Source organism: Coregonus lavaretus, assembly GCF_964263955.1.
Source record: "Coregonus lavaretus genome assembly, chromosome: 26".
In the NCBI taxonomy this organism is placed as follows: domain Eukaryota; kingdom Metazoa; phylum Chordata; class Actinopteri; order Salmoniformes; family Salmonidae; genus Coregonus; species Coregonus lavaretus.
The window spans coordinates 46,450,398-46,519,862 of record NC_140013.1 but is presented as its reverse complement, the minus strand read 5'-3'; the positions used below and the strand labels follow the sequence as shown (position 1 = coordinate 46,519,862).

Here is a 69,465-nt window from a genome sequence, read left to right as displayed (position 1 = left end):
TACACAGGAAGCGGCGCAGGTCCTGGTCCAGGCACTTGTCATCTCCCGTCTGGACTACTGCAACTCGCTGTTGGCTGGGCTCCCTGCCTGTGCCATTAAACCCCTACAACTCATCCAGAATGCCGCAGCCCGTCTGGTGTTCAACCTTCCCAAGTTCTCTCACGTCACCCCCCTCCTCCGCACACTCCACTGGCTTCCAATTGAAGCTCGCATCCGCTACAAGACCATGGTGCTTGCCTTTGGAGCAGTGAGGGGAACGGCACCCCTGTACCTTCAGGCTCTGATCAGTCCCTACACCCAAACGAGGACATTGCGTTCATCCACCTCTGGCCTGCTGGCTCCCCTTCCTCTGCGGAAGCACAGCTCCCGCTCAGCCCAGTCAAAACTGTTCGCTGCTCTGGCACCCCAATGGTGGAACAAGCTCCCTCACGACGCCAGGACAGCGGAGTCACTCACCACCTTCCGGAGACATTTGAAACCCCACCTCTTTAAGGAATACCTGGGATAGGCTAAAGTATTCCTTCTAACCCCCCCCCAAATTGTAAAGTGGTTATCCCACTGGCTATAGGGTGAACGCACCAATTTGTGAGTCGCTCTGGCTAAGAGCGTCTGCTAAATGACGTTAATGTGCCCTTGAGCAAGGCACTTAACCCTAATTGCTCCTGTAAGTCGCTCTGGTTAAGAGCGTCTGCTAAATGACTAAAATGTAAATGTAAAAATAAACACTAGCCCCTAATTCCTAAATTTTACTCCCAGCCCTTATTCTGACCTTAATCCCCATCCCCTATCCTCACCCCAAATTCTGCTCATCGGTTTGACCTTGGCCCCTGGTCTCTAATTCCCAGTCTTGAATCCCTGGTTCCCAACCTTAGTTTTATTTTAAAACCTTTTTAGTCATTGAAGTATTTTTATACAAGTCGAACCATTTAATATTAAAGTTTTGCCTGTGCCAGTGCACATCAGATTCGTCTGTTTTTTTATTAACCTAACCCTCCCACCCAACCCTAACTGTACGAGTCTGTTGGTTTATGTCAAAACACACAATGGACTAGTAATAAACTATACGTGGCTGTTGGTTTATGTCAAAACACACCATGGACTGGTAATAAACTATACGTGGTATATCTCAAAACACACCATGGTAATAAACTATACTCGGCTGAAATGTCTAAAGCAATATTTACTCCTGAACTTATTGTAGATGGGTGGCTCCTAGAGTGAGTAGTCATGCTGTACTTCGCTCCGCAGGTAATATGACACATTACATTACAATGGAACAATTTGATTAGCGTAGTGTTAGCTGGCTACATAGTTGTCTTTGTATCAAAGATAAAGGTGTAGTATAGAGAAACTATAGAGGTTAGCTAGCCAGCTACATTCGTTCGCAGCGACGCCGTTTTTTCAACAAAGTCAACACCTCAGCCATTGCTAGCTAGCCAACACTACCAGCTAGCAGTACTGTAGTAACTAAATACAATATCATTTTTGCCAGCTACATTCGTTCGCAGCGACGCCTTTTTTTATAACAAAGTCAACACCACAGCCATTGCTATCTAGCCAACACTACCAGCTAGCAGTACTGTAGCAACTAAATACAATATCATTTTAGTCAATGAGAATTTTGCAACGTAAAGCTTCACTTTCTGAACATTTGAGATGTGTAGTCCACTTGTGTAGCTAGCATGACTGACTTTGTGCTAGCTAGCCAACGTTTAATTATTGCTGCGTTATGAAAGGAACTAGACACGGACACGAATGATCTGTTTAGTGTGTTAACACACTATTGGTAGTTTGTTGTAACCAAGTATTGGTGCTAAACCGTGTGTTATTGGATGCTAGCATGCTAGTTAGCTATGGCGTCATAGGATACGGTGCCCTGGGCGGTTTTCACGGAAGAATACTGTACCAAGTTAGCTAGCTAAATTAGTCTATTCCTAGAAACATTGAACCGCTGTAGTTTACAACAATTATCATTTCTAAAGTGGAAGTTGGGAGAGTTATATTTGAGTGTTTCAGTGAAACGTAAGTGAGGGAGGCCCCGGTCTCTCGCTTCCCCAGATGTTTACTTAATTTCATTCCGATCTCCTTTGCATTATTGTAGCCTTTTCTGTAGCCTGTCAACCATGTGTCTGTCTATCCCTGTTCTCTCCTCTCTGCACAGGCTATACAAACACTTCACACCGCGTGGCTGCTGCCACTCCCTGTGCGCACGACCCACGTGGAGTTCCAGGTCTCCGGCAGCCTCTGGAACTGCCGTTCTGCGGCCAACAAGGCAGAGTTCATCTCAGCCTATGCTACTCTCCAGTCCCTCGACTTCTTGGCGCTGACGGAAACATGGATTACCACAGAAATTACTGCTACTCCTACTGCTCTTTCCTCGTCTGATCATGTGTTCTCGCATACCCCGAGAGCATCTGGTCAGAGCGGCGGTGGCACAGGAATCCACAACTCTCCCAAGTGGACATTCTCTCTTTTCCCCCTGACCCATCTGTCCATCTCCTCATTTGAATTCCATGCTGTCACAGTCACTAGCCCATTCAAGCTTAACATCCTTATCATTTATCGCCCTCCAGGTTCCCTTGGAGAGTTCATCAATGCGCTTGACGCCTTGATAAGTTCCTTTCCTGAGGATGGCTCACCCCTCACAGTTCTGGGTGACTTTAACCTCCCTACGTCTGCCTTTGACTAATTTCTCTCTGCCTCCTTCTTTCCACTCCTTTCCTCTTTTGACCTCACCCTCTCACCGTACCCCCTACTCACAAGGCAGGCAATACGCTTGACCTCATCTTTACTAGATCCTGTTCTTCTACTAATCTCACTGCAACTCCCCTCCAAGTCTCCGACCGCTACTTTGTATCCTATTCTCTCTCGCTCTCCTCCAACACTACTCACTCTGTGCCGTCGCAACCTTCGCTCTCTCTCTCCCGCTACTCTCTCCTCTTCCATCCTATCATCTCTTCCCTCTGCTAAATCCTTCTCCCTCTGATCTCCTGATTCTGCCTCCTCAACCCTCCTCTCCTCCCTTTCTGCATCTTTTGACTCTCGATGTCCCCTATCCTCCCGGCCGGCTCGGTCCTCCACTCCTGCTCCGTGGCTTGACGACTCATTGCGAGCTCACAGAACAGGGCTCCGGGCAGCCGAGCGGAAATGGAGGAAAACTAGACTCCCTGCGGACCTGTCATCTTTTCACTCCCTCCTCTCCACATTTTCTTCCTCTGTTTCTGCTGCTAAAGCCACTTTATACCATTCTAAATTTCAAGCCACTGCCCCTAACCCTAGGAAGCTCTTTGCGACCTTTTTCCTCCCTGCTGAATCCTCCTCCTCCCCCTCCCTCTCTGTGGATGACGTCGTCAACCATTTTGAAAAGAAGGTAAACGACATCCGATCCTCATTTATTAAGTCAAATGTCACCGCTGGTCCTGCTCACACTGCCCTACCCTATGCTTGGACTTCTTTCTCCCCTCTCTCTCCAGATGAAATCTTGCGACTTGTGACGGCCGGCCGCCCAACAACCTGCCCGCTTGACCCTATCCCCTCCTCTCTTCTCCAGACCATTTCCGGAGACCTTCTCCCTTACCTCACCTCGCTCATCAACTCATCCTTGACCGCTGGCTATGTCCCTTCCATCTTCAAGACAGCGAGAGTTGCACCCCTCCTCAAAAAACCTACACTCGATCCCTCCGATGTCAACAACTACAGACCAGTATCCCTTCTTTCTTTTCTCTCCAAAACTCTTGAGCGTGCCGTCTCTAGCCAACTCTCCTGCTATCTCTCTCAGAATGACCTTCTTGATCCAAACCAGTCAGGTTTCAAGACTGGTCAATCAACTGAGACAGCTCTTCTCTGTGTCACGGAGGCTCTCCGCACTGCTAAAGCTAACTCTCTCTCCTCTGCTCTTGTCCTTCTAGACCTATCTGCTGCCTTTGATACTGTGAACCATCAGATCCTCCTCTCCACCCTCTCCGAGTTGGGCATCTCCGGCGCTGCTCACTCTTGGATTGCGTCCTACCTGACAGGTCGCTCCTACCAGGTGGCGTGGCGAGAATCTGTCTCCGCACCACGTGCTCTCACCACTGGTGTCCCCCAGGGCTCAGTTCTAGGCCCTCTCCTATTCTCTCTATACACCAAGTCACTTGGCTCTGTCATATCCTCACATGGCCTCTCCAATCATTGCTACGCAGACGACAAACAATTAATTTTCTCCTTTCCCCCTTCTGATAACCAGGCAGCGAATCGCATCTCTGCATGTCTGGCAGACAAATCAGTGTGGATGTCGGATCACCACCTCAAGCTGAACCTCAGCAAGACGGAGCTGCTCTTCCTCCCGGGGAAGGACTGCCCGCTCCATGATCTCGCCATCACGGTTGACAACTCCATTGTGTCCTCCTCCCAGAGTGCAAAGAACCTTGGCGTGACCCTGGACAACACCCTGTCATTCTCCGCTAACATCAAAGCGGTGACCTGATCCTGCAGGTTCATGCTCTACAACATTCGCAGAGTACGACCCTACCTTACACAGAAAGCGGCACAGATCCTAATCCAGGCTCTTGTCATCTCCCATCTGGATTACTGCAACTCGCTGTTGGCTGAGCTCCCTGCCTGTGCCATTAAACCCCTACAACTTATCCAGAACGCTGCAGCCCGTCTGGTGTTCAACCTTCCCATGTTCTCTCACGTCACCCCACTCCTCCGCACACTCCACTGGCTTCCAGTTGAAGCTCGCATCTACTACAAAACCATGCTGCTTGCCTACGAAGCTGTGAGGGGAACGGCACCTCCTTACCTTCAGGCTCTGATCAACTTTTTAGTTTTGTCCTCACTCATCTTTTTTCGTTAAACTTTTTCACCCCGGACGTTTATCCCGAGACAGAAGAGTCATTTTCCTGTGCGTTTTAGCTGCCAACTTTACGTTATTTTCCTTTTTTCCATCGCAACTTTTTTCCCTTATTCAACTTTTTCACTCCGGACGCTTTATCTGGACATGGTTCATCAACATCTTCAACAGCCGAAGCTAAGTAGTAACATTAACATGATGTCTTCTAATTGCAGTCGCTGTACTCATAATATACAGGAGAATTCTCGCCTTACGGCGAGAATAGCTGTGCTACAAGCCCAGCTTCAGACGCAATCGTTAGGCAAGGGTAATATCAGTGTAGGAAAGGAAGAAACAGCGTCTGTGCCACCAGTAAGTACAGACAGTAACGTTAGTATAAATCCCCCCGCACAGTCCCCGCAGCCGGACAACTTTCTCATGGCTTCTGGAGGGAAATACTGTTGGAATGCTCAACCGGTGTCGCTCATTCAGCCGACAGAAACCTTCAACCGGTTTTCCCCATTATGTAGCGAGTCGGAGTCTGAGTCTGAGTCTTCTCTAGTCTCTACTCCTCCCGTTACGGGGTCTGAGACTCCCACCATTAGCTCTGACAAATTGAAAACCCTAGTCATTGGCGACTCCATTACCCGCAGTATTAGACTTAAAACGAATCACCCAGCGATCATACACTGTTTACCAGGGGGCAGGGCTACCGACGTTAAGGCTAATCTAAAGATGGTGCTGGCTAAAGCTAAAACTGGCGAGTGTAGAGAGTATAGAGATATTGTTATCCACGTCGGCACCAACGATGTTAGGATGAAACAGTCAGAGGTCACCAAGTGCAACATAGCTTCAGCGTGTAAATCAGCTAGAAAGATGTGTCGGCATCGAGGAATTGTCTCTGGCCCCCTCCCAGTTAGGGGAAGTGACGAGCTCTACAGCAGAGTCTCAGCACTCAATCGCTGGTTGAAAACTGTTTTCTGCCCCTCCCAAAAGATAGAATTTGTGGATAATTGGCCCTCTTTCTGGGACTCACCCACAAACAGGATCAAGCCTGACCTGCTGAGGAGTGACGGACTCCATCCTAGCTGGAGGGGTGCTCTCCTCTTATCTACCAACATAGATAGGGCTCTAACTCCTCTAGCCCCACAGTGAAATAGGGTGCAGGCCAGGCAGCAGGCTGTTAGCCAACCTGCCAGCTTAGTGGAGTCTGCCAATAGCACAGTCAGTGTAGTCAGCTCAGCCATACCCATTGAGACTGTGTCTGTGCCTCGACCTAGGTTGGGCAAAACTAAACATGGCGGTGTTCAACCTAGCAATCTTATTAGGATAAAGACCTCCTCCATTCCTGCCATTATTGAAAGAGATCGTGATACCTCACATCTCAAAATAGGGTTACTTAATGTTAGATCCCTCACTTCAAAGGCAGTCATAGTCAATGAACTAATCACTGATCATAATCTTGATGTGATTGGCCTGACTGAAACATGGCTTAAGCCTGATGAATTTGCTGTGTTAAATGAGGCCTCACCTCCTGGTTACACTAGTGACCATATTCCCCGTGCATCCCGCAAAGGCGGAGGTGTTGCTAACATTTACGATAGCAAATTTCAATTTACAAAAAAAAAAATGGCGTTTTCATCTTTTGAGCTTCTAGTCATGAAATCTATGCAGCCTACTCAATCACTTTTTATAGCTACTGTTTACAAGCCTCCTGGGCCATATACAGCGTTCCTCTCTGAGTTTCCTGAATTCCTATCAGACCTTGTAGTCATAGCAGATCATATTCTAATTTTTGGTGATTTTAATATTCACATGGAGAAGTCCACAGACCCACTCCAAAAGTCTTTCGGAGCCATTATCGACTCAGTGGGTTTTGTCCAACATGTCTCTGGACCTACTCACTGCCACAGTCATACTCTGGACCAAGTTTTGTCCCATGGAATAAATGTTGTAGATCTTAATGTTTTTCCACAAAATCCTGGACTATCGGACCATCATTTTATTACGTTTGCAATCGCAACAAATAATCTGCTCAGACCCCAACCAAGGAGCATCAAAAGTCGTGCTATAAATTCTCAGACAACACAAAAATTCATTGATGCCCTTCCAGACTCCTTCTGCCTACCCAAGGACGTCAGAGGACAAAAATCAGTTAGCCACTTAACTGAGGAACTCAATTTAACCTTGCGCAATACCCTAGATGCAGTTGCACCCCTAAAAACGAAAAACATTTGTCATAAGAAACTAGCTCCCTGGTATACAGAAAATACCCGAGCTTTGAAGCAAGCTTCCAGGAAATTGGAACGGAAATGGCGCCACACCAAACTGGAAGTCTTCCGACTAGCTTGGAAAGACAGTACCGTGCAGTACCGAAGAGCCCTCACTGCTGCTCGATCATCCTACTTTTCCAACTTAATCGAGGAAAATAAGAACAATCCAAAATTTCTTTTTGATACTGTTGCAAAGCTAACTAAAAAGCAACATTCCCCAAGAGAGGATGGCTTTCACTTCAGCAGTGATAAATTCATGAACTTCTTTGAGGAAAAGATCATGACCATTAGAAAGCAAATTACGGACTCCTCTTTGAATCTGCGTATTCCTCCAGGGCTTAGCTGTCCTGGATCTGCACAGCTCTGCGAGGGCCTGGGATCGGGAGAGACACTTAAGTGTTTTAGTACTATATCTCTTGACACAATGATGAAGATAATCATGGCCTCTAAACCTTCAAGCTGCATACTGGATCCTATTCCTACTAAACTGCTGAAGGAGCTGCTTCCTGTGCTTGGCCCTCCTATGTTGAACATAATAAACAGCTCTCTATCCACCGGATGTGTACCAAACTCACTAAAAGTGGCAGTGATAAAGCCTCTCTTGAAAAAGCCAAACCTTGACCCGGAAAATATAAAAAACTATCGGCCTATATCGAATCTTCCATTCCTCTCAAAAATGTTAGAAAAAGCTGTTGCGCAGCAACTCACTGCCTTTCTGAAGACAAACAATGTATACGAAATGCTTCAGTCTGGTTTTAGACCCCATCATAGCACTGAGACTGCACTTGTGAAGGTGGTAAATGACCTTTTAATGGCGTCAGACCGAGGCTCTGCATCTGTCCTCGTGCTACTAGACCTTAGTGCTGCCTTTGACACCATCGATCACCACATTCTTTTGGAGAGACTGGAAACCCAAATTGGTCTACACGGACAAGTTCTGGCCTGGTTTAGATCCTACCTGTCGGAAAGATATCAGTTTGTTTCTGTGAATGGTCTGTCCTCCGACAAATCAACTGTACATTTCGGTGTTCCTCAAGGTTCCGTTTTAGGACCACTATTGTTTTCACTATATATTTTACCTCTTGGGGATGTTATTCGAAAACATAATGTTAACTTTCACTGCTATGCGGATGACACACAGCTGTACATTTCAATGAAGCATGGTGAAGCCCCAAAATTGCCCTCGCTAGAAGCCTGTGTTTCAGACATAAGGAAGTGGATGGCTGAAAACTTTTTACTTTTAAACTCGGACAAAACAGAGATGCTTGTTCTAGGTCCCAAGAAACAAAGAGATCTTCTGTTAAATCTGACAATTCATCTTGATGGTTGTAAAGTCGTCTCAAATAAAACTGTGAAGGACCTAGGCGTTACTCTTGACCCTGATCTCTCTTTTGACGAACATATCAAGACTGTTTCAAGGACAGCTTTTTTCCATCTACGTAACATTGCAAAAATCAGAAATTTTCTGTCCAAAAATGATGCAGAAAAATTAATCCATGCATTTGTTACTTCTAGGTTAGACTACTGCAATGCTCTATTTTCCGGCTACCCGGATAAAGCACTAAATAAACTTCAGTTAGTGCTAAATACGGCTGCTAGAATCCTGACTAGAACCAAGAAATTTGATCATATTACTCCAGTGCTAGCTTCCCTACACTGGCTTCCTGTTAAGACAAGGGCTGATTTCAAGGTTTTACTGTTAACCTATAAAGCGTTACATGGGCTTGCTCCTACCTATCTTGTTGGTCCTGCCGTACATACCAATACGTACGCTACGGTCACAAGACGCAGGCCTCCTAATTGTCCCTAGAATTTCTAAGCAAACAGCGGGAGGCAGGGCTTTCTCCTATAGATCTCCATTTTTATGGAACAGTCTGCCTACCCATGTGAGAGACGCAGACTCGGTCTCAACCTTTAAGTCTTTACTGAAGACTTATCTCTTCAGTAGGTCATATGATTGAGTGTAGTCTGGCCCAGGAGTGTGAAGGTGAACGGAAAGGCTGGAGCAACGAACAGCCCTTGCTGTCTCTGCCAGGCCGGTTCCCCTCTCCACTGGGGTTCTCTGCCTCTAACCCTGTTGCAGGGGCTGAGTCACTGGCTTGCTGGTGCTCTTTCATGCCGTCCCTGGGAGGGGTGCGTCACTTGAGTGGGTTGAGTTACTGACGTGATCTTCCTGTCTGGGTTGGCGCCCCCCCCTTGGTTTGTGCTGTGGTGGAGACCTCTGTGGGCTATACTCGGCCTTGTCTCAGGATTGTAAGTTGGTGGTTGGGGATATCCCTCTAGTGGTGCGGGGGCTGTGCTTTGGCGGAGTGGGTGGGGTTATATCCTTCCTGTTTGGCCCTGTCCGGGGGTTTCTTCGGATGGGGCCACAGTGTCTCCGGACCGCTCCTGTCTCAGCCTCCAGTATTTATGCTGCAGTAGTTTATGTGTCGGGGGGCTGGGGTTAGTTGGTTATACCTGGAGTACTTCTCCTGTCTTATCCAGTGTCCTGTGTGAATTTAAGTATGCTCTCTCTAATTCTCTCGTTCTCTCTTTCTCTCTGAGAACCTGAGCCCTAGGACCATACGTCAGGACTACCGGGCATGATGACACCTTGCTGTCCCCAGTCCGCCTGGCCTTGCTGCTATTCCAGTTTCAACTGTTCTGCCTGCGGCTACGAAACCCCTACCTGTCCCAGACCTGCTGTTTTCAACTCTTAATGATCGGCTATGAAAAGCCAACTGAGATTTATTCCTGATTATTATTTGACCATGCTTGTCACTTATGAAAATTTTTGAACATCTTGGCATGGTTCTGTTATAATCTCCACCCGGCACAGCCAGAAGAGGACTGGCCACCCCTCATAGCCTGGTTCCTCTCTAGGTTTCTTCCTAGGTTTTCGCCTTTCTAGGGAGTTTTTCCTAGCCACCGTGCTTCTACACCTGCATTACTAGCTGTTTGGGGTTTTAGGCTGGGTTTCTGTACAGCACTTCGAGATATTAGCTGATGTAAGAAGGGCTATATAAAATAAAATTGATTGATTGATTGATCAGACCCTACACCCAAACGAGGGCACTACGTTCATCCACCTCTGGCCTGCTAGCCCCCCTACCTCTACGGAAGCACAGTTCCCGCTCAGCCCAGTCAAAGCTATTCGCTGCTCTGGCACCCCAATGGTGGAACAAGCTCCCTCACGACGCCAGAACAGCGGAGTCACTGACCACCTTCCAGAGACACTTGAAACCCCACCTCTTTAAGGAATACCTGGAATAGTCTAACAGTAATCCTTCTACACCCCCTCTCCGCCAGTGGTGGTTATCCCACTGGCTATAAGGTGAATGCACCAATTTGTAAGTCGCTCTGGATAAGAGCGTCTGCTAAATGACTTAAATGTAAATGTAAAGACACAATGGACTGGTAATGAACTATACTTGGCTGTTGGTATGTCAAAACACACCATGGTAACAAACTATATGTCTAAACATCATACTTAGCTGCATTAGCAAATATATTGGTAAGTAGGTCAGTTTCTTGACTCGAGACAGAATCATTGCTGCCCTCTAGTGTCCGAATGCAGACCCTGTGTACTGACATTTCAACAGAAAAAATATATATTTCATTTTAAAATCATTGGACTGGAAGTGTATTTATTCAATCACTTTTTTTCTCCAAACATGTACACAGAATTTATTTTCAATGATACAGTATATATATATACACACATACATACAAACAAACAAACAAACACACATACACCTCAGTGTATAGCATGATCTAAAAAGTTGAGGGCCAATATTGGACATTGCAGCTGGGCGCTTGAGAGAGAAGAGGAGGGAGGCTTGGTATCTGGACATCTGAGCCATACATCTGCAAATGGGCAAAGTCACTGGTAGACTAACAGTGGAGCGGGTTGGAGCATCACACCAGTGCTTGGCATTGTAGCAAAGCAGGTCGGGAGAGAAGAGGGGTTGTGCAGGAGCTGCCAGGAGCTGCCAGGAGCTGCCAGGAGACAGAGGAGCTGCCAGGAGCTGCCAGGAGACAGAGGAGCTGCCAGGAGCTGCCAGGAGCTGCCAGGAGACTGACTGAGCAGAAGGGTAGATCTGGAGGGCAGCGCACCCCCACCCCCCCCCAAAATAACAACGGAACAAGGATCAGTTTTGGTGAATGTGAAGAACAGCCTACATGTACAGTCCATATGTCTAAACCATCTGACTACTGGTAATGAACAGCACCGTGCAGAGAGACTGGAGCCAAATAACCAGGTTCATGTTTTCTCCTGAAGATGGAATCATGGCAACATTTTTTACACTCACTTCTGCCATACTATAAAAAAGAAGACTTAACTTCAATAAAACTATATTTCACAGGATGGATGAACCAATCCTGTAGTATATACATGCTGCTCTCACTCCCCAACTAGAGACACTATAAACTGAACAGCAGGCCAACCAACAGTATGTCTTACAGTAGCAGAACAGTTTTACTTCTGTGACAGTGCTGATCATTCCAGTTCTTTGGTACAAACCAGCTCCATACACTATCAATACTGTACCGTGGCTGCTGAGGGCAGAACGGCTCATAATGATGGCTGGAACCATAACCCTAATCATACTGTACCGTGGCTGCTGAGGGGAGAACGGCTCATAATGATGGCTGGAACCATAACCCTAATCATACTGTACCGTGGCTGCTGAGGGGAGAACGGCTCATAATGATGGCTGGAACCATAACCCTAATCATACTGTACCGTGGCTGCTGAGGGGAGAACGGCTCATAATGATGGCTGGAACCATAACCCTAATCATACTGTACCGTGGCTGCTGAGGGGAGAACGGCTCATAATGATGGCTGGAACCATAACCCTAATCATACTGTACCGTGGCTGCTGAGTGGAGGACGGCTCATAATGATGGCTGGAACCATAACCCTAATCATACTGTACCGTGGCTGCTGAGGGGAGAACGGCTCATAATGATGGCTGGAACCATAACCCTAATCATACTGTACCGTGGCTATCCAACATGTTTGTTACCATTCCATTGACTCCATTCCAGCCATCATTATGAGCAGTCCTCCCCTCAGCAGCCACGGTACAGTATGATTAGGGTTATGGTTCCAGCCATCATTATGAGCCGTTCTCCCCTCAGCAGCCACGGTACAGTATGATTAGGGTTATGGTTCCAGCCTCCAATGATACACTGATATATGGACAGAAATTAGGGAGAGATTGAGTTTTCCAATTTTACCAATACAAGAATGAACACACCCAGTTATTGACTGTGCCGGTAGAAGATATTTCATCCTACCTTAGTTACCATTACCCAACCATGTTGACTCTTCTTACCTTAGTTACCATTACCCCACCATGTTGACTCTTCCTACCTTAGCTACCATTACCCCACCATGTTGACTCTTCCTACCTTAGTTACCATTACCCCACCATGTTGACTCTTCCTACCTTAGTTACCATTACCCCATCATGTTGACTCTTCCTACCTTAGCTACCATTACCCCACCATGTTGACCCTTCCTACCTTAGTTACCATTACCCCACCATGTTGACTCTTCCTACCTTAGTTACCATTACCCCACCATGTTGACTCTTCCTACCTTAGCTACCATTACCCCACCATGTTGACTCTTCCTACCTTAGCTACCATTACCCCACCATGTTGACTCTTCCTTCATTAGCTACCATTACCCCACCATGTTGACTCTTCCTTCCTTAGTTACCATTACCCCACCATGTTGACTCTTCCTTCCTTAGCTACCATTACCCCACCATGTTGACTCTTCCTTCCTTAGTTACCATTACCCCACCATGTTGACTCTTCCTTCCTTAGCTACCATTACCCCACCATGTTGACTCTTCCTACCTTAGCTACCATTACCCCACCATGTTGACTCTTCCTACCTTAGTCACCATTACCCCACCATGTTGACTCTTCCTACCTTAGTTACCATTACCCCACCATGTTGACTCTTCCTACCTTAGCTACCATTACCCCACCATGTTGACTCTTCCTACCTTAGTTACCATTACCCCACCATGTTGACTCTTCCTACCTTAGTTACCATTACCCCACCATGTTGACTCTTCCTACCTTAGTTACCATTACCCCACCATGTTGACTCTTCCTACCTTAGCTACCATTACCCCACCATGTTGACTCTTCCTACCTTAGCTACCATTACCCCACCATGTTGACTCTTCCTACATTAGCTACCATTACCCCACCATGTTGACTCTTCCTACCTTAGTTACCATTACCCCACCATGTTGACTCTTCCTTCCTTAGCTACCATTACCCCACCATGTTGACTCTTCCTACCTTAGTTACCATTACCCCACCATGTTGGCTCTTCCTTCCTTAGCTACCATTACCCCACCATGTTGACTCTTCCTACCTTAGTTACCATTACCCCACCATGTTTTACTATTTTTTTTTTTACATTTTTAGTCATTTAGCAGACGCTCTTATCTAGAGCGACTTACAGTTAGTGAATACATTAATTTTTTTTCATACTGGCCCCCCATGGGAAACGAACCCACAACCCTGGCGTTGCAAACGCCATGCTCTATCAACTGAGCTACATCCCTGCCGGCCATTCCCTCCCCTACCCTGGACGACGCTGGGCCAATTGTGTGCCGCCCTTGAGTCTCCCGGTCGCGGCCGGCTGCGACAGAGCCTGGATTCGAACCAGGATCTCTAGTGGCACAGTTAGCACTGCGATGCAGTGCCTTAGACCACTGCGCCACTCAGGAGCTCGAGCTACCTTAGCTACCATTACCCCACCATGTTGACTATTCCTACCTTAGTTACCATTACCCCACCATGTTGACTCTTCCTTCCTTAGCTACCATTACCCCACCATGTTGACTCTTCCTACCTTAGTTACCATTACCCCACCATGTTGACTCTTCCTTCCTTAGCTACCATTACCCCACCATGTTGACTCTTCCTACCTTAGTTACCATTACCCCACCATGTTGACTCTTCCTACCTTAGCTACCATTACCCCACCATGTTGACTCTTCCTTCCTTAGCTACCATTACCCCACCATGTTGACTACTCTGAATGAAACAGGAGGGAATATAAAGTGACAGCTATATGGTGAAAGCTCCATCACTACAGTGCTGATCCAGACCCAACAGATCTACAAAGATCAAAGGGTTGGGGCCAAGGGGAAGGGGTAGGGAGCTACACAGGACTGGCTTGGAGAGAGGGATCCCATGGAACAGAGTATGGACCAGTGGACCAGGGCATGTTGTTGTCGAAGTGCTGGATGGAGTGGTGGGTGTTGTCGGCCAGGAGGGAGGGGTCAGGGGTCAGGCTGAGTGACGTGGGCGTGGCATCTACATCATCCCCATCTGCATCAGGGAGTTGGCGTATGCCATGGGCTTCACATTCGGATGAGGCTGTGGAGGGGAGAGAGAAAGACAGAGAGGGTAATGAGAGTAATGATAATTTCATAAAGACAGAAGAAACATTTATTTGATTTAAAGGCCTGAAAGGAACTGTAACTAAGGAGATGTACTGACCACAGCAGTGAACTAGGTTAGTTAGGGTTAGTATGGTCTGGCTCACAGTAACGACATACACAACCGATCAAAAGTTTTAGAACACCAACTAATTCAAGGCTTTTTCTTAATTTTTACTATTTTCTACATTGTAGAATAATAGTGAAGTCATCAAAACTATGAAATAACACATATGGAATCATGTAGTAACCAAAAAAGTGTTTGTATATTTGAGATTCTTCAAAGTAGCCACCCTTTGCCTTGATGACAGCTTTGCACACTCTTGGCATTCTCTCAACCAGCTTCATGAGGTAGTCACCTGGAATGCGTTTCAATTAACAGGTGTACCTTGTTAAAAGTTAATTTGTGGAATTTATTTCCTTCTTAATGCGTTTGAGTCAATCAGTTGTGTTGTGACAAGGTAGGGGTGGTATACAGAAGATAGCCCTATTTGGTAAAAGACCAAGTCCATATTATGGCAAGAACAGCTCAAATAAGCAAAGGGAAATGACAGTCCATCATTACTTTAAGACATGAAGGTCAGTCAATATGGAACATTTCAAGAACTTTAAAAGTTTATTCAAGTACAGTCACAAAAACCATCAAGCGCTATGATGAAACTGGCTCTCATGAGGACCGCCACATGAATGGAAGACCCAGAGTTACCTCTGCTGCATAGGATACGTTCATTAGAGTTACCAGCCTCAGAAATTGCAGCCCAAATAAATGCTTCACAGAGTTCAAGTAACAGACACATCTCAACATCAACTGTTCAGAGGAGACTGTGTGAATCAGGCCTTCATGGTCGAATTGCTGCAAAGAAACCACTACTAACGGACACCAATAAGAAGAAGAGACCTGCTTGGGCCAAGAAACACGAGCAATGGACATTAGACCGGTGGAAATCTGTCCTTTGGTCTGGAGTCCAAATTTGAGATTTTTGGTTCCAACCGCCGTGTCTTTGTGAGACGCTGTGTGGGTGAACGGATGATCTCTGCATGTGTGGTTCCCACCGTGAAGAATGGAGGAGGAGGTGTGATGGTGTGGGGGTGCTTTGCTGGTGACACTGTCTGTGATTTATTTAGAATTCAAGGCACACTTAACCAGAATGGCTACCACATAATTCTGCAGCGATACGCCATCCCATCTGGTTTGGGCTTAGTGGGACTATCATTTGTTTTTCAACAGGACAATGATCCAACACACCTCCAGGCTGTGTAAGGGCTATTTGACCAAGAAGGAGAGTGATGGAGTGCTGCATCAGATGACCTGGCCTCCACAATCACCCGACCTCAACCCAATTGAGATGGTTTGGGATGAGTCGGACCGCAGAGTGAAGGAAAAGCAGCCAACAGGTGCACAGCATATGTGGGAACTCCTTCAAGACTGTTGGAAAAGCATTCCAGGTGAAGCTGGTTGAGAGAATGCCAAGAGTGTACAAAGCTGTCATCAAGGCAAAGGGTGGCTATTTGAAGAAGCTCAAATATAAAATATATTTTGATTTGTTTAACACTTTTTTGGTTCCTACATGATTCCATATGTGTTATTTCATAGTTTTGATGTCTTCACTATTATTCTACAATGTAGAAAATAGTAAAAATAAAGAAAAGCCCTTGAATGAGTAGGTGTTCTAAAAAACTTTTGACCGGTTGTGTATCATATATAATAGATGTACTGACCACAGCAGTGAACTGGTGAAACTGTGGTTTGAGGTCTGATCCACTGAGGTGGATGTACGCTCCTTTGTTACACATCTGATCACTGGGGGGTAGAGAGAGAGAGGGAGGGAGGTAGAGAGGGAGGAAGGGAGGTAGAGAGGGAGGAAGGGAGGGAGAGAGGGAGGAAGGGAGGTAGAGAGGGAGGTAGAGAGGGAGGAAGGGAGGGAGGGAGAGAGGGAGGAAGAGAGGGAGAGAGGGAGGAAGAGAGGGAGGAAGGGAGGGAGGAAGGGAGGAATAAGAGGAAGAGCCAATACTGTTACTGTCATCTTAAACTCTAAGGCTTTAGAGGGGGGTGACATTTGAAAGTCTTACAATAGATGTTATTATTTTAAATCTGGCAATGCAAGATCGAATCACTGAAGTTGGATTGAATAGTGAGTCTGTTGCCATAGTCACCAGTAGTTGGGCGCTGAGAAGACTGTGATGCACTTCCCTGAGTGTGTGACCTCATAACCCTCAGCCTTGACCTCATGACTGCGGACGATGTAATCCAGCTTGTTCTGGTCCAGGAACCGCTCAGTGACGTCAGGACCAAACTGACAGCTCACACCTCGCTTAGAGACACACCGGCCATTCTGAGAGACAGACGGGGGAACGAAGATATTCAGGATGATCATTTAAGTAGACAGATGACATCATGCAGTAGTTATTTCAAGCAGATTATTGTTGATAACGGTGTGTATTTCTAGGGTGGTGCTGGACACCAAACCTGTGGCTGTGGATCTGACCAGAGAAGATCACACATAGGACCTGAAGAAAACAAAAAACACTTATTCGTAGGTCCTAAACAGGACAATAAAGATATTGATAAAGCTATTGATTCATTGATTGATCTTACCAGAGTCTGGGGGCTGTCTGTTCCTGTCGATCTTCCTCAGATCATCCAGCATCACTCCGTCCTCACTGAAGAGCCCCCCGTGCATCACCTGGCACAGACAACACAACTATAGACAACCGTCTCAGATGTCCAGATGTACCATTGGAAGCCTAACAGGGAACCTAACAGGAAGCCTAACAGGGAACCTAACAGGAAGCCTAACAGGAAGCCTAACAGGGAACCTAACAGGGAACCTAACAGGGAACCTAACAGGAAGCCTAACAGGGAACCTAACAGGAAGCCTAACAGGAAGCCTAACAGGAAGCCTAACAGGGAACCTAACAGGAAGCCTAACAGGGAACCTAACAGGAAGCCTAACAGGGAACCTAACAGGAAGCCTAACAGGAAGCCTAACAGGGAACCTAACAGGAAGCCTAACAGGGAACCTAACAGGAAGCCTAACAGGAAGCCTAACAGGGAACCTAACAGGAAGCCTAACAGGGAACCTAACAGGAAGCCTAACAGGGAACCTAACAGGAAGCCTAACAGGGAACCTAACAGGAAGCCTAACAGGGAACCTAACAGGAAGCCTAACAGGGAACCTAACAGGAAGCCTAACAGGGAACCTAACAGGAAGCCTAACAGGGAACCTAACAGGAAGCCTAACAGGGAACCTAACAGGAAGCCTAACAGGGAACCTAACAGGAAGCCTAACAGGGAACCTAACAGGAAGCCTAACAGGGAACCTAACAGGAAGCCTAACAGGGAACCTACTATGACTCTGCTGTTCTACTGTCCCATTGGAAGCCTAACCCTAACCCTACTATGACTCTGCTGTTCTACTGTCCCATTGGAAGCCTAACCCTAACCCTACTATGACTCTGCTGTTCTACTGTCCCATTGGAAGCCTAACAGGGAACCTACTATGACTTTGCTGTTCTACTGTACCATTGGAAGCCTAACAGGAAGCCTAACAGGGAACCTACTATGACTCTGCTGTTCTACTGTACCATTGGAAGCCTAACAGGGAACCTACTATGACTCTGCTGTTCTACTGTCCCATTGGAAGCCTAACAGGGAACCTACTATGACTCTAACCCTAACCCTAACCCTACTATGACTCTGCTGTTCTACTGTCCCATTGGAAGCCTAACCCTAACCCTACTATGACTCTAACCCTAACCCTAACCCTACTATGACTCTGCTGTTCTACTGTACCATTGGAAGCCTAACCCTAACCCTACTATGACTCTGCTGTTCTACTGTACCATTGGAAGCCTAACCCTAATATGACTCTGCTGTTCTACTGTCCCATTGGAAGCCTAACACTAACCCTAACCCTAACCCTACTATGACTCTAACTCTAACCCTAACCCTACTATGACTCTGCTGTTCTACTGTCCCATTGGAAGCCTAACCCTAACCCTACTATGACTCTGCTGTTCTACTGTCCCATTGGAAGCCTAACCCTAACCCTACTATGACTCTGCTGTTCTACTGTCCCATTGGAAGCCTAACCCTAACCCTACTATGACTCTGCTGTTCTACTGTCCCATTGGAAGCCTAACCCTAACCCTACTATGACTCTGCTGTTCTACTGTGCCATTGGAAGCCTAACCCTAACCCTACTATGACTCTGCTGTTCTACTGTCCCATTGGAAGCCTAACCCTAACCCTACTATGACTCTGCTGTTCTACTGTCCCATTGGAAGCCTAACCCTAACCCTACTATGACTCTGCTGTTCTACTGTCCCATTGGAAGCCTAACCCTAACCCTACTATGACTCTGCTGTTCTACTGTCCCATTGGAAGCCTAACCCTAACCCTACTATGACTCTGCTGTTCTACTGTGCCATTGGAAGCCTAACCCTAACCCTACTATGACTCTGCTGTTCTACTGTCCCATTGGAAGCCTAACCCTAACCCTACTATGACTCTGCTGTTCTACTGTCCCATTGGAAGCCTAACCCTAACCCTACTATGACTCTGCTGTTCTACTGTCCCATTGAAAGCCTAACCCTAACCCTACTATGACTCTGCTGTTCTACTGTCCCATTGGAAGCCTAACCCTAACCCTACTATGACTCTGCTGTTCTACTGTCCCATTGGAAGCCTAACCCTAACCCTACTATGACTCTGCTGTTCTACTGTGCCATTGGAAGCCTAACCCTACTATGACTCTAACCCTAACCCTACTATGACTCTGCTGTTCTACTGTCCCATTGGAAGCCTAACCCTAACCCTACTATGACTCTGCTGTTCTACTGTCCCATTGGAAGCCTAACCCTAACCCTACTATGACTCTGCTGTTCTACTGTCCCATTGGAAGCCTAACCCTAACCCTACTATGACTCTGCTGTTCTACTGTCCCATTGGAAGCCTAACCCTACTATGACTCTGCTGTTCTACTGTCCCATTGGAAGCCTAACCCTAACCCTACTATGACTCTGCTGTTCTACTGTCCCATTGGAAGCCTAACCCTAACCCTACTATGACTCTGCTGTTCTACTGTGCCATTGGAAGCCTAACCCTAACCCTACTATGACTCTGCTGTTCTACTGTGCCATTGGAAGCCTAACAGGGAACCTACTATGACTCTGCTGTTCTACTGTACCATTGGATTTGTAAAGTGGTTATCCCACTGGCTATAGGGTGAACGCACCAATTTGTGAGTCGCTCTGGCTAAGAGCGTCTGCTAAATGACGTTAATGTGCCCTTGAGCAAGGCACTTAACCCTAATTGCTCCTGTAAGTCGCTCTGGTTAAGAGCGTCTGCTAAATGACTAAAATGTAAATGTAAATGTAAGCCTAACAGGGAACCTACTATGACTCTGCTGTTCTACTGTCCCATTGGAAGCCTAACCCTAACCCTACTATGACTCTGCTGTTCTACTGTGCCATTGGAAGCCTAACCCTAACCCTACTATGACTCTGCTGTTCTACTGTGCCATTGGAAGCCTAACCCTAACCCTACTATGACTCTGCTGTTCTACTGTCCCATTGGAAGCCTAACCCTAACCCTACTATGACTCTGCTGTTCTACTGTCCCATTGGAAGCCTAACCCTAACCCTACTATGACTCTGCTGTTCTACTGTCCCATTGGAAGCCTAACCCTAACCCTACTATGACTCTGCTGTTCTACTGTCCCATTGGAAGCCTAACCCTAACCCTACTATGACTCTGCTGTTCTACTGTCCCATTGGAAGCCTAACCCTAACCCTACTATGACTCTGCTGTTCTACTGTCCCATTGGAAGCCTAACCCTAACCCTACTATGACTCTGCTGTTCTACTGTCCCATTGGAAGCCTAACCCTAACCCTAACCCTACTATGACTCTAACCCTAACCCTAACCCTAACCCTACTATGACTCTAACCCTAACCCTAACCCTACTATGACTCTGCTGTTCTACTGTGCCACAGATCAGGTGTCAGAGGTTAGAGGACAAGGTTACCTACCAGGGGAGAACTCCTCACCTCCTCTCTCCTCACCTCCTCTCTCCTCACCTCCTCACCTCCTCTCTCCTCACCTCCTCTCTCCTCACCTCCTCTCTCCTCACCTCCTCTCTCCTCACCTCCTCTCTCCTCACCTCCTCTCTCCTCTCTCCTCACCTCCTCTCTCCTCTCTCCTCTCTCCTCACGTCATCTCTCCTCACCTCCTCTCTCCTCACCTCCTCTCTCCTCACATCCTCTCTCTTCACATCCTCTCTCCTCACCTTCTCTCTCCTCACCTCCTCTCTCCTCACCTCCTCTCTCCTCACCTCCTCACCTCCTCACCTCCTCTCTCCTCACCTCCTCTCTCTTCACATCCTCTCTCCTCACCTCCTCTCTCCTCACCTCCTCTCTCCTCACCTCCTCTCTCACCTCCTCTCTCCTCACCTCCTCTCTCACCTCCTCTCTCCTCACCTCCTCTCTCACCTCCTCTCTCCTCACCTCCTCTCTCCTCACCGCCTCACCTCCTCTCTCCTCACCTCCTCTCTCCTCACCTCCTTTTAAAACCCATTAGAGGAGGGTTAGGGTATGTTCAGAGGGGAGGGACCTCTGGCTTTCTCATTTAATGGCTTTTGAGAAGGAGGCGAGGAGAGAGGATGCGAGGAGAGATGAGGTGAGGAGAGAGGATGTGAGGAGAGAGGATGCGAGGAGTATGCAATTGAGATTCTTCCCAGGACTTTGCAGTTGATATGGTGTGTGAGAAAACAACTGCTTCAAAGGGGGTGTGACAGATATCAAAACACTCCACGAAGGACTCAGGTAAGATAACCATATTTCATTGAGGATAGTCATGTGTATCGAAGAGGGGAGGACACTCTTCCTTTCGCCTACTAACAAATTGACACTCTTCTTGACCATTTGACCACTATCGGTTTCCAGGTCACGGAGGAGAGAGGACGGACTTTAGAAAAGGCCAAGGACTTTGCCGTTGATGCACTGTGCCAAAGGTTAGGGGTCAGAAGTTAAAGGTCAGGGTAAGGTTTATGCTGCGTTTACAACATCTCGTAATTTCGTAAATACCAGCATACGACTGGGAAAAATCCACTTGAACGGCCTTCCAACTGGTAATTACTAGTGAGAAACTCGATCATCATCCTGCAAGTCTCCCACTTGAACCATGTCATTTGTCAACAAAAAAGACCGCAAGCATGGCAGCATCTTCTAACCCTAACCCTAACCCCCTAACCCTAACCCTAACCAAAAAAACAGCAAGCATGGCAGCATCTTCTAACCCTAACCCCCTAACCCTAACCCCCTAACCCTAACCCTAACCAAAAAGACAGCAAGCATGGCAGCATCTTCTAACCCTAACCCCCTAACCCTAACCCTAACCTCCTAACCCTAACCCTAACCCTAACCCTAACCAAAAAGACAGCAAGCATGGCAGCATCTTCTAACCCGAACCCTAACCCCCTAACCCTAACCCTAACCCCAACCCTAACCCTAACCAAAAAGACAGCAAGCATGGCAGCATCTTCAGCAGTTGTTGTTTATGATCAGAGCAAAATACAAATGGTTGATACATTTATTCTGTTATTTTTCCTTTTGATTTAGAAAGCAGCTCTAGATATTCAGTACCAGTCAAAAGTTGACACACCTACTCATTCAAGGGTTTTTCTTAATTTTTTACTATTTTCTACATTGTAGAATAATAGTGAAGACATCAAAACGATGAAATAACACATATGGAATCATGTAGTAACCAAAAAAAGTATATTTTAGATTTTTCAAAGTAGCCACCCTTTGCCTTCATGACAGCTTTTCACACTCAGACCATGAAGGCCTGATTCACGCAGTCTCCTCTCTAATGAACTTATCCTCTGCAGCAGAGGTAATTCTGGGCCTTCCTTTCCTGTGGCGGTCCTCATGAGACAGTTTCGTCATAGCGTTTGGTTTTTGCGACTGCACTTGAAGAAACTTTTCAGATCGACTGACCTTCATGTCTTAAAGTAATGATGGACTGTCGTTTCTCTTTGCTTACTTGAGCTGTTCTTGCCATAATATGGACTTGTCCTTTTACCAAATAGGGCTATCTTCTGTATACCACCCCTACCTTGTCACAACACGATTGTCTCAAACGCATTAAGGTAAAGAAATTCCACAAATTAACTTTTAAGAAGGCACACCTGTTAATTGAAATGCATTCCAGGTGACTACCTCATGAAGCTGGTTGAGAGAATGCCAAGAGTGTGCAAAGCTCATATCGAGGCAAAGGGTGGCTATTTGAAGAATCTAAAATATAAAATATTTGTTGATTTTTTTAACACTTTGTTGGTTAATACATGATTCCATATGTGTTATTTCATAGTTTTAATGTCTTCACTATTATTCTACAATGTAGGTGTGTCCAAACGTTTGACTGGGAGTGTACTTCTAGTAAAAGAGCAAAACAACCACAACCCTTCATGTTTGATGTTTCCTATTAGGGTTGATGTCAACCTTGGTCCTATGGCGATAAAGTACCCATTAAACATTGTGATATACCATGGTATCGGCCCCTTTTTAAATTAGGTTGTTTTTTAAAAGATCACAAAAAGACAGCTAAAAAGGACCGCTTTCGCAAGCTTGCATGCTACGGGAGGGACGAGAGGAATCATGACAAAATATATTTGGAGCCAAATCTGTTTTTATTGGTGCAAGTGGCCTCACTGGCTGTGCGTCGTGTGATGGGTTGTAAATCATCAAGGGCCCGGCTGCAGAGCACGCAACTCTGCTGTTCCCAGAACAGGATCATTATTGTGATGGCTTCTGTATGTTGTAGCCTACAGTCATGGTCAAACGTTTTGAGAATGACACCAGTATTGGTCTTCACAAAGTTCGCTGCTTCAGTGTTATGAGATAGTCAGATGTTACTATGGTATACTGAAGTATAATTACAAGCATTCCATAAGTGTCAAATGCTTTTATTGACAATTACATTAAGTTTATGCAAAGAGTCAATATTTGCAGTGTTGACCCTTCTTTTTCAAGACCTCTGCAATCCGCCCTGGCATGCTGTCAATTAACTTCTGGGCCACATCCTGACTGATGGCAGCCCATTCTTGCATAATCAATGCTTGGAGTTTGTCAGAATTTGTGGGGGCTTATTTGTCCACCTGCCTCTTGAGGATCGACCACAAGTTCTCAATGGGATTAAGGTCTGGGGAGTTTCCTGGCCATGGACCCAAAATGTAGATGTTTTGTTCCCCAAGCCACTTAGTTATCACTTTTGCCTTATGGCAAGGTGCTCCATCATGCTGGAAAAGGCATTGGTCGTCACCAAACTGTTCTTGGATGGTTGGGAGAAGTTGCTCTCGGAGGATGTGTTGGTACCATTCTTTATTCATGGCTAAAATTGTGAGTGAGCCCACTCCCTTGGCTGAGAAGCAACCCCACACATGAATGGTCTCAGGATGCTTTACTGTTGGCATGACACAGGACTGATGGTAGCGCTCACCTTGTCTTCTCCGGACAAGGTGTGTTCCGGTTGCCCCAAACAATCAGAAAGGGGATTCATCAGAGAAAATGACTTTACCCCAGTCCTCAGCAGTCCAATCCCTGTACCTTTTGCAGAATATCAGTCTGTCCCTGATGTTTTTCCTGGAGAGAAGTGGCTTCTTTGCTGCCCTTCTTGACACCAGGCCATCCTCCAAAAGTCTTCGCCTCACTGTGCGTGCAGATGCACTCACACCTGCCTGCTACCATTCCTGAGGAATCTCTGCACTGGTGGTGCCCCGATCCCGCAGCTGAATCAACTTTAGGAGACAACAATTGAACCTCTCTCCTTGAAGTTCTTGATGATCCGATAAATTGTTGATTTAGGTGCAATCTTACTAGCAGCAATATCCTTGCCTACGAAACCCTTTTTGTGCAAAGCAATGATGACAGCACATTTCCTTGAATGTAACCATGGTTAATAGAGGAAGAACAATGATTTCAAGCACCACCCTCCTTTTAAAGCTTCCAGTCTGTTATTCTAACTCAATCAGCATGACAGAGTGATCTCCAGCCTTGTCCTCGTCAACACTCTCACCTGTGTTAACGAGAGAATCACTGACATGATGGCAGCTGGTCCTTTTGTGGCAGGGCTGAAATGCAGTGGAAATGTTTTTTGGGGATTAAGTTCATTTTCATGGCAAAGAGGGACTTTGCAATTAATTGCAATTCATCTGATCACTCTTCATAACATTCTGGAGTATATGCAAATTGCCATAATCAAAACTGAGGCAGCAGACTTTGTGAAAATTAGTATTTGTATCATTCTCAAAGCTTTTTACCACGTCTGTACATATTACCTCTGTACCGGTACCCTCTGTATATAGCCTCCCCTCTGTACCGGTACCCTCTGTATATAGCCTCCCATGACATTGCTAATAATGGAAGAAAAAAAAAATATATACACATTAACAAAAAAAGAAACGTCCCTTTTTCAGGATCCAAATAACTTCACAGATCTTCAATGTAAAGGGTTTAAACACGGTTTCCCATGCTTGTTCAATGAACCATAAACAATTAATGAACATGCACCTGTGGAACGGTCGTTAAGACACTAACAGCTTATAGGCGGTAGGTAATTAATGTCACAGTTATGAAAACTAAAGAGGCCTTTCTACTGACTCTGAAAAACACCAAAAGAAAGATGCCCAGGGTCCCTGCTCATCTGCGTGAACATGCCTTAGGCATGCTGCAAGGAGGCATGAGAACTGCAGATGTGGCCAGGGCAATCAATTGCAATGTCTGTACTGTGAGACGTCTAAGACAGCCCTACAGGGAGACAGGACGGACAGCTGATCGTCCTCGCAGTGGCAGACCACGTGTAACAACACCTGCACAGCATCGGTACATCCGAACATCACACCTGCGGGACAGGTACAGGATGGCAACAACAACAGCCCGAGTTACACCAGGAACGCACAATCCCTCCATCAGTGCTCAGACTGTCCGCAATAGGCTGAGAGAGGCTGGACTGAGGGCTTGTAGGCCTGTTGTAAGGCAGGTCCTCACCAGACATCACCGGCAACAACATTGCCTATGGGCACAAACCAACCGTCGCTGGACCAGACAGTACTGGCTCTTCACTGACGAGTCGCGGTTTTGTCTCACCAGGGGTGATGGTCGGATTCGGGTTTATCGTCTAAGGAATGAGCATTACACTGAGGCCTGTACTCTGGAGCGGGATCGATTTGGAGGTGGAGGGTCCGTCATGGTCTGTGGTGGTGTGTCACAGCATCATCGGACTGAGCTTGATGTCATTGCTGGCAATATCAACGCTGTGCGTTACAGCGAAGACATCCTCCTCCCTCGTGTGGTACCCATCCTGCAGGCTCATCCTGACATGACCCTCCAGCATGACAATGCCACCAGCCATACTGCTCGTTCTGTACGTGATTTCCTGCAAGACAGGAATGTCAGTGTTCTGCCATGGCCAGCGAAGAGCCCGGATCTCAATCCCATTGAGCACGTCTGGGACCTGTTAGTTCGGAGGGTGAGGGCTAGGGCCATTCCCCCCAGAAATGTCTGGGAACTTGCAGGTGCCTTGGTGGAAGAGTGGGGTAACATCTCACAGCAAGAACTGGCAAATCTGGTGCAGTCCATGAGGAGGAGATACACTGCAGTACTTAATGCAGCTGGTGGCCACACCAGATACTGACTGTTACTTTTGATTTTGACCCCCCCTTTGTTCAGGGACACATTATTTCATTTCTGTTAGTCACATGTCTGTGGAAGTTGTTCAGTTGATGTCTCAGTTGTTGAAGCTTGTTATAATAATAATAATAATATGCCATTTAGCAGATGCTTTTATCCAAAGCGACTTGCAGTCATGTGCGCATACATTTTTTAAAACGTATAGGTGTTCCCGGGGATCGAACCCACTACCCTGGCGTTACAAGTGCCATGCTCTACCAATTGAGCTACAGAGGACCACATGTTCATACAAATATTTACACGTTACGTTTTCTGAAAATAAACGCAGTTGACAGTGAGCGGACGTCTCTTTTTTTGCTGAGTTTAGTTCCTTCATAAGCTTTAAATTATTTTTACATGTCTTGCTATAGTTGATTATAATCTCATTCCAGAGGTCTTGCTATAGTTGATTATAATCTCATTCCAGAGGTCTTGCTATAGTTGATTATAATCTAATTCCAGAGGTCTTGCTATAGTTGATTATAATCTCATTCCAGAGGTCTTGCTATAGTTGATTATAATCTCATTCCAGAGGTCTTGCTATAGTTCGCTCAATTTCACTTCTTGTTGCCTGTTATATTTGTCATTCAAAATAAAAGGTGTGCAAGAGACTCGCCAATATAATTACTTTCTGAATTGTTCCTATTTGAAAGCTCCAACTTTAGGACATTAAACACTATTAGAATATTATAATAATAATAATAATAATAATAATAATAGCCTATTTGGGAAATACTCTTCATAACTTCAGCTTGTCTTAATGCTTTTGATAGGCCAATACAGGACTAAGATTGAATCGTACTACACCGGCTCCGACGCTCGTTGGATGTGGCAAGGCTTGCAAACTATTACAGACTACAAAGGGAAGCACAGCCGAGAGCTGCCCAGTGATACGAGCCTACCAGAAAAGTTAAATTACTTCTATGCTCGCTTCGAGGCAAGCAACACTGAAGCATGCATGAGAGCATCAGCTGTTCCGGACGACTGTGTGATCACGTCTCCATAGCCGATGTGAGTAAGACCTTTAAACAGGGCCGCAGGGCCAGACAGATTACCAGGACGTGTCCTCTGACCACGAGCTGACCAACTGGCAAGTGTCTTCACTGACATTTTCAACCTGTCCCTGACTGAGTCTGTAATACCTACATGTTTCAAGCAGACCACCATATTCCCTGTGCCTAAGAATGCCAAGATAACCTGCCTAAATGACTACCGACCAGTAGCACTCACGTCTGTAGCCATGAAGTGCTTTGAAAGGCTGGTCACGGCTCACATTAACACCATTATCCCAGAAACCCTAGACCCACTCCAATTAGCATACCTCCCCAAAAGATCCACAGATTATGCAATCTCTACTGCACTCCACACTGCCCTTTCCCACCTGGACAAAAGAAACACCTATGTGAGAATGCTGTTCATTGACTACAGCTCAGTGTTAAACACCATAGTGCCCTCAAAGCTCATCACTAAGCTAAGGACCCAGGGACTAAACACCTCCCTCTGCAACTGGATCCTGGACTTCCTGACGGGCCGCCCCCAGGTGGTAAGGATAGGTAACAACACATCTGCCACGCTGATCCTCAACACGGGGGCCCCTCAGGGGTGCGTGCTCAGTCCCCTCCTGCACTCCCTGTTCACCCATGACTGCATGGCCAGGCACGACTCCAACACCATCATTAAGTTCGCTGACGACACAACAGTGGTAGGCCTGATCACCGACAACGATGAGACAGCCTATAGGGAGGAGGTCAGAGACCTGGCCGTGTGGTGCCATGTCACGGTCTGGTATGGCAACTGCTCGGCCTCCGACCGCAAGGCCCCACAGAGGGTAGTGCGTACGGCCCAATACATCACTGGGCCAAGCTTCCTGCCATCCAGGACCTCTATACCAGGCTGTGTCAGAGGAAGGCCCTAAAAATGGTCAGACTCCAGCCAACTTAGTCATAGACTGTTCTCTCTGCTACCGCACGGCAAACGGTACCGGAGCGCCAAGTCTAGGTCCAAAAGGCTTCTTAACAGCTTCTACCCCCAAGCCATAAGACTCCTGAACAGCTAATCATGGCTACTCTGACTATTTGCATTGTTCCCACCCAACCCCCTCTTTTACGCTGCTGCTACTCTGTTAATTATTTATGCATAGTCACTTTAACTCCACCCACATGTACATATTACCTCAATTACCTCGACTAACCAGTGCTCCCGCACATTGACTCTGTACCGGTACCCCCTGTATATAGCCTCCCTACTGTTATTTCCCATTGACTCTGTACCAGTACCCCCTGTATATAGCCTCCCTACTGTTATTTCCCATTGACTCTGTACCGGTACCCCCTGTATATAGCCTCGCTACTGTTATTTCCCATTGACTCTGTACCGGTACCTCCTGTATATAGCCTCCCTACTGTTATTTCCCATTGACTCTGTACCAGCACCCCCTGTATATAGCCTCGCTACTGTTATTTCCCATTGACTCTGTACCAGTACCCCCTGTATATAGCCTCCCTACTGTTATTTCCCATTGACTCTGTACCGGTACCCCCTGTATATAGCCTCCCTACTGTTATTTCCCATTGACTCTGTACCAGTACCCCCTGTATATAGCCTCCCTACTGTTATTTCCCATTGACTCTGTACCGGTACCCCCTGTATATAGCCTCCCTACTGTTATTTCCCATTGACTCTGTACCGGTACCCCCTGTATATAGCCTCGCTACTGTTATTTCCCATTGACTCTGTACCGGTACCCCCTGTATATAGCCTCCCTACTGTTATTTCCCATTGACTCTGTACCGGTACCCCCTGTATATAGCCTCGCTACTGTTATTTCCCATTGACTCTGTACCGGTACCCCCTGTATATAGCCTCCCTACTGTTATTTCCCATTGACTCTGTACCGGTACCCCCTGTATATAGCCTCCCTACTGTTATTTCCCATTGACTCTGTACCGGTACCCCCTGTATATAGCCTCCCTACTGTTATTTCCCATTGACTCTGTACCGGTACCCCCTGTATATAGCCTCCCTACTGTTATTTCACATTGTCTCTGTACCGGTACCCCCTGTATATAGCCTCCCTACTGTTATTTCCCATTGACCCTGTACCAGTACCCCCTGTATATAGCCTCCCTACTGTTATTTCCCATTGACTCTGTACCAGTACCCCCTGTATATAGCCTCCCTACTGTTATTTCACATTGACTCTGTACCGGTACCCCCTGTATATAGCCTCCCTACTGTTATTTCCCATTGACTCTGTACCAGTACCCCCTGTATATAGCCTCCCTACTGTTATTTCCCATTGACTCTGTACCGGTACCCCCTGTATATAGCCTCCCTACTGTTATTTCCCATTGATTCTGTACCGGTACCCCCTGTATATAGCCTCCCTACTGTTATTTCCCATTGACTCTGTACCGGTACCCCCTGTATATAGCCTCCCTACTGTTATTTCCCATTGACTCTGTACCAGTACCCCCTGTATATAGCCTCCCTACTGTTATTTCCCATTGACTCTGTACCGGTACCCCCTGTATATAGCCTCCCTACTGTTATTTCCCATTGACTCTGTACCGGTACCCCCTGTATATAGCCTCCCTACTGTTATTTCCCATTGACTCTGTACCGGTACCCCCTGTATATAGCCTCCCTACTGTTATTTCCCATTGACTCTGTACCGGTACCCCCTGTATATAGCCTCGCTACTGTTATTTCCCATTGACTCTGTACCGGTACCCCCTGTATATAGCCTCCCTACTGTTATTTCCCATTGACTCTGTACCGGTACCCCCTGTATATAGCCTCCCTACTGTTATTACACATTGACTCTGTACCAGTACCCCCTGTATATAGCCTCCCTACTGTTATTTCACATTGACTCTGTACCGGTACCCCCTGTATATAGCCTCCCTACTGTTATTTCCCATTGACTCTGTACCGGTACCCCCTGTATATAGCCTCCCTACTGTTATTACACATTGACTCTGTACCAGTACCCCCTGTATATAGCCTCCCTACTGTTATTTCACATTGACTCTGTACCGGTACCCCCTGTATATAGCCTCCCTACTGTTATTTCCCATTGACTCTGTACCAGTACCCCCTGTATATAGCCTCCCTACTGTTATTTCCCATTGACTCTGTACCGGTACCCCCTGTATATAGCCTCCCTACTGTTATTTCCCATTGATTCTGTACCGGTACCCCCTGTATATAGCCTCCCTACTGTTATTTCCCATTGACTCTGTACCGGTACCCCCTGTATATAGCCTCCCTACTGTTATTTCCCATTGACTCTGTACCGGTACCCCCTGTATATAGCCTCCCTACTGTTATTTCCCATTGACTCTGTACCGGTACCCCCTGTATATAGCCTCCCTACTGTTATTTCCCATTGACTCTGTACCGGTACCCCCTGTATATAGCCTCGCTACTGTTATTTCCCATTGACTCTGTACCGGTACCCCCTGTATATAGCCTCCCTACTGTTATTTCCCATTGACTCTGTACCGGTACCCCCTGTATATAGCCTCCCTACTGTTATTACACATTGACTCTGTACCAGTACCCCCTGTATATAGCCTCCCTACTGTTATTTCACATTGACTCTGTACCGGTACCCCCTGTATATAGCCTCCCTACTGTTATTTCCCATTGACTCTGTACCGGTACCCCCTGTATATAGCCTCCCTACTGTTATTACACATTGACTCTGTACCAGTACCCCCTGTATATAGCCTCCCTACTGTTATTACACATTGACTCTGTACCAGTACCCCCTGTATATAGCCTCCCTACTGTTATTTCACATTGACTCTGTACCGGTACCCCCTGTATATAGCCTCCCTACTGTTATTTCCCATTGACTCTGTACCAGTACCCCCTGTATATAGCCTCCCTACTGTTATTTCCCATTGACTCTGTACCGGTACCCCCTGTATATAGCCTCCCTACTGTTATTTCCCATTGATTCTGTACCGGTACCCCCTGTATATAGCCTCCCTACTGTTATTTCCCATTGACTCTGTACCGGTACCCCCTGTATATAGCCTCCCTACTGTTATTACACATTGACTCTGTACCAGTACCCCCTGTATATAGCCTCCCTACTGTTATTTCCCATTGACTCTGTACCTGTACCCCCTGTATATAGCCTCCATACTGTTATTACACATTGACTCTGTACCGGTACCCCCTGTATATAGCCTCCATACTGTTATTACACATTGACTCTGTACCGGTACCCCCTGTATATAGCCTCCATACTGTTATTTCCCATTGACTCTGTACCGGTACCCCCTGTATATAGCCTCCCTACTGTTATTTCACATTGACTCTGTACCGGTACCCCCCTGTATATAGCCTCCCTACTGTTATTTCACATTGACTCTGTACCAGTACCCCCTGTATATAGCCTCCCTACTGTTATTTCCCATTGACTCTGTACCGGTACCCCCTGTATATAGCCTCCCTACTGTTATTTCACATTGACTCTGTACCAGTACCCCCTGTATATAGCCTCCCTACTGTTATTTCCCATTGACTCTGTACCGGTACCCCCCTGTATATAGCTTCTTTATTATTATTTTATTTTTTTGTTAATCATGTTTGATATCCGATACTATCGTAATATGACCCAATCCTAGTTCAAAACGTGAATGTACCAACTCGTATTTACGACCTTCCCACTTGGTTATGAACGCAGCATTACCTACCAGGACCTTGCCGTTGATGCACTGGGTCAGAGGTTAGGGGTCACAGGTCAGGTTTACCTACCAGGACTTTGCCATTGATGCACTGTGCTAGAGGCAGCCACTGGAAGACCTCACTGAAGAGCGTGAACATCTGAGCGGTGTACTTGGCCTTCACCTCCCCCTCAAAACCATACATCTGGTTCATGTTGTCAGTCTCGTGGTTGCCTAGTTATACAGGAACATATGGATATTAGTTAGATATACAATTTACCCTTCTCTAAGCCCCGCCCCAGAATTTTGGGCAACCAATCGCAATGCTCTGATGGATAGCAACTGTCATCGAGCCCGACACCTCAGACAAGCTCACATTTCAAACCCTTGGAAGCCAAGGAGGGCTATGGCAAAACAGAGTTTATCCCAAAATAAAATTGTTTAAATGGCTAAATAATTGAACAGTGTATATAGTTATGATACATAAAATACATAGCCTGTTAAAGTGGTTTTTTACAATCCTAAATTATACTGTTGTTGAATTGTTTGTTAGCTAGCTGGTTAGCTAGCTCTCATTGAAAACAATGCTAGTGCTATTAGCTAGCTAGCCATAGTTTATATAACTTGTTTTTCTCCAAATGTACAAGGGTTTTTCTTTATTTTTACTATTTTCTACATTGTAGAATAATAATGAAGACATCAAAACTATGAAATAACACATGGAATCATGTAGTCACCAAAAAAGTGTTGAATAAATCCAAATATATTTTATATTTGAGATTCTTCAAAGTAGCCACCCTTTGGCTTGATGACAGCTTTGCACACTCTTGGCATTCTCTCAACCAGCTTCATGAGGAATGCTTTTCCAACAGTCTTGAAGGAGTTCCCACATATGCTGAGCACTTGTTGGCTGCTTTTCCTTCACTCTGCGGTCCAAATCATCCCAAACCATCTCAATTGGGTTGAGGTCAGGTGATTGAGGCCAGGTCATCTGATGCAGCACTCCATCACTCTCCTTCTTGGTAAAATAGCCCTTACACAGCCTGGAGGTGTGTTGGGTCATTGTCCTGTTGAAAAACAAATGATAGTCCCACAAAGCGCTAACCAGATGTGATGGCGTATCGCTACAGAATGCTGTGGTAGCCATGCTGGTTAAGTGTGCATTGAATTCTAAATAAATCACAGACAGTGTCACCAGCAAAGCACCTCCACACCATCACACCTCCTCCTCCATTCTTCACGGTGGGAACCACACATGCGGAGATCATCCATTCACCTACTCTGCGTCTCACAAAGACACAGCAATTGGAACCAAAAATCTCAAATTTGGACTCATCAGACCAAAGGACAGATTTCCACCGGTCTAATGTCCATTGCTCGTATTTCTTGGCACAAGCAAGTCTCTTCTTCTTATTGGTGTCCTTTAGTAGTGGTTTCTTTGCAGAAATTCGACCATGAAGGCCTGATTCACACAGTCTCCTCTGAACAGTTAATATTGAGATGTGTCTGTTACTTGAACTCTGTGAAGCATTTATTTGGGCTGCAATTTCTGAGGCTGGTAACTCTAATGAACTTATCCTCTGCAGCAGAGGTAACTCTGGGTCTTCCTTTCCTGTTGTGGTCCTCGTGAGAGCCAGTTTCATCATAGCGCTTGATGGTATTTGTGACTGTACTTGAAGAAACCTTTAAAGTTCTTGAAATGTTCCATATTGACTGACCTTCATGTCTTAAAGTAACGATGGACTGTCGTTTCTCTTTGCTTATTTGAGCTGTTCTTGCCATAATATGGACTTGGTCTTTTACCAAATAGGGCTATCTTCGGTATACCACCCCTACCTTGTCACAACACGATTGTCTCAAACGCATTAAGAAGTAAAGAAATTCCACAAATAAACTTTTAACAAGGCACACCTGTTAATTGAAATGCATTCCAGGTGACTACCTCATGAAGCTGGTTGAGAGAATGCCAAGAGTGTGCAAAGCTGTCATCAAGGCAAAGGGTGGCTACTTTAAAGAATCTCAAATATATTTGGATTTATTGGGCTCCCGAGTGGCGCAGCGGTCTAAGGCACTGAATCTCAGTGCTTGAGGCGTCACTACAGACCGAGTGGAGCAGCGGTCTAAGGCACTGCATCTCAGTGCTTGAGGCGTCACTACAGACCGAGTGGAGCAGTGGTCTAAGGCACTGCATCTCAGTGCTTGAGGCGTCACTACAGACCGAGTGGAGCAGTGGTCTAAGGCACTGCATCTCAGTGCTTGAGGCGTCACTACAGACCGAGTGGAGCAGTGGTCTAAGTCACTGCATCTCAGTGCTTGAGGCGTCACTACAGACCGAGTGGAGCAGTGGTCTAAGGCACTGCATCTCAGTGCTTGAGGTGTCACTACAGACCGAGTGGAGCAGTGGTCTAAGGCACTGCATCTCAGTGCTTGAGGTGTCACTACAGACCGAGTGGCGCAGCGGTCTAAGGCACTGCATCTCAGTGCTTGAGGCGTCACTACAGACCCCCTGGTTCGATTCCAGGCTGTATCACAACCAGCCGTGATCGGGAGTCCCATAGGGCGGCGCACAATTGGCCCAGCGTCATCCGGGTTTGGCCGGTGTAGGCAGTCATTGTAAATAAGAATTTGTTCTTAACTGACTTGCCTGGTTAAAAAATTAATAAATAAAAATTGGTTACTACATGATTCCATGTGTTATTTCATAGTTTTGATGTCTTCACTATTATTCTACAATGTAGAAAATAGTAAAAAATAAAGAAACACCCTGCAATGAGTAGGTGTGTCCAAACCTTTGACTGGTACTGCATGTTAGCTAGCTAAATTGGTTTATTAGGAATATAACTTTAATCTGCTGTCGACATGCGCAAACAATTTGAGTGTAGCTCCAAAAATGTTTAGTAGCTTTGACTGCAGTGCATTAAGAGCCATCCAGTGGTTAGCCACACTACAAACTTAATCTGACCAGGTTCCTGTGAAGCAATTGTAATGACGGTTCACCACAACATACCCAAGAGTCTCCTGATCGGCAAGGGGTAGTCTGTGTTTCATTTCATTGTGTATTAGAAACACAGTTTGAGAACACTGAGGGGTTTTCTCCAGGGGTTTGAAAGGGGAATTGGGCTTCATGGGAAAATGTTTACCAAGGTTGCAACCGTAACCAAGGGGGGGCGGGGCTTAGGGAAGGGTCAAATACACATGAGGAATAGAAGACTGGTCACAGTTTAAATGTTGTGTTAAATGTTATGTACTGCTATGTGTGACAGTTTAAATGTATGTATTTCAGTCCTTGACTAATAATGTTCTGTACTATGTATTATGTCGTGTTTCATGTGGACCCCAGGAAGAGTAGCTGATGCTTTTGCAGCAACTAATGGGTATCCTAATGAATACCAAATAACCTAATACTGACCTCTGAGGAGGTAGAAGGAGTCAGGGAGGAGCAGCTTGAAGCCGAACAGAGTCAGGATGACCTCTAGGGAGAAAGAACCACGGTCCACAAAGTCTCCATTAAATAGCTATGTTCTATTGTTAAGGGTTTTCATGTACATTTCATTGAATACTTGCACACACACAGTTTCTCTACATGTCACCGTGGCTGTGAATGAGCAGGATACATAGGGGTTGGTCTCGGAGGGTAATCCGTTCAGCTCAAAGATGTTCAGAAGATCGTAGAACTGTCCGTGTGTGTCACCACAAATGGTTATCTTCTCTGTCTGTTGGGGAGAAAACAGAGAACAGGTTTAGGCACAAGGACAGTTCATATGCTGAAGCGGATAATCATCTTCTGACAAGAGAGGAGGAAGAGCAATACCAGGAAGTACATACATCACGGATGTCTCACCTCTTTTAATGTGATCTCAATTAGACTGGGCAGTTTGGATAAGAGTTCTTTGACTTGGATCAGAATCTGAAAGGACACATTTTATTAGTCAACACAAATACAGGATTCCATGTTGTTTTATATAAGGGTTTTTATTTCATAAGGTTTAGGGCGATGTGATTGCCTCTATTGAAAAAAGGAAGATCCCATCAGCTTTCTATAGGCTAGGCATACTATATTTATCTATCAACTTTTCTAATATTAAGCACATTCCTTTGCGCTACATGGCATGAAAATGAATCATGGGAAAAGCATCTTCCCCCACACAGATGCATGATAATAGTCCATTCTAAATCAAAACTAATATCACGGAAAGTATTCAGACCCCTTGACTTTTTCCACATTTTGTGGCGTTACAGCCTTATTCTAAAACTGATCCCCCAAAAAATATTATCCCTCACCAATCTACACACAATACCCCATAATCATAAAGCAAAAACAGGTTTTTAGGAATTTTAGCAAGTTTATAAAAATTAAAAAAACTGAAATATCACATTTACATAAGTATTCAGACCCTTTACTAAGTACTTTGTTGAAGCACCTTTGGCAGTGATTACAGCCTCAAGTCATCTTGGGTATGACGCTACAAGCTTGGCACACCTGTATTTGGGGAGTTTCTCCCATTTTTCTCTGCAGATCCTCTCAACGCTCGGTCAGGTTGGATGGGGAGCGTTGCTGCACAGCTATTATAGATGTTTGATCGGGTTCAAGTCCAGGCTGCGGACGGGCCACTCAAGGACATTCGGAGCCTTGTCCCAAAGCCACTCCTGCGTTCTCTTGTCTGTGTGCTTAGGGTCTTTGTCCTGTTGGAAGGTGAACCTTTTTGCTTGACAATCACCGGCTGACAAAATGTAATGACTGCCACAGACCTAGATGTACCTGATAAGTACACTAATATTATAGTATTATTATAGGTGTACCTGATCAGTACACTAATATTATAGTATTATTATAGGTGTACCTGATCAGAACACTAATATTATAGTATTATTATAGGTGTACCTGATCAGTACACTAATATTATAGTATTATTATAGGTGTACCTGATCAGTACACTAATATTATAGTATTATTATAGGTGTACCTGATCAGTACACTAATATTATAGTATTATTATAGGTGTACCTGATCAGTACACTAATATTATAGTATTATTATAGGTGTACCTGATCAGTACACTAATATTATAGTATTATTATAGGTGTACCTGATCAGAACACTAATATTATAGTATTATTATAGGTGTACCTGATCAGTACACTAATATTATAGTATTATTATAGGTGTACCTGATCAGTACACTAATATTATAGTATTATTATAGGTGTACCTGATCAGTACACTAATATTATAGTATTATTATAGGTGTACCTGATCAGTACACTAATATTATAGTATTATTATATGTGTACCTGATCAGTACACTAATATTATAGTATTATTATAGGTGTACCTGATAAGTACACAAATATTATAGTATTATTATAGGTGTACCTGATCAGTACACTAATATTATAGTATTATTATAGGTGTACCTGATCAGTACACTAATATTATAGTATTATTATAGGTGTACCTGATCAGAACACTAATATTATAGTATTATTATAGGTGTACCTGATAAGTACACAAATATTATAGTATTATTATAGGTGTACCTGATAAGTACACAAATATTATAGTATTATTATAGGTGTACCTGATAAGTACACAAATATTATAGTATTATTATAGGTGTACCTGATAAGTACACAAATATTATAGTATTATTATAGGTGTACCTGATAAGTACACAAATATTATAGTATTATTATAGGTGTACCTGATAAGTACACAAATATTATAGTATTATTATAGGTGTACCTGATAAGTACACTAATATTATAGTATTATTATAGGTGTACCTGATAAGTACACTAATATTATACTATTATTATAGGTGTACCTGATAAGTACACAAATATTATAGTATTATTATAGGTGTACCTGATAAGTACACAAATATTATAGTATTATTATAGGTGTACCTGATAAGTACACAAATATTATAGTATTATAGGTGTACCTGATAAGTACACAAATATTATAATATTATTATAGGTGTACCTGATAAGTACACACATATTATAGTAGTATTATAGGTGTACCTGATAAGTACAGTAATATTATAGTATTATTATAGGTGTACCTGATAAGTACACAAATATTATAGTATTATTATAGGTGTACCTGATAAGTACACAAATATTATAGTATTATTATAGGTGTACCTGATAAGTACACTAATATTATAGTATTATTATAGGTGTACCTGATAAGTACACAAATATTATAGTATTATTATAGGTGTACCTGATAAGTACACAAATATTATAGTATTATTATAGGTGTACCTGATCAGTACAGTAATATTATAGTATTATTATAGGTGTACCTGATAAGTACACTAATATTATAGTATTATTATAGGTGTACCTGATAAGTACACAAATATTATAGTATTATTATAGGTGTACCTGATCAGTACAGTAATATTATAGTATTATTATAGGTGTACCTGATCAGTACACTAATATTATAGTATTATTATAGGTGTACCTGATAAGTACAGTAATATTATAGTATTATTATAGGTGTACCTGATCAGTACACAAATATTATAGTATTATTATAGGTGTACCTGATAAGTACACTAATATTATAGTATTATTATAGGTGTACCTGATCAGTACACTAATATTTTTATAGGTGTACCTGATAAGTACACTAATATTATAGGATTATAGGTGTACCTGATAAGTACACTAATATTATAGGATTATAGGTGTAGCTGATAAGTACACTAATATTATAGTATTATTATAGGTGTACCTGATCAGTACACTAATATTATAGTATTATTATAGGTGTACATGATAAGTACACTAACATTATAGTATTATCATTGGTGTACTTGATAAGTACACTAATATTATTATACAGTGAAGGAAAAAAGTATTTGATCCCCTGCTGATTTTGTACGTTTTCCCACTGACAAAGAAATGATCAGTCTATAATTTTAATGGTAGGTTTATTTGAACAGTGAGAGACAGAATAACAAAGAAATCCAGAAAAACGCATGTAAAAAATGTTATAAATTGATTTTCATTTTAAATGAGGGAAATAAGTATTTGACCCCTCTGAAAAACATGATTTAGTACTTTGTGGCAAAACCCTTGTTGGCAATCACAGAGGTCAGACGTTTCTTGTAGTTGGCCACCAGGTTTGCACACATCTCAGGAGGGATTTTGTCCCACTCCTCTTTGCAGATCTTCTCCAAGTCATTAAGGTTTCGAGCCTGACGTTTGGCAACTGGAACCTTCAGCTCCCTCCACAGATTTTCTATGGGATTAAGGTCTGGAGACTGGCTAGGCTACTCCAGGACCTTAATGTGCTTCTTCTTGAGCCACTCCTTTGTTGCCTTGGCCGTGTGTTTTGGGTCATTGTCATGCTGGAATACCCATCCATGACCCATTTTCAATGCCCTGGCTGAGGGAAGGAGGTTTTCACCCAAGATTTGACGGTACATGTCGCCGTCCATCGTCCCTTTGATGCGGTGAAGTTGTCCTGTCCCGTTAGCAGAAAAACACCCCCAAAGCATTCTTCACAACAATTGAACCGCTCTCCTTGAAGTTCTTGATGATCCGATAAATGGTTGATTTAGGTGCAATCTTACTAGCAGCAATATCCTTGCCTGTGAAGCCCTTTTTGTGCAAAGCAATGATGACGGCACGTGTTTCCTTGCAGGTAACCATGGTTAACAGAGGAAGAACAATGATTTCAAGCACCACCCTCCTTTTAAAGCTTCCAGTCTGTTATTCTAACTCAATCAGCATGACAGAGTGATCCTATAATATTACTGTACTTATCAGGTACACCTATAACAATACTATAATATTAGTGTACTTATCAGCTACACCTATAATAATACTATAATATTAGTGTACTGATCAGGTACACCTATAATAATACTATAATATTAGTGTACTTATCAGCTACACCTATAATCCTATAATATTAGTGTACTTATCAGGTACACCTATAATAATACTATAATATTAGTGTACTGATCAGGTACACCTATAATAATACTATAATATTAGTGTACTTATCAGCTACACCTATAATAATACTATAATATTAGTGTACTTATCAGGTACACCTATAATAATACTATAATATTAGTGTTCTGATCAGGTACACCTATAATAGTGCTATAATTTTAGTGTACTTATCAGGTACACCTATAATGATATTAGTGTACTTATCAGCTACACCTATAATCCTATAATATTAGTGTACTTATCAGGTACACCTATAATAGTATGTAGATTTGGCCTTGTGTTTTAGGTGAATTTGTCTCCCAGTCTGCTAACCCTAACCCGATGACAAGCATACCCATAACATGATGCAGCCACCACCATGCTTGGTCGTGTTTTTCTCTAGCTCTCTAGCTGGAGGTAAGCAAACTTCTCATTTGGTGTTGAGTATAGCTTAACCATGTATTAGATCGTAGGTTGGTAGTTAGTTGTAGTTAGGTATTGTATTTATTATAGGTTAGTATTGTTGTTATTGTAGGTTTCCGTAGGTTATTGTAGGCTAGTATTGAAGCACGAGGCTAGCTAGCTAGCGGGTAGCTACTGGTAACGATTAGCAACGATTAGCAATGGTGGAGAGCTTCCCATATGGTGTTGAGTAAAGCTTAACCATGTATTAGATCGTAGGTTGGTAGTTAGTTGTAGTTAGGCATTGTATTTATCATAGGCTAGTTTTGTTGTTATTGTAGGTTTCCGTAGGTAATTGTAGGTTAGTATCGAAGCACGAGGCTAGCTAGCTAGCGGGTAGCTACTGGTAACGATTAGCTGTTCCCACTGTTAAATGTGCTGCTAGCCAACGTTTAATTTTTGCTGCGTTCTGCGTTATGTAAGGAACTAGACACGGACATGAATTATCTGTTTAGTGTGCTAACACACTCTTGGCAGTTTGTTGTAACCAAGTATTGGTGCTAAATTGTGTGTTAATGGATGCTAGCTTGCTAGTTAGCTACGGCGTCATAGCTAGGTATCGTGGGTAGCTACTGTGTCTTGGCAGTGTCTTCCGCCGTGCCGGCTGTAGCACGAAGCGAGCTAATTAGCCGTTTTTTCGAACAGAGTCAGAGTCAACACAGTAGCCATTGTGTGCCGGGTGTAGCACGAAGCTAGCTAGCTAGCCGTTCTTCAAACAAAGCCAACACAGTGGCCATTGCTAGCTACCCAACACGACCAGCGAACGGTACGGTAGTAGCTAATTACAATATACTTGTCCTAGCTAGCCAACGTTGAATCATTGCTGCGTCATGAAAGGAACTTGACACAGACACGAATGATCTGTTTAGTGTGTAATCACACTATTGGTGGTTTGCTGTGACCAAGTGTTTGTGCTAAACTGTGTGTTACTGGATGCTAGCATGCTAGTTAGCTAGTTAACACACTATTGGTGGTTTGTTGTGAGTATTGGTGCTTAACTGTGTGTTAAACTGTGTGTTATTGGATGCTAGCATGCTAGTCAGCTATGGTGTCATAGTTGGCTAGCTGAATAAAGTGGGTTGAGTCTATTCCTTTAAACATTGAACAACTGTGGTTCACAACAATTCTGATTTCTAAAGGTGGAAGTTGGGAGAGTTTTTGTTCGGGTGGTTCAGTGAAACAATTTTAGTTTCTGAGGTAGAAGTTTTTGGTGAGGGAGGCCCCCCTCTCTCCTCTCCCAGATGCTTAGCTCATTTCATTCCGATCTCCTCTGCATTTTTGTAGCCATTTGCTACAGCCTGTCAACTATGCCTCTGCCTATCCCTGTTCTCTCCTCTCTGCACAGGCTACACAAACAACGCACCACACCGCGCGGCTGCTGCCTCTCTAACCTGGTGGTCCCTGCACGCACCCCTCACCTGGAGTTCCAGGTCGCAGGCAGCCTCTGGAACTGCCGTTCTGCTGCCAACAAAGCTGACTTCATCCCAGCCTATGCCAACCTCCAGTCCCTCGACTTCCTGGCGCTGACGGAAACATGGATCACCACTGAAAACACGGCTACTCCTACTGCTCTCTCCTCGTCTGACCATGTGTTCTCGCATACCCCGAGAGCATCTGGTCAGAGGGGTGGTGGTACAGGAATCCTCATCTCTCCCAAGTGGACATTCTCAATTTTTCCCCTAACCCATCTGTCTATCTCCTAATTTGAATTCCATGCTGTCACAGTCACTAGCCCATTTAAGCTTAATATCCTTGTCATCTATCGCCCTCCAGGTTCCCTTGGAGAGTTCATCAACGAGCTTGACGCCTTGATAAGTTCCTTTCCTGAGGATGGCTCACCCCTCACAGTTTTGGGGGATTTCAACCTCCCTATGTCCACGTTTGACTCATTTCTCTCTGCCTCCTTCTTTCCACTCCTCTCCTCTTTTGACCTCACCCTCTCACCGTCCCCCCCTACTCACAAGGCAGGCAATACGCTTGACCTCATCTTCACTAGATGCTGCTCCTCTACTAATCTCACTGCAACTCCCCTCCAAGTCTCCGACCACTACTTTGTTTCCTTTTCTCTCTCGCTCTCCTCCCACACTACTCACTCTGCCCCTACACAGATGGTAATGCGCCGCCGCAACCTTCGCTCTCTCTCTCCCACTACTCTCTCCTCTTCCATCCTATCATCTCTTCCCTCTGCTCAATCCTTCTCCCTCCAATCTCCTGATTCTGCCTCCTCAACCCTCCTCTCCTCCCTTTCTGCATCCTTTGACTCTCTGTGTCCCCTATCCTCCCAGCCGGCTCGGTCCTCCCCTCCAGCTCCGTGGCTTGATGACTCACTGCGAGCTCACAGAACAGAGCTCCGGGCAGCGGAGCGGAAATGGAAGAAAACTAAACTCCCTACCGACCTGGCATCTTTTCACTCCCTCCTCTCTACATTTTCTTCATCTGTTTCTGCTGCTAAGGCCACCTTCTACCACTCTAAATTCCAAGCATCTGCCTCTAACCCTAGGAAGCTCTTTGCCACATTTTCCTCCCTCCTGAATCCTCCTCCCCCCCCCCCCCCCCCCTCCTCTCTCTCTGTGGATGACTTCGTCAACCACTTTGAAAAGAAGGTTGACGACATCCGATCCTCGTTTGTTAAGTCTAATAACACTGCTGGTCCTGCTCACACTGCCCTACCCTATGCTTTGACTTCTTTCTCCCCTCTCTCTCCAGATAAAATCCTGCGACTTGTGACTGCAGGCCGCCCAACAACCTGCCCGCTTGACCCCATCCCCTCCTCCCTTCTCCAGACCATCTCCGGTGACCTTCTCCCCTACCTCACCTCGCTGATCAACTCATCCTTGACCGCTGGCCATGTCCCTTCCGTCTTCAAGAGAGCGAGAGTTGCTCCCCTTCTCAAAAAACCAACACTCGACCCCACTGATGTCAACAACTACAGACCAGTATCCCTTCTTTCTTTTCTTTCCAAAACTATTGAGCGTGCCGTCTTTAGCCAACTCTCTTGCTATCTCTCTCAGAATGACCTTCTTGATCCAAACCAATCAGGTTTCAGGACTGGTCATTCAACTGAGACTGCTCTTCTCTGTGTCACGGAGACTCTCCGCACTGCTAAAGCTAACTCTCTCTCCTCTGCTCTTGTCCTTCTAGACCTGTCTGCTGCCTTTGATACTGTGAACCATCAGATCCTCCTCTCCACCCTCTCCGAGATGGGCATCTCCGGCGCGGCTCACTCCTGGATTGCGTCCTACCTGACCGGTCGCTCCTACCAAGTGGCGTGGCGGGAAGCTGTCTCCGCACCACGTGCTCTCACCACTGGTGTCCCCCAGGGATCGGTTCTGGGCCCTCTCCTTTTCTCCCTATACACCAAGTCACTTGGCTCTGTCATATCCTCACATGGTCTCTCCTATCATTGCTACGCTGACGATACACAACTAATCTTCTCCTTTCCCCCTTCTGATAACCAGGTGGCGAATCGCATCTCTGCATGTCTGGCAGACATATCAGTATGGATGACGGATCACCACCTCAAGCTGAACCCTGGCAAGACGGAGCTGCTCTTCCTCCCGGGGAAGGACTGCCCGTTCCATGATCTCGCCATCACGGTTGACAACTCCGCTGTGTCCTCCTCCCAGAGTGCGAAGAGCCTAGGCGTGACCCTGGACAACACCCTGTCGTTCTCCGCCAACATCAAGGCGGTGACCCGCTCCTGCAGGTTCATGCTCTACAACATTCGGAGAGTGCGACCCTGCCTTACACAGGAAGCGGCGCAGGTCCTGGTCCAGGCACTTGTCATCTCCCGTCTGGACTACTGCAACTCGCTGTTGGCTGGGCTCCCTGCCTGTGCCATTAAACCCCTACAACTCATCCAGAATGCCGCAGCCCGTCTGGTGTTCAACCTTCCCAAGTTCTCTCACGTCAACCCCCTCCTCCGCACACTCCACTGGCTTCCAGTTGAAGCTCGCATCCGCTACAAGACCATGGTGCTTGCCTATGGAGCAGTGAGGGGAACGGCACCTCTGTACCTTCAGGCTCTGATCAGTCCCTACACCCAAACGAGGACATTGCGTTCATCCACCTCTGGCCTGCTGGCTCCCCTTCCTCTGCGGAAGCATAGCTCCCGCTCAGCCCAGTCAAAACTGTTCGCTGCTCTGGCACCCCAATGGTGGAACAAGCTCCCTCACGACGCCAGGACAGCGGAGTCACTCACCACCTTCCGGAGACATTTGAAACCCCACCTCTTTAAGGAATACCTGGGATAGGATAAAGTATTCCTTCTAACCCCCCCCCCCCCCCCCCAAATTGTAAAGTGGTTATCCCACTGGCTATAGGGTGAACGCACCAATTTGTGAGTCGCTCTGGCTAAGAGCGTCTGCTAAATGACGTTAATGTGCCCTTGAGCAAGGCACTTAACCCTAATTGCTCCTGTAAGTCGCTCTGGTTAAGAGCGTCTGCTAAATGACTAAAATGTAAATGTAAAATGAAAATATGAACAGTGCTACTCAGTGATTTGTTGTGGCCTGTGATCTTAACTGTATATTTTTTATTCATTTGTAAACATTTCTAAAAACATAATTCCACTTTGACATTATGGGGTATTTTGGGTAGGTCAGTAACACAAAATCTCAATTGAATCCATTTTAAATTCAGGCTGTAACAACAAAATGTGGAAAAAGTAAAGGGGTGAGAATACTGTCTGAAGGCAGTGTATGTGTACCTGATAAGCACACTTTCTGTGCAGTTTCTTCTGGTCTTTGAAGCACTCCATCATCTCTTTCATGAACCTCAACGTCACCTTCCCTTCTTCCAGCTTCGGTCCGGTGTACTGGTCCTCGATCACTGCATAGTGGCACAATCAATCAATCAACCAACCAACCAAATAATCTAATCTATATAGCCCATTTTACAGCAACATTTGTCACCAAGAGCTTTACAGAAACTCAGCCTTGAAGGGTCGATTAAGCACCATGTATAAAGGCAGTAGCCCATTATTTCTAATCATTACAATGATACCTAAGAATAGTAAAGCCCCCTTAACTGCCTCAAATAGCCGACCAATCAGCCTGTTACCAACCCTTAGTAAACTATTGGAAAAAATGGTGTTTGACCAGATACAATGCTATTTTACAGTAAACAAATTGACAACAAACCTTCAGCACGCTTATAGGGAAGGACTTTCAAAAAGCACAGAACTTACACAAATGGCTGAGAGAAATTTATGATAAAAGTATTGTGGGTGATGTTTTGTTAGACTTCAGTGGGGCTTTTGACATTATCGATCATCGTCTGCTGCTGGAAAAACATATTTGTTATGGCTTTACTCCACCTGCTATATTGTGGATAAAGAGTTACCTGTCTAACAGAACACAGAGGGTGTTCTTTAATGGAAGCTTCTCCAACATAATCCAGGTAGAATCAGGAATTCCCCAGGGCAGCTGTCTAGGCCCCTTACTTTTTTCAATCTTTACTAACGACATGCCACTGGCTTTGAGTAAAGCCAGAGTGTCTATGTATGCGGATGACTCAACACTATACATGTCAGCTACCACAGCGACTGAAATGACAGCAACATGGGTGGCAAGGAATAAGTTAGTCCTAAATATGCCTTGGCAGCAGCTAATGGGGATCCATAATAAATACAAAATATTAAAATGATGACTGGTGGATAATATATAGTTTTACAACAGTTAAAACTACAAATATTTTACAAAAGTAGTTAATCAAAAATTATAAGATGAGAAACCACTCACTCATGTTTTCGATGTCTAGGGAGTCTACGACTGATCTCTTTATCTTGTCGCTAGCGATGGCTCTCTCGAAGGCTTTCTGTTTCACGATCTTGTTGCACTCCTCGTACTTCATCTTAGCGTCCTTATCGTTGGGTCGCACCCGCACTACCTAACCCCACAACACCAGGAAGAAACACACAGGGACAGGGGGAGGAGCAGAACTACGGTCAATCTCTCACATGAACACTATGACAGTATTACATAAAGGTCAGTCTCATATAAACACTATGACAGTATTACATAAAGGTCAGTCTCATATAAACACTATGACAGTATTACATAAAGGTCAGTCTCATATAAACACTATGACAGCATTACATAAAGGTCAGTCTCATATAAACACTATGACAGTATTACATAAAGGTCAGTCTCATATAAACACTATGACAGTATTACATAAAGGTCAGTCTCATATAAACACTATGACAGTATTACATAAAGGTCAGTCTCATATAAACACTATGACAGTATTACATAAAGGTCAGTCTCATATAAACACTATGACAGCATTACATAAAGGTCAGTCTCATATAAACACTATGACAGTATTACATAAAGGTCAGTCTCATATAAACACTATGACAGTATTACATAAAGGTCAGTCTCATATAAACACTATGACAGTATTACATAAAGGTCAGTCTCATATTAACACTATGACAGTATTACATAAAGGTCAGTCTCATATAAACACTATGAAAGCATTACATAAAGGTCAGTCTCATATAAACCCTATGACAGTATTATATACACTACCGTTCAAAAGTTGGGGGTCACTTAGAAATGTCCTTATTTTCAAAAGAAAAGCATTTTGTCCATTAAAATAACATCAAATTGATCAGAAATACAGTGTAGAGTAGACATTGTTAATGTTGTAAATGGCTATTGTAGCTGGAAACGGCTGATTGTTAATGGAATATCTACATAGGCGTACAGAGGCCCATTATCAGCAACCATCAGTCCTGTGTTCCAATGGCACGTTGTGTTTGCTAATCCAAGTTTATCATTTTAAAAGGCTAATTGATCATTAGAAAACCCTTTTGCAATTATGTTAGCACAGCTGAAAACCGTTGTGCTGATTAAAGAAGCAATAAAACTGGCCTTCTTGAGACTAGTTGAGTATCTGGAGCATCAGCAATTGTGGGTTCGATTACAGAATCAAAATGTCCAGAAACAAATAACTTTCTTCTGAAACTCGTCAGTCTATTCTTGTTCTGAGAAATGAAGGCTATTCCATGCGAGAAATTGCCAAGAAACTGAAGATCTCGTACAACGCTGTGTACTAATCCCTTCACAGAACAGCGCAAACTGGCTCTAACCAGAATAGAAAGAGGAGTGGGAGGCCCCGGTGCACAACTGAGCAAGAGGACAAATACATTAGAGTGTCTAGTTTGAGAAACAGACGCCTCACAGGTCCTCAACTGGCAGCTTCATTAAATAGTACCCGCAAAACACCAGTCTCAACGTCAACAGTGAAGAGGCGACTCCGGGATGCTGACCTTCTAGGCAGAGTTGCAAAGTAAAAGCCATATCTCAGACTGGCCAATAAAAATAAAAGATTAAGATGGGCAAAAGAACACAGACACTGGACAGAGGAAGATTGGGAAAAAAGTGTTATGGACAGACAAATTAAAGTTTGAAGTGTTCGGATCACAAAGAAGAACATTTGTGAGACGCAGACCAAATGAAAAGATTCTGGAGGAGTGCTTAATGCCATCTGTCAAGCATGGTGGAGGCAATGTGATGGTCTGGGGGTGCTTTGGTGGTGGTAAAGTGGGAGACTTGTACAGGGTAAAAGGGATCTTGAAGAAGGAAGGCTATCACTCCATTTTGCAACGCCATGCCATACCCTGTGGACGGCGTTTGATTGGAGCCAATTTCCTCCTACAACAGGACAATGACCCAAAGCACAGCTCCAAACTATGCAATAACTATTTAGGGAAGAAGCAGTCAGCTGGTATTCTGTCTATAATGGAGTGGCCAGCACAGTCACCGGATCTCAACCCTATTGAGCTGTTGTGGGAGCAGCTTGACCGTATGGTACGTAAGAAGTGCCCATCAAGCCAATCAAACTTGTTGGAGGTGCTTCAGGAAGCATGGAGTGAAATCTCTTCAGATTAACTCAACAAATTGACAACTAGAATGCCAAAGGTCTGCAAGGCTGTAATTGCTGCAAATTGAGGATTCTTTGACGAAAGCAAAGTTTAAAGGACACAATTATTATTTCTATTAAAAATCATTATTTCTAACCTTGTCAATGACTACATTTCCTATGCATTTTGCTATATTTCCTATTCAAACTCATTTTATGTATGTTTTCACGGAAAACAAGGACATTTCTATGTGACCCCAAACTTTTTAACAGTAGTGTAAATGTCAGTAGAGGTGGTTGCATCTGTGTGGACCAACGTGTCCCCGACACCAACGTGTCCCCGACACCAACGTGTCCCCGACACCAACGTGTCCCCGACACCAACGTGTCCACGGCACCAACGTGTCCACGACACCAACGTGTCCACGACACCAACGTGTCCACGACACCAACGTGTCCCCGACACCAACGTGTCCCCGACACCAACGTGTCCCCGACACCAATGATCTTAATGTGTCTCAGCGACAGCCAGACAGGTAGAGCTCCTTGTTGCCAGAGCTTTAATGTGTTCATGTCTAGTTATCACATTGTCAAGGGTTAGGGTTAGAGACCTCTGCAAGATGCCATCTCAAACAACAGGGCGTCTCATTACAAGAAGACCGCCCCATTACTGGCTCCTCCCTTGTGACACGCCCACATTCTTTACTTCTGTCGTCCTCTCAGTAATAATAATAACAATAATAACATTAATACTACATGGGACTTATATAGTGCTTTTCAAGGATCCAAAGTCGCTTAGTAGGACATCATGTGGTGATTTACAATGAGTACAGTTACATTATTGTGAATAGTCAGATTAATATCATAGTTTGATTTAAATGTTTACATGCTTTCCCTAATGATCCTGTTTACATTGACGCAACTGAAATCAGGCTACCTGATGGGACTCAGGCTACCTGATGGGACTCAGGCTACCTGATGGGACTCAGGCTACCTGATGGGACTCAGGCTACCTGATGGGACTCAGGCTACCTGATGGGACTCAGGCTACCTGATGGGACTCAGGCTACCTGATGGGACTCAGGCTACCTGATGGGACTCAGGCTACCTGATGGGACTCAGGCTACCTGATGGGACTCAGGCTACCTGATGGGACTCAGGCTACCTGATGGGACTCAGGCTACCTGATGGGACTCAGGCTACCTGATGGGACTTTGACAAATGCCAAAAACCACCAATCAAAATTAACTTTCTACCACAGCAACCATGTCATTTTTGTGAAACATATTTGATTCCGAGTTAGGACATATAAAGTTTGTCTGTGAAATCTATTTCTAAAGATGCATACTTTCAGTTTTTCCTAATTCACTTGCTTAAAAGGACAAACTTGCTGCTCGTCCAATCACATGCACAGATCTGATACACTGCTATAACTCTGCTGAATGCGTTTCCATACCCTAGCACCTTTAAGCCTTGTCTCCTGTCATCTTGCGGAGTCTAACTTTAACTCTCCTGTCTCGTCTAACCGTGTCCTGTCTTACCGTCTCGTAGTCTTTGAGTGCAGCCTTGAACTTGCCCAGGGACATGTTGGATGTGGCTCGGCGGTAGTAGCCCTTGATGTAGTTCTTGTCGATCTCCAGACACTTGGTGGCGTCGGCCAGGGCGTAGCCATAGCATTCTGTCCGCAGGTACGCCAGGCTGCGGTTGGAGAAGTAGATGGCGCTGGCCGGGTTGAGCTCCAACGCCTCTGTGTAGTATTTGATCGCATTCTCATAGTCTTTCTCTGGAAAACAACATCACAATCACTCTCATAGTCTTTGTCTACATTCATTTAGATCAGAATCAGTTCCACTGAACCAGAAGCCTGATGGGCCATTCTCTCAGAAGGCCTTTCTCAGGCTGGCAACTAACGAGGATAAAGTGGAGTTCATCTTGAGTCACTCATTCATTCATTCACTCCAATAATATGCATTATTGCCTATTAAGGAAGTTGTCAATGGCTGTATTGAGCAAAGTCATAAAACCACAGGGTTCAAAGGTTGCATTGTAATGTATACCACTGTAAGACACACCAACATAGTAAGAAGTGTCTTTCCCTTAAGGCACGTGTCAAACACATTCCACGGAGGGCCGAGGTTATTCGCTCCTCCTTTGTACTTGATTGATTAATTAAGGTCAGTAATTAGTAAGAAACTCTCCTCACCTGGTTGTTTAGGTCTTAATTGAAAGGAAAAACCAAAAACCTGCAGCCACTAGGCCCTCCATGGAATGAGTTTGACAGTCCTGCCTTAAGGCGTCTGCATACTAGGTGGTGGGTTAGGGTTAGGGTTGTGGTGTGAGAGACGGGTCAGACCAAGGTGCAGCGTGGTGTGAGAGACGGGTCAGGCCAAGGTGCAGCTTGGTGTGAGAGACGGGTCAGACCAAGGTGCAGCGTGGTGTGAGAGACGGGTCAGGCCAAGGTGCAGCTTGGTGTGAGAGACGGGTCAGACCAAGGTGCAGCGTGGTGTGAGAGACGGGTCAGACCAAGGTGCAGCGTGGTGTGAGAGACGGGTCAGGCCAAGGTGCAGCGTGGTGTGAGAGACGGGTCAGACCAAGGTGCAGCGTGGTGTGAGAGACGGGTCAGACCAAGGTGCAGCGTGGTGTGAGAGACGGGTCAGACCAAGGTGCAGCGTGGTGTGAGAGACGGGTCAGGCCAAGGTGCAGCGTGGTGTGAGAGACGGGTCAGACCAAGGTGCAGCGTGGTGTGAGAGACGGGTCAGGCCAAGGTGCAGCGTGGTGTGAGAGACGGGTCAGACCAAGGTGCAGCGTGGTGTGAGAGACGGGTCAGACCAAGGTGCAGCGTGGTGTGAGAGACGGGTCAGGCCAAGGTGCAGCGTGGTGTGAGAGACGGGTCAGGAAAAGGTGCAGCGTGGTGTGAGAGACGGGTCAGACCAAGGTGCAGCGTGGTGTGAGAGACGGGTCAGACCAAGGTGCAGCGTGGTGTGAGAGACGGGTCAGGCCAAGGTGCAGCGTGGTGTGAGAGACGGGTCAGACCAAGGTGCAGCGTGGTGTGAGAGACGGGTCAGACCAAGGTGCAGCGTGGTATGAGAGACGGGTCAGACCAAGGTGCAGCGTGGTGTGAGAGACGGGTCAGACCAAGGTGCAGCGTGGTGTGAGAGACGGGTCAGACCAAGGTGCAGCGTGGTATGAGAGACGGGTCAGACCAAGGTGCAGCGTGGTGTGAGAGACGGGTCAGACCAAGGTGCAGCGTGGTGTGAGAGACGGGTCAGACCAAGGTGCAGCGTGGTATGAGAGACGGGTCAGACCAAGGTGCAGCGTGGTGTGAGAGACGGGTCAGACCAAGGTGCAGCGTGGTATGCGTACATGTTTATTAGAACGAATAAACACTCGACAAAACAACAAAAGCAACGTAACGTGAAGCTCAACAGTGGCTTCACACAACAAGCCAAACATGAGTCATAAACAAGATCCCACCACTAAGGTAGGCAACCAGGCTCCCTAAGGATGATCCCCAATCAGAGACAACCAGCGACAGCTTTCTGTGATTGGGAATCACACCCGGCCAAACCTAGACATACACATACTAGATCTCCAACATAGAATATAATCACATAGATCTCAAACAAACTCACACCATGACCCAACCAACAAGAGTTCTCTAGGTCAGGGCGTGACAATTACGGACCAACAAATATTCTTTACATCAACAACATAGGAATCACTACAAAATGTATTGTATGACCTCTTCTACACTATATTAGGCCCCGCCTTTGGAACTATCAGGATTGTATTGATCAGGGATTCAAACTGGTGAGAGCCCAAAAGGTGATTTTTTTTTTGCACTGAATCATGCAACAGCAAATAAAATCAGCTTTAGAATGCTAATTTCTAGTGACAGGCTGAATCCCTTCTTGAAATGTTAACTAATTCAACAACAAAGAATATGTTCTACATTCTACATCAGTCTCTGTGTGGTTAAAAAAAGTGGTTAATGTAAACCTAATGCACAGCTAAAAAATGTAAGGAAAGCCAATGTTATCTGTTGCCTATACTTTACTGCAAATGACACTCAAGTCGAGAGAAAATGCATTAATATTGCAGTTAGCCATGACAGCCTTCGTAATAGAAAGCTTGTGACCACACAAATCTAAATACTGCATCTTAAAGCAGAAATACAATGAAACAAACAGGCATTCCATTTTTTCTCTATTATAGTGGCCACTATAGTAGACATCGGTTAGGAAATCTACTTTGTGCATGACACAAGTCATTTTTCCAACAATTGTTTACATACAGATTATTTCACTTATAATTCACGGTATCACATTTTTTACATTTACATTTTAGTCATTTAGCAGACGCTCTTATCCAGAGCGACTTACGGGAGCAATTAGGGTTAAGTGCCTTGCTCAAGGGCACATCAACATATTTTTCACCTAGTCAGCTCGGGGATTAGAACCAGCGACCTTTCGGTTACTGGCACAACGCTCTTAACCATTAAGCTACCTGCCGCCCCTTTTCACAATTCCAGTGGGTCAGAAGTTTACATACACTAAGTTGACTGTGCCTTTAAACAGCTTGGGAAATTCCAGAAAATGATGTTATTGCTTTAGAAGCTTCTAATTTACATCATTTGAGTCAATTGGAGGTATACCTGTGGATGTATTTCAAGGCCTACCTTCAAACTCAGTGCCTCTTTGCTTGACATCATGGGAAAATCAAAATAAATCTGCCAAGACCTCAGAAAATATATTGTAGACCTCCACAAGTCTGGTTCATCCTTGGGAGCAATTTGAAGGTACCACGTTCATCTGTACAAACAATAGTACGCAAGTATAAACACCATGGGATCACAAAGCCGTCATACCGCTCAGGAAGGAGACGCGTTCTGTCTCCTAGAGATTACTGTACTTTGGTGCAAAAAGTGCAAATGAATCCCAGAACAACAGCAAAGGACCTTGTGAAGATGCTTGAGGAAACAGGTACAAAAGTATCTATATCCACAGTAAAACGAGTCCTATATCGACATAACCTGAAAGGCCGCTCAGCAAGGAAGAAGCCACTGCTCCAAAACTGCCATAAAAAAGCCAGACTACGGTTTGCAACTGCACATGGGGACAAAGATCATCCTTTTTGGAGAAATGTCCTCTGGTCTGATGAAACAAAAATATAAATGTTTGTCCATAATGACCATTGTTATGTTTGGAGGAAAAAGGGGGTTGCTTGCAAGCCGAAGAACACCATCCCAACATTTTTACATGTACATTTTTAGTCATTTAGCAGACGCTCTTATCCAGAGCGACTTACATTATCTTTTTTTATTTTAGGTTTCATACTGGCCCCCCGTGGGAATCGAACCCACAACCCTGCCGTTAGGGTTAGGGTTAAAACGATACCCTTTAGACAACAGTGTTTTCCACTCATTGCATTACGGAATGAACATTCACCCGTAGTCTACAGCCTTGTGCGCATTGCTGTGCTTATAATGTGAAGAAGTAATAGTTTATCAACATTAAGCTCAACGTTCTGATATGTTGCATCAGACTCATTGCTTTTTAACGTGTCTTTATGTATCCGAGGTCTACTGGTTGGATGATTTGGGATCGAGCCGAGGTCTACTGGTTGGATGATTTGGGATCGAGCCGAGGTCTACTGGTTGGATGATTTGGGATCGAGCCGAGGTCTACTGGTTGGATGATTTGGGATCTATCGTCCCACAACTGTCTATTTGGAATAAGATATTTCTTGACAAGCTGACCAATAGAATTGGTAAACTTGTCTACTATGGGGGATAGTAGATTGACATAGACTAGTGATTTTGCTGTTTGTTACTCATCTAGTTGGCTGAGGAAAAGTAGATGTGGACAGTTATTCTAACATCTTCAAAGTGCACATCGTTCCATCCTTGACTTGCATGTTCTGTTAATATGAATTACCATAATCTAAATGTTATTTCTGTCATTCTGAGAAACGAGGGTGGACACCCTAATCAGGTTATGTACCCAATGCATATGGGTCCGTCACATTTCTCAAATGTCCGGAAAAATAAAAATGTTGCTGGTCAAATGTCCAGCGCCACATTTTCCTAATGGAAACCCTGCTAGCTACCGCATGGAAACAAATACTACTAAAGTAACTAGCTACCGCATGGAAACAAATACTACTACAGTCACTAGCTACCGCATGGAAACAAATACTACTACAGTCACTAGCTACCGCATGGAAACAAATACTACTACAGTCACTAGCTACCGCATGGAAACAAATACTACTACAGTCACTAGCTACCGCATGGAAACAAATACTACTACAGTCACTAGCTACCGCATGGAAACAAATACTACTACAGTCACTAGCTACCGCATGGAAACAAATACTACTACAGTCACTAGCTACCGCATGGAAACAAATACTACTACAGTCACTAGCTACCGCATGGAAACAAATACTACTACAGTCACTAGCTACCGCATGGAAACAAATACTACTACAGTCACTAGCTACCGCATGGAAACAAATACTACTACAGTCACTAGCTACCGCATGGAAACAAATACTACTACAGTCACTAGCTACCGCATGGAAACAAATACTACTACAGTCACTAGCTACCGCATGGAAACAAATACTACTACAGTCACTAGCTACCGCATGGAAACAAATACTACTACAGTCACTAGCTAGCTGTAGCAGTGTAATGTAGTGTAACAGTGTAGTGTAGCAGGGTACTGTAGTGTAGCAGGGTACTGTAGTGTAGTAGTGTACTAAAGCAGGGTAGTGTAGTGTAGCAGGGTCCTGTAACAGTGTAGTGTAGCAGGGTACAGTAGTGTAGCAGGGTACTAAAGCAGGGTACTGTAACAGTGTAGTGTAGCAGTGTAGTGTAACAGTGTAGTGTAACAGTGTAGTGTAGCAGTGTAGTGTAGCAGTGTAGTGTAACAGTGTAGTGTAACAGGGTACAGTAGTGTAACAGTGTAGTGTAACAGTGTAGTGTAACAGTGTAGTGTAGCAGTGTAGTGTAGCAGGGTACAGTAGTGTAACAGTGTAGTGTAGCAGTGTAGTGTAACAGTGTAGTGTAACAGTGTAGTGTAACAGTGTAGTGTAACAGGGTACAGTAGTGTAACAGTGTAGTGTAACAGTGTAGTGTAACAGGGTAGTGTAGCAGTGTAGTGTAGCAGGGTACAGTAGTGTAACAGTGTAGTGTAACAGTGTAGTGTAACAGTGTAGTGTAACAGTGTAGTGTAACAGTGTAGTGTAACAGTGTAGTGTAGCAGGGTACAGTAGTGTAACAGTGTAGTGTAACAGTGTAGTGTAACAGTGTAGTGTAGCAGGGTACAGTAGTGTAACAGTGTAGTGTAACAGTGTAGTGTAGCAGGGTACAGTAGTGTAACAGTGTAGTGTAACAGTGTAGTGTAACAGTGTAGTGTAGCAGGGTACTAAAGCAGGGTACAGTAGTGTAACAGTGTAGTGTAACAGTGTAGTGTAACAGTGTAGTGTAGCAGGGTACAGTAGTGTAACAGTGTAGTGTAACAGTGTAGTGTAACAGTGTAGTGTAGCAGGGTACAGTAGTGTAACAGTGTAGTGTAACAGTGTAGTGTAACAGTGTAGTGTAACAGTGTAGTGTAACAGTGTAGTGTAACAGTGTAGTGCGCTGGTTCTAATCCCCGAGCCGACTAGGTGAATAATCTGTCGATGTGCCCTTGAGCAAGGCACTTAACCCTAATTGCTCATGTAAGTCGCTCTGGATAAGAGCGTCTGCTAAATGACTAAAATGTAAATGTAAATGTAGTGTAACAGTGTAGTGTAGCAGGGTACAGTAGTGTAACAGTGTAGTGTAACAGTGTAGTGTAACAGTGTAGTGTAACAGTGTAGTGTAGCAGGGTACAGTAGTGTAGCAGTGTAGTGTAACAGTTTAGTGTAACAGTGTAGTGTAACAGTGTAGTGTAACAGTGTAGTGTAACAGTGTAGTGTAACAGGGTACAGTAGTGTAACAGTGTAGTGTAACAGTGTAGTGTAACAGTGTAGTGTAGCAGGGTACAGTAGTGTAACAGTGTAGTGTAACAGTGTAGTGTAACAGTGTAGTGTAACAGTGTAGTGTAGCAGGGTACAGTAGTGTAGCAGTTTAGTGTAACAGTGTAGTGTAGCAGGGTACAGTAGTGTAACAGTGTAGTGTAACAGTGTAGTGTAGCAGGGTACAGTAGTGTAGCAGTGTAGTGTAACAGTTTAGTGTAACAGTGTAGTGTAACAGTGTAGTGTAACAGTGTAGTGTAGCAGGGTACAGTAGTGTAACAGTGTAGTGTAACAGTGTAGTGTAACAGTGTAGTGTAACAGTGTAGTGTAGCAGGGTACAGTAGTGTAGCAGTGTAGTGTAACAGTGTAGTGTAACAGTGTAGTGTAGCAGGGTACAGTAGTGTAACAGTGTAGTGTAACAGTGTAGTGTAACAGTGTAGTGTAGCAGGGTACAGTAGTGTAACAGTGTAGTGTACCTGTGTACTGTAGCAGTGTACACAGGACAAGTTTTTTCTGTGACTGGATATCTATTCACCAATAAACTTAGATGGTTGAAATGACAATGGGAAGACACTTGCACAATACACATCAAGTTATGGCCATGTAGCTAGTTAGACATTTCAATCAGTGTACTTTAATGTTTTGACAGCAACTCTGATTTGCCTTGGACAATAAATTAACCATGATCTAGCCATTACCTTCAACTTATTGACGTGGTCTCCTGAGTTACTCGAAAAACACTGCAAGAGAATAGCGTTACTTGTATTACTCAATATGCTAGATAAATCCCAGAGGTTATCCTCCTGTTAGCTACAGTAGTAAAGGCAGCGAGCTAGCCAACGTTAGCTTATCTCCTGCATAATGATAGGCCATGAGCCAAGCTACCGCTACTATGCATTTGTTGTGATTTAGCCATTTATGTGCAAAGTTAATGATTTCTCGGGTGAGACAGGTTTTGATTTCTAACGGCAAAGATATTTTGACGGGTGTCAAATGACAAAATAAAAACCAAAACACTGCTAGCTACAGTAGCTAAGATTAGGAATGAATGATTTGACATGGCCTGTGTGAACGCGCCAGTGTGATAAAGTTACTGATACAACACATAGAACATTCTGGAAGGTGTCATCAAGATTAGCTACGACATACTGGATGATCGTATCATTTTACACAATTATAAATATTACAGGGAATATTACATGGATTGGTTCCTGTTTTTTTATAAGACCCGAGTTAACGACAACTCCACCACACAACTCTAAGGTACTAGCATAGCATGTGTGGGCTAACATCGCATAGCAACCGGCTGATGTGTGCTAGAAAAATCCGTTGTTGCCCATATGAAGGGCACTGAATTTTGATCATTACAGACTTTGTCCAGATTGAAAGATAACGTTGATAGACAACTTTACATGGTTGTCATCCTACCTTTAAAGTAATTATTCGCCTTCTCCTTTAGTTTCTCTGCATTTGTATCTTCCTCCGCCATCTTCTCCCTGCTGCCGCTTGCTGTATCGTTCGCCATTGACAGTACAGTCGCAAAGTTATCAGCTGCAGTCCTATGGTCGCAAAGTTAGCAGCTGCAGTCCTATGGTCGCAAAGTTAGCAGCTGCAGTCCTATGGTCGCAAAGTTAGCAGCTGCAGTCCTATGGTCGCAAAGTTAGCAGCTGCAGTCCTATGGTCGCAAAGTTAGCAGCTGCAGTCCTATGGTCGCAAAGTTAGCAGCTGCAGTCCTATGGTCGCAAAGTTAGCAGCTGCAGTCCTATGGTCGCAAAGTTAGCAGCTGCAGTCCTATGGTCGCAAAGTTAGCACGCTGCAGTCCTATGGTCGCAAAGTTAGCAGCTGCAGTCCTATGGTCGCAAAGTTAGCAGCTGCAGTCCTATGGTCGCAAAGTTAGCAGCTGCAGTCCTATGGTCGCAAAGTTAGCAGCTGCAGTCCTATGGTCGCAAAGTTAGCAGCTGCAGTCCTATGGTCGCAAAGTTAGCAGCTGCAGTCCTATGGTCGCAAAGTTAGCAGCTGCAGTCCTATGGTCGCAAAGGGAGCAGCTGCAGTCCTATGGTCGCAAAGTTAGCAGCTGCAGTCCTATGGTCGCAAAGTTAGCAGCTGCAGGCTTATGGTCGCAAAGGGAGCAGCTGCAGTCCTATGGTCGCAAAGTTAGCAGCTGCAGTCCTATGGTCGCAAAGTTAGCAGCTGCAGTCCTATGGTCGCAAAGTTAGCAGCTGCAGTCCTATGGTCGCAAAGGGAGCAGCTGCAGTCCTATGGTCGCAAAGTTAGCAGCTGCAGTCCTATGGTCGCAAAGTTAGCAGCTGCAGTCCTATGGTCGCAAAGTTAGCAGCTGCAGTCCTATGGTCGCAAAGTTAGCACGCTGCAGTCCTATGGTCGCAAAGTTAGCAGCTGCAGTCCTATGGTCGCAAAGTTAGCAGCTGCAGTCCTATGGTCGCAAAGTTAGCAGCTGCAGTCCTATGGTCGCAAAGGGAGCAGCTGCAGTCCTATGGTCGCAAAGTTAGCAGCTGCAGTCCTATGGTCGCAAAGTTAGCAGCTGCAGTCCTATGGTCGCAAAGTTAGCAGCTGCAGTCCTATGGTCGCAAAGGGAGCAGCTGCAGTCCTATGGTCGCAAAGTTAGCAGCTGCAGTCCTATGGTCGCAAAGGGAGCAGCTGCAGTCCTATGGTCGCAAAGTTAGCAGCTGCAGTCCTATGGTCGCACAGTTAGCAGCTGCAGTCCTATGGTCGCAAAGTTAGCAGCTGCAGTCCTATGGTCGCAAAGTTAGCAGCTGCAGTCCTATGGTCGCAAAGTTAGCACGCTGCAGTCCTATGGTCGCAAAGTTAGCAGCTGCAGTCCTATGGTCGCAAAGTTAGCAGCTGCAGTCCTATGGTCGCAAAGTTAGCAGCTGCAGTCCTATGGTCGCAAAGTTAGCAGCTGCAGTCCTATGGTCGCAAAGGGAGCACGCTGCAGTCCTATGGTCGCAAAGGGAGCAGCTGCAGTCCTATGGTCGCAAAGTTAGCAGCTGCAGTCCTATGGTCGCAAAGGGAGCAGCTGCAGTCCTATGGTCGCAAACTGTACTCACAGAGTTTTCCACTGAGCCCAGATCCGGGGTCAGTTTTCAATCGCTTCCCTAAAGTGTGAACTGACTGGGGTACCAGAGTTGTCCTAATTAAAAAAAGAGAAATAAGCAGATTTTTAAAAAATAAGTGAAACTGAAAGAAGGTGTAGTGTACAATGACGTAACAGATAGGAATTTGTTGGCCAAATGTAACATACACTGTAGCTGCCTGTCATTTCATGATAATTCAGAATAAACAACAACCTTTACTGTTCTGTATAGATAACCTATTCTGGCTCAGTAATAGGCCATACAGAATTATCACGGTGGCTGTAAGTAACAGGGTCAACAGTGTGAATCAACTTCCAGGGGGCAGAGATCTGCATTAGATAAACCTGCCCAGATTGTAGTGTAGTGTGTGTGTATGCCCAAATACCTGCCCCTTACCCCCTCTACTCCCTGCCCCATGTCCAGCCACCTCTACCCCTGCCCCTTATCCCAAGATCTGCCCCTTACCCCCCTCTACCCCCTGCCCCATGTCCTGACCCCTCTACCCCTGCCCCTTATCCCAAGATCTGCCCCTTACCCCCTCTACCCCGTCCTGCCCCATACCCCCCTCTACCCCCTGCCCCCTGCCCCATGTCCCTTACCCCCTCTACCCCCTGCCCCCTGCCCCATGTCCCTTACCCCCTCTACCCCTGCCCCATGTCCCTTACCCCCTCTACCCCCTGCCCCATGTCCCTTACCCCCCTCTACCCCTTGGCCTACCCCCTGTCCCTTTCCCCCCTCTACCCCCTGCCCCCTGTCCCTTACCCCCCTCTACCCCTTGGCCTACCCCTGTCCCTTACCCCCCTCTACCCCCTGCCCCATGTCATCTTACCCCCCTCTACCCCTTGGCCTACCCCCTGTCCCTTACCCCCCTCTACCCCTTGGCCTACCCCCTGTCCCTTACCCCCCTCTACCCTCTACCCCCTGCCCCCTGTCCCTTACCCCCCTCTACCCTCTACCCCATGTCCCTTACCCCCCTCTACCCACTGCCCCATGTCCCTTTCCCCCCCCTACCCCCTGCCCCATGTCCCTTACCCCCTCTACCCCTTGGCCTACCCCCTGTCCCTTTCCCCCCTCTACCCTCTACCCCGTCCTGCCCCATACCCCCCTCTACCCCCTGCCCCATGTCCCTTACCCCCCTCTACCCCTTGGCCTACCCCCTGTCCCTTTCCCCCCTCTACCCCCTGCCCCCTGCCCCCTGTCCCTTACCCCCCTCTACCCCTTGGCCTACCCCCTGTCCCTTACCCCCCTCTACCCCCTGCCCCATGTCCCTTACCCCCCTCTACCCCTTGGCCTATCCCCTGTCCCTTACCCCCCTCTGCCCCCTGCCCCATGTCCCTTACACCCCTCTACCCTCTACCCCCTGTCCCTTACCCCCCTCTACCCCCTGCCCCATGTCCCTTACCCCCTCTACCCCTTGGCCTACCCCCTGTCCCTTACCCCCCTCTACCCCCTGCCCCATGTCCCTTACCCCCCTCTACCCCTTGGCCTACCCCCTGTCCCATGCCCCCCTCTACCCCCTACCCCTGTCCCTTACCCCCCTCTACCCCCTACCCCCTGTCCCTTACCCCCCCTACCCCCTGCCCCATGTCCCTTACCCCCCTCTACCCTCTACCCCCTGTCCCTTACCCCCCTCTACCCTCTACCCCCTGTCCCTTTCCCCCCCCTACCCCCTGCCCCATGTCCCTTACCCCCCTCTACCCCTTGGCCTACCCCCTGTCCCTTACCCCCCTCTACCCTCTACCCCTGTCCCTTACCCCCCTCTACCCCCTGCCCCATGTCCCTTACCCCCCTCTACCCCTTGGCCTATCCCCTGTCCCTTACCCCCCTCTACCCCCTGCCCCCTGTCCCTTACCCCCCTCTACCCCTTGGCCTACTCCCTGTCCCTTACCCCCCTCTACCCTCTACCCCCTGTCCCTTACCCCCCTCTACCCCCTGCCCCCTGTCCCTTACCCCGCTCTACCCCTTGGCCTACCCCCTGTCCCTTACCCCCCTCTACCCCTTGGCCTACCCCCTGTCCCTTACCCCCCTCTACCCCTTGGCCTACCCCCTGTCCCTTACCCCCCTCTACCCCCTTCCCCATGTCCCTTACCCCCCTCTACCCCTTGGCCTATCCCCTGTCCCTTACCCCCCTCTACCCCTTGGCCTATCCCCTGTCCCTTACCCCCCTCTACCCCCTAACCCCTGTCCCTTACCCCCTCTACCCCCTGCCCCATGTCCCTTACCCCCCTCTACCCCTTGGCCTATCCCCTGTCCCTTACCCCCCTCTATCCCCTGCCCCATGTCCCTTACCCACCTCTACCCCTTGGCCTACCCCCTGCCCATGTCCCTTACCCCCCTCTACCCTCTACTCCCTGTCCCTTACCCCCCTCTACCCTCTACCCCCTGTCCCTTACCCCCCTCTACCCCCTGCCCCATGTCCCTTACCCCCCTCTACCCCTTGGCCTACCCCCTGTCCCTTTCCCCCCTCTACCCCCTGCCCCCTGCCCCCTGTCCCTTACCCCCCTCTACCCCTTGGCCTACCCCCTGTCCCTTACCCCCCTCTACCCTCTACCCCCTGTCCCTTACCCCCCTCTACCCCTTGGCCTATCCCCTGTCCCTTACCCCCCTCTACCCCTTGGCCTATCCCCTGTCCCTTACCCCCCTCTACCCCCTGCCCCATGTCCCTTACCCCCCTCTACCCCCTGCCCCCTGTCCCTTACCCCCCTCTACCCTCTACTCCCTGTCCCTTACCCCCCTCTACCCCCTGCCCCATGTCCCTTACCCCCCTCTACCCCCTGCCCCCTGTCCCTTACCCCCCTCTACCCTCTACCCCCTGTCCCTTACCCCCCTCTACCCTCTACTCCCTGTCCCTTACCCCCCTCTACCCCCTGCCCCATGTCCCTTACCCCGCTCTACCCGTTGGCCTATCCCCTGTCCCTTACCCCCCTCTACCCTCTACCCCCTGTCCCTTACCCCCCTCTACCCTCTACTCCCTGTCCCTTACCCCCCTCTACCCCCTGCCCCATGTCCCTTACCCAGCTCTACCCCTTGGCCTATCCCCTGTCCCTTACCCCCCTCTACCCTCTACCCCCTGTCCCTTACCCCCCTCTACCCCTTGGCCTATCCCCTGTCCCTTACCCCCCTCTACCCTCTACCCCCTGTCCCTTACCCCCCTCTACCCTCTACTCCCTGTCCCTTACCCCCCTCTACCCCCTGCCCCATGTCTCTTACCCCCCTCTACCCCTTGGCCTATCCCCTGTCCCTTACCCCCCTCTACCCTCTACCCCCTGTCCCTTACCCCCCTCTACCCTCTACTCCCTGTCCCTTACCCCCCTCTACCCCCTGCCCCATGTCCCTTACCCCCCTCTACCCTCTACCCCCTGTCCCTTACCCCCCTCTACCCCTTGGCCTATCCCCTGTCCCTTACCCCCCTCTACCCTCTACCCCCTGTCCCTTACCCAGCTCTACCCCTTGGCCTACCTCCTGTCCCTTACCCCCCTCTACCCCCTGCCCCATGTCCCTTACCCCCCTCTACCCCCTGCCCCATGTCCTGACCCCTCTACCCCCTCTACCCCCTGGCTCTGCCCTTCGTGACCGGTCCATCTGTGCTGACTGAGGTATGAGGATGTGGTGTGTTTCCTGCCAGCTGGACTCAGCTTGTGGACCATGATGCTCAGGAGGAAGGGGACAGAACTACACAGGTGTCTCTCTCCACAACCTGAGTCACTTAGCCTGACATCTGACGCACCCTCACCACAAATGACTGGCTGGTACAAACAGCACGCATCCTTTAACAGAAACACACTAGAAATCCTTGTCATAGCCAAAGCCATGACCCCTGTTAACAAAAGTGTTGTTGAACAGAAAACCATTCAATGACTAATTAGCTCTCTCTCTGCACTGCACATTTAAATAATTACTTATTTGTACAGAAAATGCAATGTTTATTTGGTTTCTGCCATTTCAAAATAGAAGGTAAAACATAGTCATAACACCAGCTAGCAAATGACGGAACATGGGTGGTGGTTCAAAGCTCCAATGGTCATTTTGATTATTTCACATAAACAAAGGCCTGAGCAGGACATACAGTGCCTTGTAAAGTATTCATCCCCCTTGGCATTTTTCCTATTTTGTTACATTACAACCTGTAATTTAAATTGATTTTTATTTGGATTTCATGTAATGGACATACACAAAATAGTCCAAATTGGTGAAGTGAAATAAAAAAAATTACTTGTTTCAAAAAATTCTACAAAATAAATTATGGAAAAGTGGTGCGTGCATATGTATTCACCCCCTTTGCTATGAAGCCCCTAAATAAGATCTGGTGCAAACAATTACCTTCAGAAGTCACATAATTAGTTAAATAAAGTCCACCTGTGTGCAATCTAAGTGTCACATGATCTGTCACATGATCTCAGTATATATACACCTGTTCTGAAAGGCCCCAGAGTCTGCAACACCACTAAGCAAGGGGCACCACCAAGCAAGCGGCACCATGAAGACCAAGGAGCTCTCCAAACAGGTCAGGGACAAAGTTGTGGAGAAGTACAGATCAGGGTTGGGTTATAAAAAAATACCTGAAACTTTGAACATCCCACGGAGCACCATTAAATCCATTATTAAACAATGGAAAGAATATGGCACCACAACAAACCTGCCAAGAGAGGGCCACCCACCAAAACTCACGGACCAGGCAAGGAGGGCATTAATCAGAGAGGCAACAAAGAGACCAACGATAACCCTGAAGGAGCTGCAAAGCTCCACAGCGGAGATTGGAATATCTGTCCATAGGACCACTTTAAGGAAGAAAAAAATAAGCAAACACATTTGGTGTTCGCCAAAAGGCATGTGGGAGACTCCCCAAACATATGGAAGAAGGTACTCTGGTCAGATGAGACTAAAATTGAGCTTTTTGGCCATCAAGGAAAACACAATGTCTGGCGCAAACTCAACACCTCTCATCACCCAGAGAACAAAACATCCCCACAGCATGATGCCGCCACCACCATGCTTCACTGTGGGGATGTTTTTCATCGGCAGGGACTGGGAAACTGGTCAGAATTGAAGGAATGATGGATGGCGCTAAATACAGGGAAATCCTTGAGGGAACCTGTTTCAGTCTTCCAGAGATTTGAGACTGGGACGGAGGTTCACCTTCCAGCAGGACAATGACCCTAAGCATACTGCTAAAGCAACACTCGAGTGGTTTAAGGGGAAACATTTAAATGTCTTAAATCCAATTGAGAATCTGTGGTATGACTTAAAGATTGCTGTACACCAGCGGAACCCATCCAGCTTGAAGGAGCTGGAGCAGTTTTGCCTTGAAGAATGGGCAAAAATCCCAGTGGCTAGATGTGCCAAGCTTATAGAGACATACCCCAAGAAACTTGCAGCTGTAATTGCTGCAAAAGGTGGCTCTACAAAGTATTGACTTTGGGGGGGATGAATAGTTATGCACGCTCAAGTTTTCTGTTTAGTTTTTCTTATTTCTTGTTTGTTTCACAATAAAACATATTTTGTATCTTCAAAGTGGTAGGCATGTTGTGTAAATCAAATGATACAAACCCCCCAAAAATCCATTTTAATTCCAGGTTGTAAGGCAACAAAATAGGAAAAATGCCAAGGGGGGTGAATACATACAAAATAAAAAAAGGCCTGAGCAGGACTTACATACAAAATAAAAATTAATTAAATAAAAGTAGGGCAACAGTGCATTACTGTAAAATAAAACAAAATAAAACAGTGCATTACTGTAAAATAAAACAAAATAAAACAGTGCATTACCTTAAAATAAAACTAAATAAAAAATATTTAGCCACGATGCTGGGGCCAACCAGCTGAGCAGATAATTATATCCGGTGACAAAATTCTGTCTTAGCCAATTAAAATTGTCGATGTAGTTGGGCTTTATCCAACACTTTTTCACAAAAGCATCCTTACCAGAAGTCCCTGGCACGTTCTGAAACTTTAATTAACTGCATCACTAACCTTAACCGTTACCAGAAGTCCACCGGCACGTTCTGAAACTTTAATGAACTGCATCACTAACCCTAACCCTTACCAGAAATCCACCGGCACGTTCTGAAACTTTAATTAACTGCATCACGTGCAGAAATGTGTCTTGACAATTAGCTTACAGTGTTAGATGCCTAGTTTCTGAAAACTTTCCCCACTTGTGGCGGAAGTTCAAATCCCCCGTGGAGTGATCCTTTTTCCTTTGACATGTGGACTATCCTTCTCAACACAATACGTCTTGTCATCACCATCAATCAATCAAATGGATTTAGAAAGCCATTTTTACATCAGCAGATGTCACAAAGTGCATATACAGAAACCCAGCCTAAAACCCCAAACAGCAAGCAAAGCAGATGTAGAAGCACGGTGGCTAGGAAAAACTCCCTAGAAAGGCAGGAACCTAGGAAGAAACCTAGAGAGGAACCAGGCTCTGAGAGGTGGCCAGTCTTCTTCTGGCTGTGCCGGGGGGAGATTATATCTTCAAGATGTTCAAATGTTCATAGATGACCAGCAGGGTCAAATAATAATCAGTGGTTATAGAGGGTGCAACAGGTCAGCACCTCAGGAATAAATGTAATTTGGCTTTCATAGCCGAGCATTCAGAGGTCGAGACAGCAGGTGCAGTAAAGGCCTAATACTGAAGTGAATAAAGCCTGAATTTACACAGTGATAAAACATTTAAAAATAAGATCCTGAAATGACAGGCAGGTTGCGCTCCCACTGCCATTCCCCGTGGGCACGCAGCTCGAAAAGCTCCCCAATGAATGAAGGTAATTAGGGACAAGAAAACGATGATACCTCGTTTGGGTCTTCTTTGACCCCTCTGTCCTCTGTCCCATGTCCTGACCCCTCTACCCCCTGTCATCTGTCTTGACCCCTCAACATCGGTTCACTAGTACATCATACTTAAAACAATACTTTAATACACAAAATATCATTACAATAACTTTTAAACTAGAGATTTTAATCCAGTCAACATTTTTATCAATTGTAACCCACCAGAAAAACGTTGTTGTAAACCCTTCTCCAATTTGATCTGTGATTCGCATTACTTTGGTGTCTATAACATTGATAATCTCCGGGGTTCATGGTGAATTGGGGTGCCTTAGTATTATCCTTTTTAAGAGTGGTTATTTTAATATCAGAACAATTAGGTGAGGTTTGAGTATCACAAACATGTTCTCTTGGTATCACACAAGAGAACATGGTCTGAGGTATAGGTGCAGTTAGAAGGGTTGGCCTACAGTGGGGAAAAAAAGTATTTAGTCAGCCACCAATTGTGCAACTTCTCCCACTTAAAAAGATGAGAGAGGCCTGTAATTTTCATCATATGTACACGTCAACTATGACAGACAAATTGAGAAAGAAAAATCGAGAAAATCACATTGTAGGATTTTTAATGAATTGATTTGCAAATTATGGTGGAAAATAAGTATTTGGTCACCTACAAACAAGCAAGATTTCTGGCTCTCACAGATCTGTAACTTCTTCTTTAAGAGGCTCCTCTGTCCTCCACTCGTTACCTGTATTAATGGCACCTGTTTGAACTTGTTATCAGTATAAAATACACCTGTCCACAACCTCAAACAGTCACACTCCAAACTCCACTATGGCCAAGACCAAAGAGCTGTCAAAGGACACCAGAAACAAAATTGTAGACCTGCACCAGGCTGGGAAGACTGAATCTGCAATAGGTAAGCAGCTTGGTTTGAAGAAATCAACTGTGGGAGCAATTATTAGGAAATGGAAGACATACAAGACCACGATAATCTCCCTCGATCTGGGGCTCCACGCAAGATCTCACCCCGTGGGGTCAAAATGATCACAAGAACGGTGAGCAAAAATCCCAGAACCACACGGGGGGACCTAGTGAATGACCTGCAGAGAGCTGGGACCAAAGTAACAAAGCCTACCATCAGTAACACACTACGCCGCCAGGGACTCAAATCCTGCAGTGCCAGACATGTCCCCCTGCTTAAGCCAGTACATACCCAGGCCCGTCTGAAGTTCGCTAGAGTGCATTTGGATGATCCAGAAGAGGATTGGGAGAATGTTATATGGTTAGATGAAACCAAAATATAATTTTTGGGTAAAAACTCAACTTGTCGTGTTTGGAGGACAAAGAATGCTGAGTTGCATCCAAAGAACACATTACCTACTGTGAAGCATGGGGGTGGAAACATCATGCTTTGGGGCTGTTTTTCTGCAAAGGGACCAGGACGACTGATCCGTGTAAAGGAAAGAATGAATGGGGCCATGTACCGTGAGATTTTGAGTGAAAACCTCCTTCCATCAGCAAGAGCATTGAAGATGAAACGTGGCTGGGTCTTTCAGCATGACAATGATCCCAAACACACCGCCCGGGCAACGAAGGAGTGGCTTCGTAAGAAGCATTTCAAGGTCCTGGAGTGGCCTAGCCAGTCTCCAGATCTCAACCCCATAGAAAATCTTTGGAGGGAGTTGAAAGTCCGTGTTGCCCAGCGACAGCCCCAAAACATCACTGCTCTAGAGGATATCTGCATGGAGGAATGGGCCAAAATACCAGCAACAGTGTGTGAAAACCTTGTGAAGACTTACAGAAAACGTTTGACCTGTGTCATTGCCAACAAAGGGTATATGACAAAGTATTGAGAAAATTTTGTTATTGACCAAATACTTATTTTCCACCATAATTTGCAAATAAATTCATTTAAAATCCTACAATGTGATTTTCTGGATTTTTTTTCCTAATTTTGTCTGTCATAGTTGACGTGTACCTATGATGAAAATTACAGGCCTCTCTCATCTTTTTAAGTGGGAGACCTTCCACAATTGGTGGCTGACTAAATACTTTTTTTCCCCACTGTAGACTCAATGGTTGCTAAAATGGGAAGAGGTCTGTCCGTGATAGGGCGTTGCTCTGCCTTCTTGACATCTCAGTCGACCAGACAGGTCCTACAGGCCCTAGTTTTGTCGCACCTGGACTACTGCCCAGCTGTGTGGTCATGGGTGGCAAAGAAGGACATAGGTAAAATGCAGTTGATCCAGAACAAAGCAGAACCTATCGCACTTAGATGTACACGGAGGGAAAGTGTCAGTAACATGCATGTCAGTCTCTCCTGGCTCAAAGTTGAGGAGAGATTGACTGCACAATTGGTCTTTGTGCGAGGTATTGATGTGTTAAAGGTACCAAACTGTATGTTCAAGCAGTTGGCACACAGTTCAGACACTCATCGGTATCACACAAACAGAGGACATGCAACCAGAGGTCTCTTCAAAGTCCGCAGGTCCAGAACAGAGGCTGGGAAACACACAGTATTAAATAGAGCCATGACTACATGGACCCCTCTGCCTCCCCAGTAGAGCCATGACTACATGGACCCCTCTGCCACCCCAGTAGAGCCATGACTACATGGACCCCTCTGCCACCCCAGTAGAACCATGACTACATGGACCCCTCTGCCACCCCAGTAGAGCCATGACTACATGGACCCCTCTGCCACCCCAGTAGAGCCATGACTACATGGACCCCTCTGCCACCCCAGTAGAGCCATGACTACATGGACCCCTCTGCCACCCCAGTAGAACCATGACTACATGGACCCCTCTGCCACCCCAGTAGAGCCATGACTACATGGACCCCTCTGCCTCCCCAGTAGAGCCATGACTACATGGACCCCTCTGCCACCCCAGTAGAGCCATGACTACATGGACCCCTCTGCCACCCCAGTAGAACCATGACTACATGGACCCCTCTGCCACCCCAGTAGAGCCATGACTACATGGACCTCTCTGCCACCCCAGTAGAGCCATGACTACATGGACCCCTCTGCCACCCCAGTAGAGCCATGACTACATGGACCCCTCTGCCACCCCAGTAGAGCCATGACTACATGGACCCCTCTGCCACCCCAGTAGAGCCATGACTACATGGACCCCTCTGCCACCCCAGTAGAGCCATGACTACATGGACCCCTCTGCCACCCCAGTAGAGCCATGACTACATGGACCCCTCTGCCACCCCAGTAGAGCCATGACTACATGGACCCCTCTGCCACCCCAGTAGAGCCATGACTACATGGACCCCTCTGCCACCCCAGTAGAGCCATGACTACATGGACCCCTCTGCCACCCC

The 69,465-nt window shown here is 45.8% G+C and overlaps 1 protein-coding gene across 2 annotated transcripts; it reads right to left on the bottom strand.

Moving 5' to 3' along the window:
* Window positions 1-12,239: 12,239 nt before the first annotated feature.
* On the bottom strand, window positions 12,240-57,802 carry LOC311101822 (serine/threonine-protein phosphatase 5-like). Of its 2 annotated transcripts, XR_014609952.1 has the most exons (14): window positions 57,691-57,802; window positions 49,797-50,038; window positions 46,125-46,272; window positions 45,092-45,213; window positions 35,801-35,866; window positions 35,574-35,672; window positions 35,369-35,474; window positions 32,051-32,193; window positions 17,145-17,232; window positions 17,016-17,056; window positions 16,703-16,881; window positions 16,268-16,349; window positions 13,843-14,486; window positions 12,240-13,473 (listed from the first exon to the last, which is right to left on the bottom strand). XR_014609952.1 is itself a non-coding variant. In XM_084143027.1 (13 exons), the coding sequence occupies exons 1-13, from the start codon at window positions 57,785-57,787 to the stop codon at window positions 14,424-14,426; spliced, it is 1,476 nt and encodes a 491-aa protein (XP_083999153.1). In that variant the 5' UTR covers window positions 57,788-57,802; the 3' UTR covers window positions 12,240-14,423. The 2 variants fall into 2 exon arrangements, 1 of the variants encoding a protein (XP_083999153.1); XM_084143027.1 differs by having other exon boundaries at window positions 12,240-14,486.
* Between the last annotated feature and the right edge of the window lie 11,663 nt (window positions 57,803-69,465).

What these genes read in the sequence shown, in the direction of transcription:
- LOC311101822 (XM_084143027.1), bottom strand. Translation starts at nt 57,787, where the DNA reads ATGGCGAACGATACAGCAAGCGGCAGCAGGGAGAAGATGGCGGAGGAA. An exon ending in ACAGAAAGTGTGCTTATCAG is followed by an intron (nt 35,867 to 45,091) that starts GTACACATACAC and finishes GTGTCCTTTCAG; the next exon opens with ATTCTGATCCAAGTCAAAGA. An exon ending in CCTCCGAGACCAACCCCTAT is followed by an intron (nt 35,475 to 35,573) that starts GTATCCTGCTCA and finishes AATAGAACATAG; the next exon opens with CTATTTAATGGAGACTTTGT.